Source organism: Anguilla anguilla, chromosome 7, assembly GCF_013347855.1.
Source record: "Anguilla anguilla isolate fAngAng1 chromosome 7, fAngAng1.pri, whole genome shotgun sequence".
In the NCBI taxonomy this organism is placed as follows: domain Eukaryota; kingdom Metazoa; phylum Chordata; class Actinopteri; order Anguilliformes; family Anguillidae; genus Anguilla; species Anguilla anguilla.
Window position 1 is genome coordinate 55,163,860 of NC_049207.1, and position 72,089 is coordinate 55,235,948.

Below are 72,089 nucleotides of genomic sequence, written 5' to 3' on the forward strand. Positions count from 1 at the left end.
GCTGGTGAGGGTGCAGGCTTTTGTTCCAACCACACAGAAACACTCCTGATTCTCCTAAACAAGGTCCTTAGGAAAGACTCTAGTGGCTGATTAGTGGTGTGAGGTGTGTGACTGTTTGGTTGGAGCAAAAGCCTGCACCCTCATTGGCTCTTTCTGGATAAGATTTAGGACCCCTGGTCTATGGCAACTGATGGAATATTTTTTGCACACAGGCCTCTCGGTCTCCATGCTTAAAAAATTCTCAGACATAAGCACAGGGGTGAAGCACAAAATTCTGGGCCCTATACATAAGCAGTCTCTGTGGGCCCCCTTCCTCTCTTGATCCATGTCTCTCACGCATCATTCCAGGCTTTTTGAGGGCCCTCCCCCCATTCGGGCCCTGGGTAGTCAGTCCCACTTTTCCCCCCTCTACGACGCCCCATACATAAGCATGCTAGCTTGTCTTTTGCAACGTATGTTGTATTGCTATGCCTGTCAGTAGATACCTCACATGGTCTGTTTTGTTATTTAATATGGAAGTTATTGTTGGGCGTCCCAAACACAACACTGAAGCAATTTACAACTAATATTACAAATAATATTTTCAACAGTAATTACTGTAATACAATGTAATATAATATGATGTGAGATTTTTTAAGACAACACCATCCCTTATGCAGCAGTGAGTACATAATGGCTGACTTGGCTGGTACTGAATTGACCACCAAGCTGTCAAAGTAGGAAAGTTTGAAAGCTCCAATGGGCACAGGAAGGAATTCACCTTATGGACTGAACCACACCACCAGATGTGCGAAATCCGCTTACTCCCATTAACGTATTACCAGGATCTGTGAAGTTCTCAAGGTGTAGGATATTGCCACCTGGATAACCTGATGTGATTTTAAGACTGGTAAGCTTGAGATGCATTTCCGCACTGACTGCTTCTTTCAAAATCTACAGACTGCATTCCTCTGAGTTGTAAACCTGCTATTATTATTATTATTATTATTATTATTAATAATTATTTTTTAAAATTATTTTTAAAAAATCCTATTTGTGTAGAGAAGCATAATGGTTGGGTACCTCGGTGTGTATCTCAGATTCCTTATAGATTTAAGTGTTATACACTTTCTACACAGAACTACTTCTGGAAATATCCTCCTACATAAATGGATGGTACTCTTGTTTTTAGGCATTTGCACAGATACACTTATTCAGGGTGATTTAAAGAACAGCATACACAGAACGGTATACACAGAAATTCTGGCAAAGAACGGAAACTTTATTTGATCGATTTATTATGAATGAACATGTTTTCAAGCACCCACATTTAAGTCCCGGTTCAGCTTATGAACAAGCTAATTCATTACCATAAACAGATGTGAGTGACCTCTAGACAAATCTGATCCAATGATCTGAAATCTCTTGCATTTAACATTTATTTCTGGCACAAAATAAACTGGACAGCCAACCACAGAATGTATTTGCTGTATGTAAGAAGAAATGCAATTATTGTTCATCATTCTCAAAAAGACCAGCAATATCAATTCTCTGAAGGAAGGGCTTTGATACAGACAGGATGAAAAGCAATAATATTAACACTGGGCTCACTGGAAAGAATTTGCCATTTTGTGATAAACCACATGTTTTCGGATAAGCAAATAGTGTTTGTGCGTGTGTGTGTTGATTAGATTAGGGGGTTGTGGGCCATATATCTGTGCGCAAGCTGGATTCTGCTGAATTCTGACCACCTGAAAATCCCTTTTTATTTTCTGAGTGCCCATCTCTCCTGGGATATGTGCCTTGGTGGTCCCCTAAATGAGCTGCTGGAGTGGGCTTCTTCCGAAACTGTGTGGAATTGGGCCCCATGTGAGTGGCTTTGTTCCTGTCTACAAGTCTCCCCCCCCCCCCCCCCCCCCCCTTCTGTGGATTTTAAGTGAACTCGGAGGTGTTATTAATAACCCCAGAGCCCGATGTAAGCACGGTCAGTATTTAGATGGTGGAAATAAGATCTTGGAGGAGTAGAGTTGCGAGATGGGAGCACGTACCCGCGCTGTGGGGCAGGGATGGATTACTGAAGGCCACCCGATCTGATCTGAGTCGCTCTGTGTGCGTCTGCTGGCTTGTTTTGTGTGTCCAGTGTCCGGCCCCCAGTGCTCCGATCGACTTTTACACCCCCACGTTCTCACAAGACTTTTACACCCTCACGTTCTCACAAGACTTTTACACCCCCACGTTCTCACAAGACTTTTACACCCTCACGTTCTCACAAGACTTTTACACCCTCATGTTCTCACAAGACTTTTACACCCCCATGTTCTCACAAGCCTTTTACACCCTCACGTTCTCACAAGACTTTTACACCCCCACGTTCTCACAAGACTTTGACACCCCCATGTTCTTACCGACTTTTACACCGTCACGTTCTCACAAGACTTTTACACCCCCATGTTCTTACCGACTTTTACCCCCCGCCCCCACGTTCTCACAAGACTTTTACACCCTCACGTTCTCACAAGACTTTTACACCCTCACGTTCTCACAAGACTTTTACACCCTCACATTATTCAGTTAACTCTGTTCGACACGTTCAAGGGAATCCATGCAATCTGCCATAATATGGCCAACACAGTATTCCTGGCAAAAATGGTGTCAAATCCTAGGGGAAACAGTAATGAATATTAAAAGATAAATTATTAGTTTGTATTTTTTTTTTTTGCTGAATTAGGGAAAAAGAGGTGTTGTTAGTCTTGTCATGAGACTTAAGATATTTTTTCTTTGGAAAAGTAGAAAATATCAGCTTGTTTGAAGTTACTTGACAGGTCTAACCTCTTATTTAGCAAAAAGGTCGTAGAAATGCAATTTTAAGCCTAAATATAAGACTAAATACTTGTTGAGATTTACTTTTTTTGCAGGGTTTTGCAGTGCAATGCTGTTTGAATAGAGGCTTTGAACCTATTACACTACAGACTGCTTATACATCCCCAGGTGCAGCATGAATAAATGAAGTGCTGACATGTTTTCTCTCATCGTGCTGAAGTATAACCCTACCTACCCTTTTGTTGTTCGCGTGAAGCCATTCAAAATGGTTGTTTGTATTTTCATAGAGTTTTTTTGGCACACCTGATATGAGCCTGTTCCAGAACTGTCACAGGTCAACTACTCCTCAGTTGGCCCCTAACAAACAGGCTGTTATTAGAACGTCACAGAGAAGAGCTTGCACATTATAATAATTTGTTTGTGTGTGTTTGTGTCTGTGTGCAAATAACAGCTGTCTGAGTGGACGTCTGAAGATCCTGTATTTATTAAAGGAATCATGGACAGAGAGAACTGAACGACTGTGCTACTGGCCATATTCATAAATGAATGTTCTTTTCTGATAAGCATTGTGTATTTATTGGTTCCTGTTGTCCTACCGAGGTGACCACTGGGGTTCAGCGATGGCATAACGCAGCATTAGCGTTCCAGCAGAGTTTGGCGCTAATAATCACAATGTCCATTTGAAACACGTTCAACCTGTTTCTGCTTGTCAGAATCGTGAGGTTCCTCTTTAGTAATCCGTTCTCTGCTATACAAGAACATGAAATACCCACACCAAGCATTGAGCCCTACCAGGTACGTATCTACATCTGTTCTGTAGAGTTTGTATGCCCTAATAAAAAAGGGTTATTTGGCTGGATAACCTTTGGGGGACCCTTTTTGGTTCCTTATGGCCCCCTATATGGTACAGTAGGTGTGAAAAGTGTGAAAGCTCCCAGATTGAACTATTTTGCCGGACAGAGAACTAGATAGAGTTCCTCTGTGGAGACTAAGAGTACTCTGACAAAAGAGAAAAACTTGTTTGCATCTCACAAAGAACTACTGTACACATTTATTTATTACTTAGCTCTCTAAGCTGATTTTACATCTCCCTGATTTATTGTAATACATTATTCATTGGGTGGTGATTTATTTAGTTTGCTGTTGATGTTGTTTTTTCTGTAAACAGAGATATGATTATATTCTGTTTTTTTCTTCTTCTCGGTAAGCGTTATAAATTTGCCAAATCTATAAAACACCATGACACTCCTGCCTTTCAAAACTCATTCATTCTTTCATGGAAGCCAAGTTTGTGGTGGTTTCAGATCAGGTTTCTATGGATAACATTGGAAATAGAGCCCCCTGCTGGTTGACTGACCAACTGACAATAACAGGCTTTGCTCCTTTGGTTTTGTCTGTATCCCCCATCAAGCTATTTAATTTGAAGAGTGGATGGCTTAGGTTCTAGATTTACATTTATGTACACTAATGAGACTATAGTAAATATGGATATGTCTTTTTTTATGTCCTCATTTGTGTTAATCGATGGCCTTTGATGTGTCCTGCCTTGATGTCAAAATACCCTGGGAAACACTAGGCGCTAATATACTAATTCTACAGCGTAGTGAATGAGCATATACTGGTATAAATGCACATCAAACGGCATGAATAGGCTACAGAAGAGAGGAATATATATATATATATTTTACATTGTAGCAGCAGTCAGTAATCTCCTAGTAAGGATGTGCATCTGTTGAAGTACCTCACCTAGAGCTGTTGAGAGCAATTCATTCATATTTAATTGGGACTTCCACCAAAATCTGAAAAGGGAAACCTATCATTGAAACAGGTTTAATTGATGGTTTATTTTTACTCGCATCCTGTATTTTGAATTTGCTCTGCCTTACACAAGCTCACGCAGTATGCGCGTAGCAGAATACAACGTAAATGCTAGATGCTTCTTTGCTCGTGGATTCAATGACCCTGTCTACTATTCTCACTGTCTCTGGGCCTGTTCCCACTCAACGTTTGAGTGAGTGGAAAACGAGACCTCTTCTGGTCTTGAGGAACTTGCAGCCCACTGCATTTTCATTAAAAAAATAAAATAAAATACATTAATTTAAATGGGATGATATTGTATTGAATTCTGCATCATTGTTGAGGATCACACACACACAAAATAAAAAATAAATCTGAAGATGTTTGTACCTTGTTTGTCTGCTGTCTTGTGTGGCTTTGTAACTTTGTGTTCTATGTCAGGTCCCCTTCTCTTCTATTCGGTTTAGTAACTGCTTTTAGGGGATTTGGGCTGGGCTGAGGGGTAGACTGAGTGTGCGCTGTTGTCCACAGCTGGGACACCCTCACACACCCACAGACCACGGACGCTGCAGACAGCCGGGGTTTGAAGAGGCACTCGCGATGGCCTGAGATACAAGGACACGGCCGACTCCAGAGCTTAACGGGACACGACTGGCAAACATGAACAGCAGGACATGCCTAATATTTGGGTAGGAAGGTAACCGCCTGGCAGCTGGACATAAGGAAGCATGCCTAATGTCAGGGTACAGCAGCAGACAGCAGGTTATAATGGGGCCTACTCTACAGGTATATTTACAGGTACACGCCTGCCAGCCAGGTTGAACAGGGACACGCCTAACAGCCAGGCTGTATTGGGACACACCTGTCAGTCAGTTAAAAAAGGACCAAGGTGAGTTACCTGAGCTACATTTGCATAACATAATTTTTCGAGCTTAGTTCTGTTACTTGTGACTATTATTAATATTTTTTCATACAAAAGTTGCATACAGAGTATCTTTGACAGAAAAAAGGAAATAAGTTATGTCAGGGTTATAGTTTAGACAAGAGCTTATGACAAGCACCTCAGTTGGAAAAAATTGCTACACTTTGCTAATGTGCAGTCAGATGATTTTACAGCACTGCTGTGCAGAAATGGTCACAGATAGCCCATTATCATAACCTTTATAAATGTAGTTATAAAGTAATATACTGTACAACTGCTATGACAAGTCCTGTTACATGCAGGCAAGATTTTTGTCAGATTGAAACTAACATTTCTGGTTCAGTTGGGCAATAACAAATGTATTGTAGTCGAACAGAAAAAAAAAACCAAGACCTGTTTGTGCAGCACTACAGTCGGTGACTGTAGTTTAAAAAAACAAAGCACCTTGTAGTGTTCTGTTTGGGGTGGGGGGAAGGGGGGGGGTGATGTCACACTAGCAGTATTTGCAAAGGGACACACACAGTTGCTCTTACAGTCTGTTCCTGAACAGTCGTGCGCAGTTGGTGCAACTGCAGCTGCAGCCGTGCATTTTGCAATAAAGCACATCCAGCAACTGTCAAGATATTCCCACACAAAACCGCGCTTGTCTTAAGGCCGTAGAGCTGCCGGGACACCTGTGGGGGATGACGTAATTCGCTCCACAGCAGTAATGCCGGACGCCGTTCCCCGGCGAGATCAGAGGTCGTGTCAGAAGGAGGGTCCAGCGGAATCTGGGGAACTTTTTGATGAGTAAACGCTGGATGTAATCTGAAGCTCATCCACTCATGGGTCAACTGCAGCTGAAGACGCGATTGGTGGATTAAAGGTGAGCTCGGTCCATGTGCGGAACTGCAAGACGTTGCGAGCGTCAGTTTAATAGTTTACGCACAGTGGAGCCGTGTGATGGAGGATACAGTACTTCTTACAGGGTGTATGCGTCATACCTATAAAGTGCAATACGCAGCAAAGAAACAACTGGAAATTACAATGACTAAAAACTAAACCACAGAGCTTCTCAGAAGTGTCAAACAACTGTAATTCTGTCTGCTACAGGGTTTCTTAGATTTCTAGAAGATTCTAAGGAAGCTAATCAAAACAATGAATCTGTGTATATGTGTGTGTGTGTGTGTGTGTGTGTGTCTGTATGTGTATGTATGTAAAGGGATATAGGGATTCTTCCTTTTCTTGGAAAAGAAAAACTTCGGAGACTTACATCCAGCAATGATCTTAACTCATTGCTGGAATGAGGACTGTAAATTCTTATGACCAGTTCAGGTAGCAGCCATTCCTCACCACCAGGTCCTTTCCTTGGGGGATCTGGGACAGGTAGAGACACCCTATCTCTCGTCTTAATCAGAGAGAGATAAGCAAAGGCCTGGGTGATGTATAGCTAGGCTAGGTTTTGCTGTAATAACAGGATTGTTGTCCATTTTAGGCTGTTAGAAAGCTGGGCCAAACCCACAGCCCCAGAGAGCCCCCACCATTTTTACTTGTGCTTCTTTTGTTTTTTTGTAGTTTTTTCTGATATTTTATGCAGTTACTGTATATTTTATGCATTTTTATAATTCACATGCTATTTTATTTAATTTTTTTATAACCCTTTTAATTTATTTATTGATATAATATTATTTCTTTCCACTGCACTATATAAAGCATCTATGTATGAAGAGTGCTATGCAAAAAAGGTTTATATAATAATAATAATAATAATCATAATAATAATTAATGTTATTTGCTCAGCACTAGTAGTGAAATACTGACACAGAGTGTACTGCCCCCTGACACAATTTGTTGTCACCAACAAACATTTTAGCCGCCACTGCTGGCTTCGCAGTATTCTTCATATGTTGGTGCCGTTTGAGGATGTCAGTACAGAAGCCGTACATTATTGTCCTACCGGCTGCACTGGTTGTTATTTGAGTTCAAAGCAGGCACAGATGAACCGCGATGAGCCAATGGCATGTGAGCTAGCGCCTTATCTACGGAAGACCCGCGCTTGTTTCCACACACCTGTGACATCAAAGCACGCAGGATGTGGGCAGATGCTGCCCACCAAGGTGAGCTCCGTGGGGAGTCCAAGCGGTGCCAACATCTGTATCAGTGTGTACTGTAGGACACAAGATTAGGAGATACGAGAGAGAGAGAGAGAGAGAGAAGAAGAAGACAAATAAGAAAAAGCAGAAGACGAAAGAAGAAGCAGCAGCAGCAGAAGAAGAAGAAAAAGGTGCATATATGCAATTGTACAATTTTTTGTAAAATTTACAATTAAATCCAAGAAAAGAAGTAATTGATTGTGTCTAACATTGAACAACAAGACATAAAACATCCTTGAAGAAATTAGTGTCATTCTAAAAATTGGATTGTGCAGTATCTTATCATAATGAGAATGCACAGTTATGTAGAAGACAGCGTTCACTGAGTGCAGCCCGGCTGTGTGATGCTTCGAAGCGCGGTCTGTGAAATGAAGAATGCGTCTAAAGCAGACGCGGATGGAATGTATAAAATGTACTTTGAAAAAGGAGCACAATGCCATGCATGCTTTCATCTGCATAACCAGGTTCATTTACAGGTTCAGGTACATTTTTCAGTCTTGCAGTATGTTTCTCAACCTTATGCCTTGTCTATACAGGTGATGCAGCTCTTTGTTTAGCCTGTAGCACCAGTCGCCAAAGAAATGGGTCAAATTCTAAATTACTTTCTGTACCATTCATTTTCCGCACACCTGAATGCACACCTGAGCGCTGCAAGTCTGCCAAAAACCCTTCAGCTCAGCTAATGATGCCCTAAACAAGAGGGCACTGGGAAAATAACACAAACCCCACCAGAGCCGGTGTTATTATGACAATAATGGTGAAAGTCCACAGTGTAAAAACTGAAGATGTGATCTTGTGATGGTCATTGCTTTGCATCAGGAACCACACTTAAAATGCATCCAAAACATTGATTTTGATGCACCATAGGCATGTCTCCTGACCTATATGGGATCCCAGAAGAGAGCACTATAAACGTGGAAATGCTGCTGCCAGCCCTTGATAGTCTTCCAATGCCAGCAGTGAGCCGACCTTACGGGTAATTTATTGATCGCTAGCCTGACATCTCCCAGAATAATCACAGCAGACAATCATGTCCGGTTGAGAGAAATCAATGTGTGGAATAGATCGGTGAACCTTTATAGGGTCAATAGCAGGGGGTGGGAGAATAAGGTTTTTAATTAAACCAAAAAAATGGGAGGAGCAACTTATGCTAACAGCCACTCACTGGTTTTCATTGGTTCATAGAGGAGAGCAATATCTTCGGTTCAGATGCCAAGTCAGTTGGCATCTCAGTGAAGATTCACTAATTAATGCCCCATGAAATCTCACTCTACAATCACGACTGACTAGCCTGTGACATGTGATGTCATCAGCTGTATTCCAGCTTTCTTGCTGCGTCTTGTTGACATTTGTTTTGTTTGCCAGTATTTCCTAGCTTGTATTTCCAGGTATTGCCCTTGACATTTTCCACCAGGCGTCGGTTGGTGGTGTTCAAAGCTGAGGTGCTCATGTCATCCAACAAATGCTGCCTATGATGCAGCCCTCATGCATTCCGCACAGCATGCAGTGTGCTCTATAAAAGGTCAAAGGTTACCAAAGGATACCATTGATAAGCTTTGTGAAGTTTACAAAAAACAAAAACAACCTCTGTTTGTAATTCTCTGTGATGCCACAGCAACCACTGCTAGCCCCACATTCTGTTCTTCTTATGTTTTTGCCTTAAATCCAGTTGAAATATCAATCATAAATGCTAAAACAGACTTAGTGTTATGGCGAAGTCATCATCATGTTTCAAATCACTCACTGCCTGTTTCAAACGGCACTATAGTATAGGGCAGATACGCCATTGTTCTGTTTAAACTGGGGGAAAAAAACCCACTCCACTGCTCCGTTTAAACTGGGGGAAAAAAACCCACTCCACTGCTCCATCTTGTATTGAGTGTTACTGTTGGCACGGAGTGCCTTCATGAAAATGTGCACATGTGCTATTTCAAACATCGTAAATCAGGCAAAGTTGGCCCGTTGCCGGATGCTGGGTCTAAGTGCAGCCACCTAATTCAAAGAAATAAGGCACCAACGTTTACACAGTCGCCCGTTCAACTGACTTCCTATCGATGGCAGGCACTGCAGCCGCTGCACTGGGCCAGCCTGGTTCTCTGCAATGTAGGACAGCGTTTGCAGCTTTTATGTTTACTACTGATGTGATATACAGATATATCAGCATGAATCCCTAGGCCCTAGTTTAATTTGACATAGCCACTGCAAATAAATTGTAGGGAAAGTATTGTAGCCGACAAAACTAAACTATATAAATATCCAGTGAATCAAATGAAATAAAATAAACTAAACAGAACTATGGGGAAATGTATGTGCTAAATATATTCATATGGCTGGAATGTGGAATGTTAGCAAAGTGACACTGTCAAAGCCAGAGGAAGAACTTTGACTACGTCAGGAAGGGTAAAGAGAAAGTGACATTTTGTGAGCCTCCCCCGTGCTAGAACAGCTTCTGCGTGCGGTGAATGGAAAGACCGTAGACTTGCGACACAAAGTGGACACAGATATCTGAGCGGGGCGCCTACTCGGCTTTCTACGCCCCTCCCCCTGCCGCGTAAAAACAAATCTTGTTTTGTGCCTCGAGCGTGAGTCAACAAATGTCAGCACTGTGGGCACTCGGGCCGGTGAAAAGTCAGGGGGGGTAGAGTGGGGGGGGGGGTTGTGTGTCGCTCCTCGAAAACTGGACCAGCGCCAAAAACAGATTATTTTCAGACAAGAGCCACCTGTTACTTCAGTATAGGAGCGGTGAGAGATTCAGACCACGCAAGAAACAAAATGGTGTGCCAAAAGTGTTCATCCAGGACTAAACGAATAATATCTGAAAAGCTGAATGATGAATGCGTATACATAGTTTGGCCTGGATGTGTAAATAAACGCATTAGCAGTAACATGTTCTGACTTCCTAATTTATCATTAAAGAACCTTTAAATTTGTGCCATGTATGCAGAAGAATCGTATAAACCAATTACACAGGGCTGTCTTGAATCTCAATCATGCATTTATGGCTGTCCCGTGATTCTATAAACTCGCCACATTGATTCATGAGAGGCATTTATAGATTTTTTTCTATATCAGGACAGATGTGTAAAATGCAGTCCGTAAAAAAAGAAAGAAAGAAAGAGATATTTTAATAGATACAAACAAATTACAGAGGTTGTAGGACCTATTTGCATTGGGGAAAATGTAACATTATTTGAATTCATATTTGGCAATATGGGGGCATGTTTTTAAAGGACCTGCAGCACTATGGTTGAAGTGCTGTGGGTGTAGACGGGTCTGCGTGTATCTGCAGACGAGTGCTGAGTCTTTAAACCCCTCCCTCCCCCAGCCCCCCCCCCCCCCCCCCCCACCCACGTGAGGCCCCGTAAACAGGAGGCAGACCGAGGAGGAGACCGAGGAGGGGAGCTGTCTGTCTGGGGCCGCTGTCTCTAACGTAAAGACCCGGGCTACAGCCCCGAAATGAAGCCGGGGGGTGGGCAGGGACGCCTCAGACTGCACGCAGCTGTGATGGAGTGATGGAAGAAGGGAAGGTTGTTAAAAGGAATCGGAGTAAAGCAACCGCGCTGAGTCTGAGCACTTGCACAGGAGGCAGAACAAGGAAGAGGACCGAGGAGGAAGTCTGAGAGGAAAAGGAGAAGCAGAGAGCAGAGAGGCGCTGCAGGGTTTCTGTTCTCGGGGTTTGGTCTGTCCTTCTGGCCAGGCGTGCGCGTCTGTGCTGTGAGATAAACCAGCTCGTCTTCACCGGGTGCCTGGAGCAAGGGGGTCTCAACACCGGCAGCAGCCGAGCCAGGCCCAGCGAAATCCGCTCCGGTGCTTCCGGGCAGCCATCATAGCGCTCACCATTGTGCAGTGCAAAAAAAAGAAAAGAAAAGAGAAAAAAAAAACCTGCCCTTTGTGTGGCCAGGGCTGAGTAGGAAAGTGATTTACGATCACTTGAACTCACCCCAAAAAAAGAGCAGGCAGGCTGGACACAAATAGGCTCCACCGGCCGCTGCCTGTGCCTGCCTCTGCGAGCCGGGAGCTGCGTGTTTACCCCGGGAGAGCCCGACAGCGACACCAGGCTTCTCCTCCCGGTGATGAGAGAGAGGGGGAGAGAGAGGGGGAGCAGACGTCAAGCCCGCTCCATGAATATTGATGTGGAGGATTGTCTGTTTCGCAGAGGAACAGAAGGAAGCAAGATGGCTGCCCTTTAGGATTTGTTAAAGAGCAGACCCCGGACGGCTTTTCTGGAATTCTGCAAAGTGGAGGGACAGAAAAAAGAGGTGAGAGCCGCTCCTGCTTTTATTCTTTCTTTTTTCTCTTCCGTCACCCTTTTTTCCTGTCGTTATTTTGACTGACAAGCTTAGGCTGGACATGCTAATGCACCCAGTAAAATGCTACCATAATAAGCAGGGGATATTAAAGCTTATACAACATGGCTGACATTTTTTTTTTTTGTAGTTTAAAAGGCAAACAAACCCAATGCCCCAGCTCAGTCTTCTTCTGGTTTCAGCTGTTTAAGAAAAAATGGTGACTTTTAAATGGCTTAAAGGCACTCTTTCTGAAGCATTACCCAGTGTTATGGTTGTTGGTGAAGCATTGTAGTTTCCAGCTGAAAAATGAATTTGTGGCTATTTAAGTAAATGCAGCGTCTTGACTAGGCTGTTTGACATACATATTTGATGAGACATTATCTGCTGAGTGGAAGAAATGTTTTTATTTGTAATTAATTCCCTCTTCTATGACTTTTTCTGCACATTGGTTGATTTTTTCTCTCTTTCTTCCCACATAGTTTTGTTCAGTGCGTTTTTCCCTGAGATTTATAATGTATTTTTTTCCTAATGAGAGCGGTGTGCTGGTGTTGTCGATTAGTGGTGTAGTAAGAGTGGATTTTAAAAAAGGGTGGACCCGATGAACTGTAGTCTACTAGCAGAGCGTGTTGTTGACAGTCTTTGCGTGACGGGTGTTGAGTCGGCGGCAGCGCTCTGCCGGAGAAAGCCGTCGCTCTCGGTCGCGTGCGTCCCCGGAGTTTTTAGCCTCAGTCGCGCTCGCCGGCGAATGACAAACAGACACAAAGGCGACCGCGGTCGCAGAAGGGAAAATAACTACTACCGTGGCACGAGGACCACAAGGTCACGGCTTCAGATGAAACTGAACCTAATCCTCCCCCCGTGCCATTAATCAGGCATTTAGGGCACGCTTCTGGGAAAAAATAAAATACAAAATTAAAATAAACGTGAAGATTTTCCGTTAAGTTAGACCACTGTGTTGATTTGTTAAACAGACAAAAGATAATAGCTAGTCCAAATAAATAAATAAATTAATTAATAATAAAACGCTATCACATATACTCTCGACAGTACTATATATATTTTTTTTCATAACCCTGTTCGAGGGAAGGTTGGTTATGCTTTCGCGCTCGTGGTCATAAACTGTTGAAAGTGATCTGGAGTAATATGTAAAGGCGAGGGATCCGCATGCCAAACTGTTAATGGACGACTTTCAGGGAAATATTAAACAGGGCTGTGCTGCTGTTGTTTGTGTGATAATCTGTTGCCCTGTTTTCCATGTCTAACAGAAGGCAATGATCATGGGGGATGGTGAGGTACTATTGTCATAATTTGCTGATGCCGATGCATTTGAAATGTATCAGTTACAAAATACTGTACAGTTAAACGTAAGATATCTGATTCATGCAATGATCGCAATAAATATTTTTAGTGAATAAATGATGAGAAATTATAAAATATTTTTATTATTGTTTATTTTTTATGGCTTTCATTGTGATCAAGAGGGCTGCGAATTGCTCTGTCTTGTGTGTCGTTCTTTTGTGCACAACACGGAAATAGCCATAGTAATCAAATTAGTATTGGCCAAAAATGATCTTCTTGATTTGAAAAGATAGTTGTCACTTGTGCATTTGGTTAGTTTTTTTCCCTGCAGTTCTTAAGAATTATAATTGCCTTTAAATATCACTTAACTCATAAATAATTAAAAATTCATTTTCGACTACTGAAATTAGAGCCAGGTTTTTATTTTACTCGATATACCTTAATTATAAAATGATGTTATTTATATTCACATTCGCCAGAATTGACAAGCCGGTCTGCTGGATACACATCTGTTCATACATAAGGAAACAAACTGCAGAGAGTAGAACGCAGTCATTGCAGTCCTGGTAACAGCACGACACTAAAAACACGCCCTACGTGAACCGACTGTGCATGTACAGTAACTAAAATATGTTGTTGACTCTGATATGAGCATTAAAAAAAGCAGCATATGTTTTTCATAAGTGTGTGGTCCTCCCCCCGCTTTTGGCTCTGAGATGCATCTGCCGCTGCGGGACGATGCTGGGGAGTTGCCAAGGGCTCCAAAACAGTGTAACTCCAAAGCGCAGGCATTGCAAAAACCAGAGATACATAAACCAGCCTTAAACGTTTTAGCCTTATATTATGGCTTAGAATCTTATTTTTATTACTTTTACTTTTATTACTTGCTAAATGTGACAAAAATATTGCCAGTGAGGTGAGACAGTTTGACTCATTTGCCAACAAGCTCATATTTTGAGAGGAAAAAGACTAATACCCGACTAAACCGCTTGTTAAGACAGACTCTTTTGCAGTGGCATCCCTTTAGACAGTCTGTCTGTGAGTGCGTACTGGTTGAACCTCTGACACGTGCAACCAAGGCCACTCTGAAAATGAACTTGATAGAATGTGTTTGTAAACTGACCTACATGGTTAAGCAATGCCCATCGTTTGATAACATCAACACAGCTTTCATAGGACAAGCCTATTGAACCAGACAGCATTGAAATCTGATCACATCTCTCAACATTCAGAGAATAGGTATAGAAATATTGTGTGTGTGTGTAAAAAAAGTATCTCTGGGAATGAAAACTATCTGTATGCAATGAGTAAGTTCAGTAGCCTGTGTGCAATTGTCCTGTGCGTTGGATTTGTGAACTGTACCTCTGTATTTAGTCGTTGAGTGACATCACACCCACAGCCCACTGATTACAGTGAGAGTGCGCCAAAAAATCCCACTCAGAGAAATGGCAGCCGAGGCATTCAAACGAAAACGGCAGCCGTTATTTATTTATTTTTGTGAGTCTGTTTTCCCGCCAGTGTTTTAAAACGCGCTCCGCTAGCGAAGGAGGCGTTTCGGTGATAAGCGTCGCCGGGGCCGGGGGCCGGGGCCAGGTTTTTCGGCGGGGAGGGGCGGAGGTGCAGACGTTACGTCAGCGTTCACCTCCGGCGCGAGCCCGTGAGGTCACGCTGAAGAACCCGGGCCACGTGCGCACGCTCACATGGCCGCTCTGTTTACAAACAGCGGCGTCCCCGGCGATCCGCCGGGCCGCTTGCGTAACGGGCCCGAACGAGGCGCCGTCCCTCACGCCGCGCGCCGCGCACCGCCCGCTATTTGAATATCACCGCCGCTATTACCGCCAGCGGAGAGAGAGCGAGAGCGCGAGTGAGGAAAAGAGAGCGAGCGGCCGAGAGAGAGAGAGAGATTGCCGTGACTTTGGACGAGGCGGTCCCAGTAAACCGAAACGAGACGAAACCCGGTGGATTCTTTTTACGGAACCAGACTCTCACTCTTAGCGGCAGGCGGGAGAATTCGAAAGGCCTCGTTCGAAATAGCCTGGCCTACATAAACAAACTATTTTGGAGTGTTTCTCTCTAGATTTCCTCATTAAAATAATCAAACAAGTAGTCAGTAGTGAAACACATCGATTCCTTGGCCTACCTTGGCGTTTGCGATTAATGGTTGGGGAACTGGGCCTGCAGCATAAAGGTTTGAAGATTCAAAGGTTTGGTTTGAATTGCCTCAGTGGCGATACAGCTGAACAAATACTTACTTTGCAGAAATCATTTTCCTTTGTTGGATGGATGGCCAGAACACTGACAGCATATCGGCAATGAAAGAAGCAAATTCTTTCAGAACATAACTCACAGGACACAGCATATACACCACATGAGCAGGGGAGAGCTCTGATGGCCTCCTCCATTTTACCCTCAAGAGAGACGCAAATCATACGCCGAAATACAGTATAAAGATTACTGGTAAAATGTGGAACTGTCACAGCTAGCGATTGTTCAGGCTCATATATACCACACAGATTATCCACACACATTCACCAATATTTTTTTAAATACAGTTTATCGTGCAGTCTAAACAGAGTGAGACTATAATAAGCACTTACAATGGCCCTGTGATCCCACAGCAGTGGAGTTAATGCGCTGGATAGACGCCCAAGGCGGCCATACCTGCTTCTCCCCGGGCGATGTTTGGAGCAGATGGCTCCGCGCAGGAATCAGGTGGTCGCCATGGTTACCGTCCCCGCTGAAAGAAATTAACCTTGCTTGGTGTGCAGTGCATCAAAACCCGGTCAGATGTATTGACCTGAGGGGGGGGGGGGGGGGGAGGGAAGGAAGAACAGTGAGATACCAAGTAGAATGCTTATTGGAGGAATGTGTGTGCTACTGCAGACTTGCTTCTTAATTATGACCTCTCTGTATGCGTTGTAGTCCTCTCTGCAAAGCAAAGACATGCCAAGCTCTGCTTTTGTGTTGGAGCTCCTTGCCATTATAACTTCATGACAGGCTTTTTTGCTTCACGGGAGCATTGATTTGTCTGTTTTCCAGCAGCGCGCTTGGGTTTTCCTGGGTCACATGGGTTTCCCTGGGTCACATGGTCCAGGTTTGCCATTTCTAGGTCAGTTCAATGAGGTCGGCAGAGGCAATGCACAGGGTAATCCATTTTATAGCATTGTCTGGGGATTGATTAGCTTCAGGCGTTCTCTGTTGACTCAGGGAGCAATGTGACCTGCCAATACACATTCAACATGCTTTTCCAAGTAAATAAGTCTCAGGATTAGAATGAAAACAACAGCTAAAAATTGATGTTAAGGGAATTATTTTCTAGATCTCTTCACTGGAAAATTTGGCAAGCAATGCAAGTCCCTTTGCAGAGATTCTCTATTCTCAGAGAATTTCAAATATGCTTGTTAAACATTCGACAGAAACTTTAAAAGTTGATGGGATAACATCAAAAATGCGTGCAGAATTCCTGCAAATAATGAATAATAACACAAAAAAGTGTTACGTGGCTCAAAGCGTTTATGTCCTTTACACAGGGAGTTTGCATTTATTAATGGAATTGTGAGTGTGTGACACGGTGTTTTGAAGTGTGGGAGCTTGTTTGAAAGTGTGTGAAGCTCTCGTGGGTAGGAACCGTGCGTAGGTGTGCTGTTTGCGTGAAGGAATGCCTGCTCAACGGGTTGTGTGAGCGAAGAGCCAAGGGAAGGGAGGGGATGAATGTAAACAACAGAAAAAAGAAGGAAAAAAAAAAAACCACAGCTGTCTGTTTCATCCCAGAGATACGCATATAACCTGCAAAAAAATTGCAAGGTGTGCATGATTCCATGTGACTTGACTAACTGGAAATAGTTTGGGTTTGGGGCGTGTCAGCCCCAGCAGCGAAGTTATGTCACGGTCCCGAGTCTCGCTATGCATGTCAATGAGAAATCTCCTGCTTGCGGAAGATTCTCAAGCATTGCTATTATCATTACTACGGCATTTAAATAAAACACTGACCCAGAAATCTGATCCCATAATAATATCATATGACCCTGTGATATTTGTCCACCGAAGAAATGAACAAGCACAGTATGTCTGCGGACGAGAAAGCACTCCGTAATAATTGCAAAAGGAATTCTCGCCAGCTATGCTTTGGGGGTCATGTGATGTTTAAAAAGGCTGCATGACGTCAGGTGAAGAAAAAGTACAGCAATGTCCAGCGGAAACTAGATAACCCACATGATTATTTTCGCCCATGATCCTTATTTAGACGCAAGGTGCAAGACAGATTCTGACATAATAGCCTTTTATAACAAAACTACGTGTGTGGGGTGTGTGTGAACATTCAGGGATATGGCCTATATATTTTTTCTTTTATGAATACATCTGTTCAAAAGACTTGATGTGTGAAACAGAAATTGATATTTTGACAGTATGTGGCCACTTCAAGGAGATGTGTTTAGATCATTCAGGCTATGCATGCAAAAAAGGACATTATATTATAAATTATTGCTGAGCTACACATTTCAGAAATGAACCTCTACATAAAGGATGCTTTGAGGATATTATTTTGAGATGATAAAACAAGCCATAATGTATTTTTCAGTAAAATGCTATTGTCGCCAGCAACGCTGGAGTGCTTTGAGAGTGACAGCTCACTGCTCTCCAGGGATATGGCCAATGCTGTGCATTGCTGCACAATTACACAAATAATAATCGTGTACTGATCTCAATGTTTCCCTGTCATCCTCTCTGTGCAATTTTACTTGCAGTACATGCTGTCTAGATGTTCTGCTCCATGTTGCTGTGTGATGCCCACACGTGACAGAACACAATCAGAGTTGAGCCTGCAGAATTGGCATTCAATAGTGATCAATTTCACATCGCTGTCCCGTTATTTCATTAATTGTAGAACACTTAAAAAAAATGTATTGCATACATTCCTACAGTTATCATTTTTTCCAGCACTATAGCACTATACAAGTGATTGTAAGAATGTAAAGCATTAGTGTTGCAGAAAACAAATAAAAAAACGCAAGGACTGGGGGTTGTCAAGCTGTTGCTAAGGAAGTGATGTCGTACTTTACTGGCCCACAGGCCCTTGCCACTTCTCGTTCGCTGGAACTACTGGATGGTCGTAAATGTAACTGTCAACAACTATAAGGAAGGTACGGGCTTCCTGTCAAAACTGTGCTTGCAATCACAATCCACGTCTTTGCCTTGCAAAGATGCCTTGCAAAAATGCAAAGATCCACCACAAAAAAATGCAAAGATCCTCCACAAAAAAATGCAAAGATGCCTCATAAACCACTGGCTCAGATGCACTGTAGTCCCTCGCTGGCCCTGATTCCCTTTTACTGTGTGGAAATGGAAGCACAATCGATTGCTGCGCTTTAATGCGAACCACTGATTTATGGAGCTTCTGAGCCTGGGCATTGATCTATTCTTGGAAGACATTAACCGGTCTCATCCTTCATTTAAAATGGAGCCAACTCACATGAGTGTTTGATGATTACTGGCTAATCATACAAAAAAATATGTGCATTAAGGCATTACTGTGCATGAATGTTGCCAAAGCTTTTCATCCTGGTTTATCTGGTTTTCAAGATTAGTATTCTTCAGTGCACAACAACTGCCTCTACCATTTTAAGAGCATGCATCACTGTTGACCAGCTGCTCTTTCATGGCTCAAATCAAGCCTTGTAATCCAACACTGGTACATGTCCTCAAAGTTTCAACATCACATTTGCAAAAGACAAATGTCACACAGCAGTCTTGCATGTTGGACTATTTATGGTGAATATATCAAAATGACCAATCGGCTTATAAGAAGTCGAATTTGGTAGAATTTCAAACAGGAACACATTTGCGCTTTACAGCCAAGAAAGAGAAATGAATAGATGATTATTGTAACGCCCTATTTTAGTCAGTATGGCCCAAAAAAAAAAAAAAAAGGAAGTACTGTAGCTTGTCTGATTTATGAACTTTCCCCTTCACTTTTACGCACACTGCATGTGGGCCTTGGTGGGTTCAATGTCCCAGTTTGAACCTCAGGTGTACTTTTATAACCTTTACTTTCTTCACTTTCTAGTGAATTCAGCTGGCAAGCTATCAGTCTCTTTGCTTTCACGCAAAGGTTTTATGGCGATGCGTTCAAATACAGCAGCATGTTTGAATTCCACTCATTCCCTTCCTCAGAGAAACAACTTTTTATCAACAGCCAATTATGGAAATAATATACAATATTAAAATTATGGCTGCCACTAAAAAAACAACTAGGGCTAGGGTGGACAGGATGATGAAATTCAAATGAATTTAGATTCATGTCCATCACCTCAATATCAGAACAGAAAAGCAAAGCTCTTTAAGAATGGGGTCAACTGCCGTTCACAGTGAGCATACACAATACACAGGCGACGAGTTGCTGTTGCTTCACAGCCGACACAGGGAACGTATGTGCAGCGGGCTAACCAGACAGAAAGAATCCCTGGCTGTGTTATCTGTCGGTCTCAAAGACCTTTTTTTTATTTTTTTCCTTCCCCCAGAGTGGGCGTTCCCAACTGCACAGTGCCGCACGGTGTTTGGTAAACCCCGGAACGGCCCGCTGCAGGGGAGTGGATCGGAGCTGGTATCAGTCAGTCGGCAGCTAAACGACAGACATTCCTTTTAAATGAAGGCACTCTGTGACAGACTGATAAGATTTAGTCAAACGGCCAAAAGGCTGGACTGTTTTTTTAAAAACCAGGCTAAGAAGACAATTATACTTTGTCAGTTGGGGGGTAGGGTGGGTGAGAAATTATGAGAAATATAACTATATTTAATTTTAAATCAAGTAAAGGTTTCTAAAAAATTTTGAAACCTTTTTTTCACCCCATTCTCAATCAGTTCGGCAATTAAGTTTATTGATGGCCGGCATCTCTGAACTGTGCTTGTAAAGACAGAAAAAATAAAATAAAATAAAATAAAATAACGGTTATATGTGATTGCGTTCAAAGTTAAGGATAAATGTTGATTGAATCTTGGCCTGTCTCTGAATCTGTCCCTGAAGACGCAGGCTGGTTTGAAGCATGCGCACAGCCCAGTCCTCTGTGTGCCAATGTCTGACTACAGTAAATCAGGAGGAAGTCTCACTCGGTTTCTTCTTTAACTTAATGCAGCCTTGCTCTTTTTTATCCCCAGTCAAACATATGGAATATGATTCACATCACATATGTTGGTGCAACTGTAATGTGTATTGGCCTTAACCACAACTCCACTGTGTGCTTTTCCACTAAAGTTCATTTTAATGTAGATGGAAAAAAAAGATCACCGATCTTTCAGTGGTTTTTTCATTCTGTTCAATAAATCCGTTTCTCATTTTTTCAATATTTACAGGGGGAGTGGGAATAATTGAATAATTCTTTTGTGAGTAATCTTCCCCTTTTCTTTGGTTTAACATAAATCTTCTAAGGATGGGGAAAAAAATCCTTGTCAGAAAGTGACAGCACCTCTCTTGAGATCACGAGCAGGCGAAATTAATTCCAGATGTGATTGTCAGTTCTGATGACAGCTGAATTACTGTTTTACATTAAAAGAAACACACTCATTGTTTTGCCCGGTCCTTTTCAAGCTTCTAATGTACCTGTTAGGTATAAAAATCCAAGTAAGAACTGTGCTTGGTTGCATGTTGATGTTGGACAGACAATATCCATTTGTTGACTTTGATATGTTTTTGATGGATTATCAATTTTTTTTTAAAAAAGAGAACAGAATTTTAAAAAGTATTTCAAAAACACTTCCACAGGAGAAGAACTTGTGGTCAAATGTTCTTCTGATTTTGTAGCTTTTGCTTTTCACCCAGTATCTAGATTCTGAATGCAAAAGGTTGCACCGTTTATATCTGTTGAAAAAAAAAAACTATATTGCAGATCATTTACACAGTTGTTTAAATGTGTCAATTTAAACATAGGAAGAGAACAATGAAACCTTCACCTGGTCACTGTGTGTGTGTACTGTCCTCTGTAAAATGTAAACAACCGCGTGCCAGCAAACCCAATGCATAAAGACTGCTCCTGTGACTTCTGACAAAACACAGGAAGCCCCTGACTGGGCCCTGTGTAGCAGAGAAATTCTTTGGGGTGAAAGGTCATGAACACTCTGGCGTAACAGCTGACCCTGTATGCATAGCCCTTTCGCACACTGCATTCGATCCCTCTAATGAATCATATTTTGCCTAAGGTTGCACCCTTCACAGAACGGTCACAACGTGCCAATGACACACACACACACACGCACGCACACACACGCACACACACACACACACACACACACACACAAGCTGTCTTAAGTGGATAGATGGGGAAAATTTATGCATAACCAAGACTGATGATTAAGAGAAACGCTATTTAATTGTTGGTTCTTTTTTTCTACCAGTTTCACCTCTTCTAATAACAACGTTTTAGTTATTTTTAAAAAGTGAAAAGGCAGAAATTGATTTTGATTAATCTAAAGATGTACATCAATACTAGTGTCCCACAAAAGAACAGAGCCTTATACTTCTGGAAATTTAATTCAATTTTCAGGAGACTCCAGTCTTCAGGGAAGAAGCATTTGCAGCATGCACTGTTGATTGAAAAACCTGACTGAACAGTGGAATTACAAGTCTTCATTCTATACCATCCAAGGAATGTGATCGTCTGAGTTTAATGGCATACCTGGGAATTTCAAAATTGTTGTTTCAGTACAGAGGAGAAAAGCTTTTCTTTTTCCTGGACCATCAATGATTCATAAAGGTCCTAATAAATCATATCCAAATAGTGTAGGCCCACGTGTTCCTTGTATTTTTATTGAACATTACCTTTCCCTATTTACCATTATATAAATGATGAAGCCACTAGTATGTATCCTGATGAACAAATGCCAAGTGCAAATGCCACTCATGTTAAGCAAGAAGGACGGCAGTTGCTCAGATTTGGCCGGCATTGCATCTGAGCTGAAGCTTTTCAGTCTTTTCTTGCTTTGTTTATACACAGTCACTAATGCACTAATGGGGTTTGTTTTTTCCAGGACTCACGGAGGGCAGCCTTGTGGATGGACTCAACGCTGGCCAGATGGAAACAGAAAAGGCCGGTCATGAGGCAGAAGAAAGACTGACACCGGCACCACCCAATGCCGTTCCCCGGATGGAAGACCCGATCGCCGCGGTCCAGAATGGAAACCAATCACCGGAGGAGGCGCTCCCTCAGCAGACCAATGGGGATGCGAGCTGGAACCACTTCAAACCCAATGAGGGGGTCAACCCAAGGAGGAGCCTTGGGAAGAAGTGTTCCAGCCCCATCAGAACGCAGGACCTGCTGGATCAAAGCCCCCACCAGAGAAACGGGGGGGTGAAGCATGCGCTCAGCGAGCCGTCGCTGCTGGAATTTCACCCGTCAAAAAAACTCAGGTTGGACGCGGAGTTAAATGGACAGGATGACAGCGTGACTCCTTCCAGGGAGGCAGCAAAGTCCGACTGCACGGCGAGTGAGCTGGACTGCCCTCCGGACCTTCCGAAGCCTTCAGAAGAGGAGCGCGACGGCTCGCAGGAGCAGAAACTGGATAATAACGAGCGCGGCTTCTCTGATGAGGACCTTTATTCGCTTCCGAGGAACAAGAAGCAAGCCTTTACTAATGGTGCTATAGTGAACTCGCCTTCCATGGAAGACATGCACAGTGACCTCTTAGAGAAAAAACTGCCTCAGTGTTACCCAGACCACATATCGGTTGCTTCACGGAACACATCTAAAGACGATTCATCTGAGAGCCCAGTTTCAAATGACACGCCTGAAGAGACCACGGATTCCCCAGCACGGAGCTCAGGTTTGCCAATTTCATCCCCAAACTCATTATCCAGGGAGCAAGAGAGAACATCCTCGGAAGTACACAGTGGTGATGGCTGTGCCTCATTGGCTACAGATGAGGAAGAGCCGCATGGCCAGAGGTTCCCTCTCGAAGATGCCCTGGCATCACAGGACCCGTGCCCAAATGCTGATGAGGAGCCACAACCGGTGAGGCCTACAGATAGTGAAAATGGTCAAAGCAGCCCTGAGGGGTCTTCAAAGAACCACCACTCAGATGAGCAGCCAGGTCAAAACTCCTGTCCTAGAAGTCCCCTTCAGCCAAAGGAAAGTGAAGGACTTACTCATCTTATTAATGATAATATAGCAGCAGTGGTGGAAAATAAGGATACAGACCTTAGTTACCCTTCACAGGTCCTCAGTCCAAAACTGAACCCCCAGATGAGTCCAGAGAAGGTGCAGGTTGATGTTCAGCCAGAAACCCAACTGATGGGCTCACCCAACAGCTACAGTCAACAGGGCACTCCTGACCCAGCAGTGTCAAACCCTCCAGGGTTAAGCGAAGGTGCTCCAAATCAAGAACCTGAGAATCATTCAACAGAACCTCATGCAAAAGGCAAAAACGAAACAAACGGACATGTTTCTTTTGAAGGGGAGGTGGAGGAAACGTTACAACAAACAGATCCTTATCCTGATGTGAACTGGACTGACCTGAATTCTTCCCAGCCTCCCCAAGAAACGGGCCTGCCACAGCCGCAGCGGGAACAGCAGGCAGATGTTCAGGGTGCGGGCCAGATGCAGAACCTGGGCCCCATGCAAGGATTTCAAAACCAGGAATCCAATCAATCTAGCTTCCAGCAACAGGAAAGAAAGACGCAAAATCAGTACGAACCTCAGCTGGCACCGGGTCAAATTGGCTACAGAAGTAGGCCAGAATGGCAACAACAACATCCAGGACCCCCCCAAATTCCTACTCCACACAAAGAGCTTATAGAGAGTAATAAATCACAACCTCTTTCCCAACAGTATGGTATTCCTCAACATCAGGTCGAAAATCAGTTCCACACGCAAATGCAGCAACAGCATTTGTTGGAAGGCGCCCAGGACATTGAGCAGATTCAGGAGTCTGGGTTTTCGCGACAGCAGCCAGTGCCCACCCCACAATCTGAAGGCCGAATGGTAGGCAGTGCACTCCTGCATGATCAATCTCAGAATTCCCAAAGTATGGGAGAGCTTATCGATCAGTTTCAAGATTCCTCCCAGAGACAGCTGAACTGTCAGGTTTTTAACAGAGTCAAGCTGGAGGAGGAGGACATCGGGCTTGAAACAGAGCTGAATTCATCCAACTGCAGATCTCAAAACCACCAAATGCAACAGCAGACTCAACTAAATCCAACTGCCAGAACATCTCCTCTGTTTTTAAACTCTACACTACCTGAAGTACAAACTAAGCAAGATGCTATGTTTCCGTACACCCAATCAGAAGTCCGCGAAAATTGTGAGATGAAAACAGTGAAGATTCCGCAGCTTCAGAACTCACAGAGCACGGTCACCCAAAAGCAATACTCACATCAGCATCAAACTCAACCGCAAGTGAATCACACAGAGTTCCCACAGACACCACCAATGCATCGACCACCTCAGGTTCCACAAGGTGCTCATAACCAACAGCCGTCAGTGCAGATGTACCCCGCATCGGAATTTCAAAAAATGTCCCATGCACAATTACAACAAGGGCAGCTTCAACACCAAAACTACAGAGAGTACCAGAAACACGCTGCTCTGCGAATGCACCTGCTGCAGAAGCAGGAAAAACAAGGGCACCAGCAAAACCTCAATGACTTTAAGCACATCCTAGAGGCTATCGTGTGTGAGCGTGGCTTGAGAACCGAACCTCGGCAGGACAAGGAACTGGCGACCCCTGCAACGCAGGCCGCGATAAAGCAGGAACATCCGCAGATGACCTTTGAGCAGGCTCAACACAAGAGCATCATCGCCACCATGGAGCATCAGCTGAAACGGTATCAACTCTCTCCTGTGTTCGAGAGAAAATCGCTGGTCATAAAGAGTCCCCACAAATTCAAGGTGGAGACCTCGGGCCCGGTGACCGTCCTGTCGACCAACGCAACCCTCGGCGGTGAGGATTTTCGCGCTGCGACGCAGTCGAATGCTACCTCAGACCTCACCCCGACAAAGAAAATGGAACCCAACATCAACAGCTTTCTGGAATCTCCCTTGAAAATGCTGGACACTCCAATCAAAAACCTGTTGGACACCCCTACTAAAACACAATATGAGATTCCATCGTGTCACTGTTTTGGTAAGACTGGGGGGTTATTACGATCAGTAATCAGGAGACCTGTCAGTTTGGAAAAGAGCGGTCCCTGATAAACAAGAGTCTTAAGATAACATATAGTACAAAGAAAAGTTCTATTAGGCTTTCACAGCTGTGCAGGTTTACCTGTGTTTTAGATTGTAATGTGTTTTTTTTATTATTTTAACCAGACCAAATCAGTGGAAAAGATGATGGTCCATATTACACTCATCTGGGAGCTGCTCCCAGTGTTGCAGGAATCAGAGAGCTCATGGAAAAGAGGTAAAATGATTTTCATTTCATTTCTTTAGTCATGCAGTTTCAGATATGCAATAGGAATGGAATTCATAAAGTATTATTGTTATTGTTTTTCAAGGTTTGGTCAATCTGGCAGCTGTATCAGGATTGAGAAGGTTGTGTACACGGGAAAGGAGGGCAAGAGTGCACTAGGGTGCCCGATTGCCAAATGGGTAAGACTGGCATGCATGTAACACAATGCAACCAATGACAATGTGTAGGTTTATGCATTTTTTTTCTAATTGGCCAAAATGGACAGCATCTATCAAGTGAAATGATAACAAGAGAGTACTTCACAAAGCTTGAGACACTCACAACTCACAAAAAGACAACATGATCACCATATGCTTATCAGATCTTCAGCATTTTCTCATTCCTTATCATTCCAAACATCCTAGCTGTACCGAAGCCTGTGTGGTCTGTGTTTGTTATAACTCTGTTGACACATAGTTGATAGCAGCAAAAAAAATCTCTCTCTCCCTTTCTCTCGGTCTCTCTTGCTGTCTGTCTGTCGGTCTCTCCCCCTCTCACCCTCTCTCTCCGTGCTGTACCAGGTGATGCGCCGGGCCAGCGTGGAGGAGAAGGTCCTGGTGCTGGTGCGGGAGCGACCCGGGCACACCTGTGAGTCGGCCGCCATCGTGGTGGTCATCATCGTCTGGGAGGGCATCCCCGCCACCGTGGCAGACCAGCTCTACGCCGACCTGGCTGGCACGCTGCAGCGACACGGCGCCCTCACCAACCGCCGATGCGCTTTCAACGAAGAGTAAGGGCTCGCCAACCAACTGCCAACTCCTCTGGGTCTCTGCCCCTCTGCTTCACATTACATTACATTACAGGCATTATATGAAGCAATGCAGCTTAAGTACCGAACCCTAACCCTCACCAACCGCACTTTCAACGAAGAGTAAGGGTTTGCCAACTGCTAATCTCTGCCACTCTGCTGCTAGGACGAACAAGAGAATGACGTGCACCTGAGTCCCAGCCAATAACGATATCAATGATTCTAAAGACCTTTTCGTGTTGCTCTTGTTCTTTGTATCTCTATTTTTTTAACATGTGCTTCAGTGATGTCACACTCAATCCCATCAGCCATCTGCCAGAGATGCAGTATCTTCTGTTTTTGATGCTTTGTCGAAAAGCAATTGGCGCGTGTAATTGTGAAGTTACGGGACACTTGGAAAGTAGGCACCCTGGTGCTCTCATTTGAATGAGCAGCCTCCACACACCCTTCTTTGTCTTCTTAAAGCAGGTTTCCGAGGCCTAACACCGGACTCTGTAAAACAGAAATGTGTAGAACAGGTGCCTTCAATATAAAGCCATTTTGTCAAGATGGGATATTTCTACTCCACTTTTTCCCCCCCAGGAGAACGTGTGCTTGTCAAGGACTAGACCCAGACACCTGTGGTGCTTCCTTCTCCTTTGGGTGCTCATGGAGTATGTACTACAATGGATGCAAGTTTGCCAGGAGTAAAGTCCCCAGGAAATTTAGGCTCCTTGGGGATGATCATAAAGAGGTACAACGTCCCAATTCAGCGCACTGTATATGCCACACATTAACATAGTTAGAAAAAGGAGAATGCACAGATGGTAGTAAAAGACAGAAGTAAAATTTAACAGTGAATTAACAATTAGGGGGTAATTTAGGGAGTATAGATATTAAACGAGAAGTATTTTATACAATTTAACAACTGATATTTTTTACGTAAATTTCACTTTGGAGAACAGTTGCAACCATAAACACGTCACGGCCTGAATGATCTAATATTTTGTTTTTCAGGAGGAAAAAATGGAGCAACATCTACAGAATTTAGCCACCTTGGTGGGCCCGAAGTACAAGCAAATGGCACCCGATGCTCATGCAAACCAGGTACGTCTTCCAATCGCAAACACTTTGTGTTCGGCGCATCATCCTGAATAAATGCGCAGACAGCGTTATTTGCTGTTCTCAAAGTCCCGTCTTAATCGTGGAACAACCAACGGAGCCGCGCTCCGCATCGAGACGATGAACGGCGTGAAGCGGATGCGCTACAGTCGCCGTTTTCCCGCCTTTTTCGGCAGGTGGAGTACGAACACAGAGCGCCGGACTGTCGGTTGGGGCTGAAGGAAGGGCGTCCGTTCTCAGGGGTCACTGCCTGTTTGGACTTCTGCGCGCATGCCCACAGAGACCTCCATAACATGCCGGGCGGCAGCACTGTGGTAAGTGCCGCGGTTCCTTTGTCTATAAACGCATTTAATAAATGCAATATTAATAAATAATAAAGTTGCTGTTTATATGAACCAAACGGCATCACTGGGAAACTGCTTGATAGATGGCTTGACCTTACTGCATTTGATTTTCATTTTGGCTTCAGTGTTTTTGAATGGTTTATGAAGCAGTTTTAATGGCAGGCCTTAACTTTGAATTCGATTGAGCTGTTTCTATTCACTGCAAAGGTTTGCGGTGAAAGACTTTCAGCATACTTTTGAGATCAAGAGAGGAAAAAACCTTTCATCTTTTACCTCGCTTTTAGTGGTTTTAAAGGAAAGATTACCAAGGAAACACATTCATGTGCCATTTGTGGTTACGCTTTGAAGTCTGATTGCGTGCTTTCATTGATTCACATTGATAGATGAAACTGTGTGTCTTGTACAACGTAGAATATTATTTAAAAGTGTTGGCGAAGAGACGAAAACAAGAAACATAGTGTACTATGTTCATGCAAGACTCACAGTTTCAGAAATATGCTTCTGCTACTTTGAGTGTGTTTGTGTACTTTCGAGTGTGTGTGTGTGTTACATGTGCGTGTATGTTTATGTTCTTGCCTACGTGTGCATGTGTATGCGTACACTAAAATACTTTTTTTTTTTTTTGTCCCTCTACAAGGTTTGCACTCTAACAAGAGAGGACAATCGAGAAATTGGGACGATCCCGGAGGACGAGCAGCTCCACGTTCTGCCTTTATACAAGATCTCTTCCACGGACGAGTTGGGCAGTGTGGAAGGGCAGCAGGAGAAGATCAGGTCCGGGGCCATCCAGGCGCTCAGCGCTTACCGCCGGAAGGTGCGCATGCTCGCCGAGCCGGCGAAGTCGTGCCGACAGCGGAACCTGGAGGCCAAAAGAGGGGGCGCAAACAAGGACACCCCGAACTCGAAGGCCGAGAAGAACCCTCAAGCGACTCCGAAACAAAGCACTTTGGAGAAACCGGGCCCAAACATGGACGTGTCAGGTACAGCAATTTTTTTGCTATTCCAAACAACTGTCGCAATTATCTTCCTGCATATGCTTTTTTGTGATCCACCAAATGTATTCTGTTCTAAACCTGCAGACTCAGTGCCAGTATTTTTCACACAGAACTCTAATTCCAAGGCCCACGTGTTCTCTCTTTCCACAGGTTCTCACCCAGACCAACTTCATGCGGAAGCAGCACAGATGGGTCACCCCCCACACCCTCTCAATACACCATATCCACAACAGCAGCAACTGCGGCCCCCAAACACCACCCCTGGTTCCCCACACCTGTCCCAGCAAAGCTATCCAAGGTTCCCCAATCCGGCAAATCCATTTTCGAGCACTTCCCCTTTAAACCTGTGCCCACAGTCACCAGCACCCTTGAGCCCTCACCCCTCTACCATACATGCAAACCCTTACTTAAATGGGTCAAATACTGTAAGCCCTTACCACGGCTCTCTAAACCCAAATTCCTCTTACCCAGGATATCAGTGCAATGGAAGCGCTCCCTTGGACGGCTTCCGCCCATACTATGCTTCGAATCAAAAGCAGATGGACGTGTACCCCCACCAGAGACCACAGCTTTGCACAGATCAGCAGTACTATCCCCATCAGCATTACAGAGTCGACTATCCGCCTCGGTACAATGAGCCCAGTTTACACGTGAACGGCTACAGCAACTGCAACACGAGACCCAACGTTCAACCCATGGGTCCCTACTCAACCTACGGCCCTAACAGTGGGCCGGACGGCCAGGTTTTGGAGGCCGTCCCCCGGCCACCCTCGGCCCATCCAACCGTGGACTATTCACCAGCGAGCAAAAGCATCGAGTACAATGGATACGCCAACTCGTATCTTTCCCAGAACGCCCAGATGTACCTTCAGGACAAAGACCGTCATTTTCACACTCAGATCAAACCTGAGATGAATTTTCACGATGCGAACGGCATGGGCCAGGGGCCTCCGGCAATGGGTGTCCCGTGCCCGACCCTGATCCGGCCCGGAAACGGGCCGCCAAGCGAGAACACCCAGGGGATCGCGATTAAACAGGAGTGCCACCCACCCGGGGATGCGCCGACTCCCAACCCAAAGGAGGAAGTGTGGTCGGACAACGAGCACAGCTTCCTGGATCCGGAGATCGGCGGGTTGGCGGTGGCCCCCAGCCACGGCTCCATCCTCATCGAGTGCGCCAAGCGGGAGCTCCACGCCACCACCCCGCTGAAGAACCCCGACCGGAACCACCCCACCCGCATCTCGCTGGTCTTCTACCAGCACAAGAACATGATCGAGGCCAAGCACGGCCTGGCGCTGTGGGAGGCCAAGATGGCGGAGAAAACCAGGGAGAAAGAGCTGGACATGGAGAAGCACGGTGCCGAGGGCACCCCTACCAAAAACAAGAAGGCGAAGAGGGAACCTCCGGAGTTCCTGGAAAACGCAGAGCTCCCTTTTAAGCGCTTTATTGAGACACTCGCGGCGAAGTCCTCGTCTTGCACCACAAACACCTACGTCAGTACGTCTCCCTACGCCTTCACCAAGGTAACGGGGCCTTACAACCACTACGTCTAGGTTTGGTGTTCAGGTTTATACTAACAAACACACAGGAGCCCGATTTGCAACTAGAGGCGTTGTATTTATGTGAAACCTTATCGCAGCCAGTCGACGCAATCTCCAAGAAGCTCTTCCTGAAAGGGAGTGGTAGTCCGACAACAGCAAAATATGACTCTATGCAAAAAAAAAAGTTTATGAGCTTATGATAATACTGTGGTTGAGTTGTACTGTGGTTGGAAGCCGTACCATCAGTTACACATAGACAATTGAGCTTTACTAACTGGTGTGAAATTAAGGCAGTATTTATTTATTTTTTATTTTTGTTACTCTTGTGAGATACACACTGTTCTAATCTTCTGGTGCTCCGTGTCCTCTACATCAGGATGTACATTACTGGAAACAAAGTTTCAGCTTGGTGGTTTAATTTTGTATTGAATAGATTTATCTAATATATAGGTAATTAGTAGGTGGTGTAATACTCTGACTTCATGGGTTATTTAATTCACGGTGCTAAATTGAAGTGTCTTTAATATAAAATTTCGTTTTAAATGCCTTTATATTCTATGAACGTCTCTTTATATGTTACTTTTTAATGCAGAGGTAATTATTTAGAATGGCATTTTACACACTGCAAATGTAGAAATACTAAAAGAAATGATATCATCAACAAACTGTGCTGGGTTTTGTATCGTGTAGTGCGAGTGCTTTTGTGCACTTCGTGTACCGAGCGTCGAACAGATTTTATTATTATTATTTTTCTACATTTGAGATTCCATAATTCATTCACATTTATTTCCAGCATTAATCTGGCAACATTAATGGGCTGTGTTATTAAAATTAACTTTATTTTACAAAAATATTCACTGCAGTGAGACTACTGGTTTCAAACAGAATTTTTACACTAGCGTGTTTTGGTGCTTCTAAAGAAAACCTAAGGTATATCTTTTTAACGTAATGAAATACAGTGAATATTAAGCCATTGTAAAGGCAGCTATCAAGCTGCACTGAATGAAAAAGAAAATAAATAAATCTCCTGTCATGTTTGTACGATAATTTCTATTTGTCAGGGGCAGTATAATGTCTGTGATGGACTGGTATAATTATTTAAAAATTCATAACAAGTCCATCAAAAAATAAATAAAATAAAATAAAATACAAAAAACAGATTCATAAACAGACTCTCTACTAGGGGTGCTACACAGAGTACATGTGGTTAGCAGTATGTTCGTGTAATGGCAGCTGACTTTTTGTGGTGTTTTTAAATAGCTGGTAATAGCAAGCTAAAGAAAAGTGATATTTGTACAGTAAATTAAATTACAGCCGTAACACTTAATTTTAATACTGTAAAAAGCAATTACTTTTTATTTTGGTTTGAGCTGATTTTATTTCAAATGGTGCTACTCTATTTGCAACAAACATGCATAATGTGAGAGTCTTCATGGACGACGACAAGATTAGTGGAAGATCATTCTACTTCTTTTTATATACCTCAGATCTAGTTTGGCAATAGTACTATTATAAAAAGCATAAATACTATATACACATACGTAAATTAATAAAATAAACAATAACATAACTTAAAAAGAAATACATCATTCACTTATTTTTTCGAGCAATGAAGTATAACTTGAATGTCACACTTCAATTTTATAATAAAATCAGGGATACGTTAGCTCTTTTACATATTTTAGAATATATTTCTATATTTTGTGTGTATGCCAACATAACCTCTGTTGATTTTTGCAATTTTCTTTTGTTCAGGGATTTCGCCATTTGAATCCCATATACTTACTGTATATACTGTAATTCAAACCAACAATTTTTTTTTTTACAAAAGGCATAAAATCACCTGAATACATATTAAAAAATTATATGTTAAGCCCATTTCATAGTTTAATAGCTTTGAATAAATGATTTGAACACACAGAATGCACTGAACTGACGAAAGGGAAAAGTTTTAGCACTGATGTCAGTGTGCTTGGTTCTTACAAAAAGCTAAAATGAAAAACAGAACAGATATGATGCACACTGTGTATCTGTATATAGTAAAAGCAGAGCATATTTATAATAACCACTAAATGTTTATAATATGCTTTTTCGTTGTTAAAACTAATGGGGTGATGGTTGATACAACGGCATCCCATTTACCATTTTTATGATGAATTTCTTGCAGCACTTCATTTTGAAAAAAATGTTTTTTAAAGGCACCTGAAGACAAATGTAGATGTGTTTGAAATAAACGATAACACAGTGTGTTTGTATGTGTACATGCACGTACAGAATGACCATGCATTAGTGACACAGAAATATAAATTATTACTATGGCTATGTTTAAAATTCCTGCAATTGGCGTGTGTTTTATAGTTTCAAATGTACCCACAACCCATGGATTTAATCACAAATAAAAACAAAAATAAACATCTTGTTTCACCCCAGTATCCTACCTAAGGATTTTACCAGGCAGTAGGCCTAGACTATACTCAAGGAATGTCATTGCTAAAGGAAATTTAACCACCATATGTACCTGTATATACAGTGTGTATGTGTATGTCACTCCTAATTCATATAGAAATAATGTAAGATTTTTTTTATCATTACCATTATTATAATTTTATTATTATTATTATTATGTTTGTTTCTTTGTTTTTGATTTTTGGTAAAAAGTTTTTGGGGTTTTGTGCAGTAAAGCAATGTGATTTTCAATGTACTGGGCCCAGCATCAGTAGCAGGTTGTGATGGGGAAATAAAAAGGAAGGATCTTTGGGAAATAGTGGATGTTCAGACAATAGCCGTACTTGAAAAACGCTTCGGAGTGGTTTGAGTGCAGTCAACGTTACTTGAATGACTTTCTGAGCTCGACTTACGCATGGGGTTGCATAGCTCTTGTACTAAGCTAGCGGAAACGCGTTGGCGTTTAGCGCAGATGCTAAAGGCTTCGCGTTTCTTACTGCGTTTGTCTCTGATTTCTTTTGTTTTTAAGTCTCCCTTGTTCCCATGATTTGTGGTGTGCTTCATAAAGGGGGGGAAACTGCGGATGGGTATAAATACTGTATGTATTGCAATGTACTGAATGCAGTTTATTTGAGAGCTGTTTATTATTTCATTCCTGATATTGCTGAGATGTGGGTGTTTTTAATAAACTTTATATTTATTTGACGGATCTGAATGCTATACTGTACATTGTTTTGTCTCCATATTCTAATACCTGAGCCGGATGCCAAGTAGGAAACACACCTTTATAGGGTGACAGGGAGTGACACATTCAAAAAATCTATCTACAAGTAGAAATAATATTTTCATCACCATTTCTGATGGAATAGGTTTCCACATTTAAGTGACCGGTCAGGCTCTATGTACATAATATATGTGTATGTGTCATGGAGTCAGCACGTCACCTCACACGCACACAAAAGATAAATAAATAAAACTTTGCTCAAAAAAGAGCCTTACTGCACCCTAGTGGTGGTGAATGGTAATTAAACTTTTACAGGCGCTACTTCATAGCCAGGAAACTACTTTCTCTCACGGGTGATATGGGTGTTCTATAATTTTTTTTCATTTCAAGTAAATGAAATTAATAATTGTAAAAATTTGCTTCGTGATTACTCAGATTCCCTTTGTCTAATATTGCATTTTGTAATAGATAAATAAAACAAAAATAACTTGAATATTTGAGAGTATAAATAAAGTACTACACACTCAATACTAACACAAGGACACGCATGCTCAAATGCTAAACCACCACACATAAGATGTGATGCAATTATCTGTAGACCAGGTTCGATGGAAGATGTTACCACCAACATTTAATGTTTGGGAATAAAGTGCGATATTCACAGGTTTACATAAGTTTGGAACTTACGAAAGCATTATACATACATCATGAAAGGCACACTTGAAAAATGACAGAAGATCTGACACACAATTTGCGTCCAAGTAATTTGCAGAACTTCCCGAACCTGAAAAAGTACTATATATTAGACAGGATGGATTGACAGTATGGATCAACGGCTTGTTATCATTAGCGTGAACTCTTGATTAAAAAATCAATTAATTAACTAAATTATTATTATTTTACTGAATTCAGTAATCGTTAGATTTAATAAACTGAGCCATTCCTAGGGCCACTTTGTGTCCCCTTATGCAGGGTTGTACATGATTGGTTTTGTCAGAAGCAGTGGGAAATGCCCACATTAAAAATGAGAGTAGTTGTTTAACGTGCACAAAAAAAAGTTAAATAAAAAAATCATTCATGATTCAACTAATGAACTACTTAAGACTTGAAGTATAATCAGCTGTCTAAGTGCTGGGCTAATGCAAAGGCCTGCACTCACAACGTCCCTTTTTGGTTTTTTCAGTGATCGGTCACCGATTCAGGCCCAAGAAATCAGTTAACCGGATTAGTTAATCAGAGTTAACCGGGTAATCAACTGGTTTAACACGCTCTTTTGTAGCATTTAAACCTCCCTCCACGTTCTCCTTCCTTCCTTCCTCTCCCCATATTAGATAAACGTTTTGTTTTTATACATGTCTCAATCAGAAACTCAGTTCTCCTATTAGCCACTTGACTGTGCTGTTGGAGTGCCTATGGGGACCCCTGGAGGACAACCACTGAAATACAAGTTTAAATCCCTGCAGGTCACATGGTGGCTCTAGCCATAGCATTAAACCAGTCCAGAAGAGCCAGCAGCAGATTCTCAGTGTAATTCAAGTAAATATAACCTGACGTTGGTTCTTGTTGTTTTTTTAGATACTTAAAAAACATATAAAATATAAATATTCGATAGCACACCCCCGAATCTATCCCAGAAGGCACCGTATCCTTTAGCTCGTTTAGCCGGCCGCTACTTCCTCAGCTTCCTCTGCGCGGCCTTCTTCTTCACCATCTGCAGACGCTTCAGAGCGCTGAGCTGAGACTCCTGGGAAGTCTGCCCTGCCCCCTTACCTCCGGCGGAGGACTCGCCACCAGCCTTGGTGCCATTGTTACTGTTACCGCCACCGCTACTGCTGCTGCTGCTGCTGCTGCCGCCGCCGCCGTTTCCCCCCGAACCGCCATTACCGCTGCCGCTGGGCGGGCCGCCGCCGGCGCCGGACACGCCCGCCTTGCTGCCGCTGTCGCCGCTGGAGGCCCGGTTCAGGCCCGGCTTGCCCAGGGTGAGGGGGGGCGGGGGCCTGAGGGGGACCGGGCCGGACGCCTCGCCAGCAGAGCCCCCCGCCGAGGCCTTAGCGGACGGGCCCGTCTTGGCGGCGGCCAGCCCGGAGAGCCCCGCGGGTTTCTGGGAGGACGCGGATGCGGACGCGGCGGCCTTCCCCCCGCCGCTCTGAAGGAACGAGCTCGGCTTGGCGGCGGCGGTCGAACCCGCGGCGGCCGTCTTAGCGCCAAACGCGGCCCACCCCGTCAGACCGCTGGAGGCGGGGACGGAGGAGCCGCCGCCGCCGCCAGAGACGTTAGCCGCCGCCGCCGTGGACACCTGGGAGAGCGAAGGCAGACCAATCAGCACTGCAGCCTGCGGCCACACATACCCAGCAGCCCTTACAGCACAACTCCCCATTCCTGGGAAATCAGCTGGAGGCGCTAGTGCAGACATCTTATCATATTAAGCAGATATAATACGACAAATACAGCAAATGAGGCTAAAACTAAAACTAAAAACTAAAACCCAATGCACAGAACTGCAGTTCCACAAAAACACCAACAACACCATCACGGTAAAATCCGAAACACGTCAGTCAAAGGAGCAACAAGAACAACTAGTTCCTACTTTTCTGAATTTGCATAATCGCTGATGACTCACCCAGCGGAAACAGAATTTCTGTCTTAAGAAGCAGCCATTTTACATGCGGATCGGGCCTTTTCAACACCCAGTCAAGTGACTGCTCGCCGCTATCGAGCACTGATTACCCCGACCGCACCGCGAGAAAGCAGCTCGGCAATCATGAGAAACGGCATCTCCTCACCCTGAATCGACAGCGCTAGCGTAAACAACGACCCCTCGTATCCTGTCAGGATGGGAAAAAAACTTGCCTTGACTTCCGCTCTCTTGAAGGCCTGGAAGGTGCTGGGCGTGTCCTGCTTTGGCCTGGCCTCGGCCTTCTTCAGCAGGGCGTCCTTCACCACCGGGGCGGGGCTCACGGCCGCCGGAGACGCCTTCTGCGGAGGCTTCTGAGTCTTCTGGGCCTGACAAAAACAACAAAAAGCAGTGGTAATGTAGCACATTGGTGGGTAAGGAACTTGGCTCGTAACATAAAGGTCATAGGTTCAATTCCCGGGTAGGACGCTGCCATTGTACCCTTGAGCAAGGTACTTAACCTGCATTGCTTCAGTATATATCCAGCTGTATGAATGGATGCAGTGTAAATGCTGTTTTAAAAAGCTACGTAAGTCGCTCTGGATAAGAGTGCCTGTAATGTACTGTCTCTGGTGGTGAGGTCCAATCACTTCAGACCACAAATGGACGCAGATTTTTTACGAGTGAAAACCGTTCCCATCGAGCGCAGAGACGCCCTCACCATGCGCTTCATCTGCCGCGTGCAGCGGGCGCAGTACCACACCAGCCGCGGGTCGTTCACGTCCTTGTCCGTCACCTGCGGCTTGTGGCACTCCTGGTGGTACAGGTTGTGGCACTCCTGGCACTCCACGAGCTGGTTGCCCGAGGTGACCGTCATCTGCCTGAGGTAACGCGAGAGGAAGCCATGACATTACAACGGAGGCAGGCAGGCGTCGAACCGCTCACGTCTTTTCACCTGATACTCAAAAAACCTCCGATAAATACACTTATACTGAACTAATCACATCGCTAATCACAATCCTGAGAACAGTGGCATCTTCCTTCTGGCTGGACCATCTCTTCTTTCTCTTTCATAGCCCGGAACTGTAGCCTCTGCAACAACGACAACAAATCCCAGCAGCACTCTCGTTATTTAAGACACGCCAACTCTGGCTGACGTCGCAGGCACACGCACCGGCACACCACACAGGCCAGGCCCATCTCCATGGCGAAGTCGTCGGCGCTGGTCTCCTCAAAGCTGGAGAGGTCGGGCATGCTCAGCTCCTTGCTGATCTGGACGGTGATGGGAGAGGAGCGGTTCTCCTGCTTCTCCAGACGAGGCTTCTTTGGCGGCTCGGCTCCATCGACAACATCCACCTTGACCTAATTTAAAAATGAATAAGTAAGTATGCACTGATACATATAGGAAGGTGTAATGATTATTATTATTTCTTCATTTTTGTTTTATGTTGATATTACGTACTGGAATTGTAATGTCAATAAGAGAAACTGTTGAAAAATTATTGCATTAACCATCAAACTGTTTATAAATGCCATGTTTCCATAATGTGTGACAGTACCATAAATATTGTTACCTTGAAAGACACTCCTTTCAGCTTTAAAGGAATGCTTAAGTTGCATTTGAAGGTTATGAATGAACCAAGCACATGCCAGCAATATGTACCCCACGACACTACAGAATCACATAACCCTTCCCCTCTAACCTTTTCCGAAGGCCTTTTTTCAGCCTCTTTCTTGCTCTTCTCCAAGTTGCCAGTTTTCCCATTATTGATGCTTGATGATGAGGAACCGGAAGACGATTTACTCTCGGGTTTGGTCAAGGTCACTTTTGTGACAGATCCGCGACTGACGTCCACTTCCTGTCAATGGGTTAAAAAAGAATAATAACAATAATAAAATAAAAACAGCTGCATTTAACAAAATCTTCTGTTAATGTTGGATTCACGATGGCTGAAAAAGTGAAAATAAATATGGAAAAAATAGAATAGATTAAAATCAGAATACCTTGTGAGACGTCCTGTAAGGCGAGTCGCTTCCTCTAGCTAAAGATTCGTCCAACAGAGCTTTGAGTTTCTCGGCGGAATCTTTACTTTTTGAATGAAGGTACCCCAGACCTTTCAAAAAGATGGGGTCCAGCTCAAGATTTACTGTTGCAGACATTTTCTGTAGTCTGAAGTCCAGGACTTTGTTAAAGCGTAGACTAACTAACTTAACGAGGCAGCCAACTCTTAACTACTGTTACTTACAGTACAGTAGATCCAGCCTATACAACGTTATAGTGAGCTAGCTAGATTCGGACACAAATCAAGTGTTTTTTAGCTATCTTATTTCACAGGTCATATTATAAGTACATGTTGCGATAGATACTGGAGATGGAAATAGCGACATATCTCTCAAACGAGCAGAAACTGTTAGTCTATCTAGCTATCGGTAGCGAACATTAAACTGCAACTGGATCTAATACAAGTTGGGTATGATAACGTTGGCTAACTTAGCTGTTCTCGTATACAGCAATTTGTTATGATCCAGCTAATCGTACCTTTAATAGCTACAGTTTCTCTGCATTTACGAATGGATAAGTAGCTTACGAAATGTATAAAACATGTCACGTAGTTAACTAACGAGGTAAACACTGACACATTATATAACCGTCGCACTGTAACTCATGACACAATACATTTAATTTAGCTAGAACATCTGTAGGCTGTCCCGCTCTTAAATTGTTCGCAGGAAACACGAGTTTTAGGATACGTAGCTACCGTGTGCAATACGTATTATAAACCCGAACAGCAGCTACCTGAGGCCAGAAAATATAAATGGATATTAATCGGTTATACACGTCCTATATGTAATCAGAATAACACGTAGCTGTTACGTTAAGACAACGATAAATTGTATGAATACAGAACATACGCTATGACAAACGAGGGGACATTGTTTGGTGTTACACAAGACTACAAGTTACTTTTTGTTCTGTGGACTTCTACTGAAATTGAGATGCCTTGACAAGATAGCCTACTGTTCTGATCAGTCAGAGACATTCTATTTGATGTATCTTTCAAACACATTTTAACTACAGAACCTACAAGTTCCAATCGAGCATTTTGAGGATTTTTGTTTTAAACTGATGGTCAACTGGTTGTCAAACTACTTGTGAAAAAGTGAGTTCAGTGACAGCTACCATTTGGCAAAATAAGCCAAACTTGCTTGCTATGTTTGAATAAGTACAAAATTATTTTAGCACTTAAACACGTGTTTTCTCTCATAAACCTTTCTTGATCATGATTTTGGGGATGACTCCAGGACTGAAAAACTACAGATGTTTACTGCAACCACCAGGGGACACTCTTCCATAAGAAAATTGAATAATTGCGTTTTCAATGCGAATGACAGTCACTGGGACACGGCGGTCAGAGATGTATTTTAAGGACAACTACCATTAGTTCCATATTAGAACAAAGATAAGTAGGCCTACTGAATATGTTAACTTGTTTACATGCAGGTTCAGTGCATAATGTCAGACCTTGCCCAATCTTTATGTGTCTTATATTATTCTGTAAGATGAACTGAATGACTCAGTTTCTAGTCATTTGAAGAGGGAATTACTGAGAATATTAGAAATAATGCAAGGTTTCAATACTTTTTAATAATCGATAATGAGCAGTTTCCTCATTTATAACCATGAATCCTGACACAGTCTGCTACCCAAACATTTGCATTCAGTGGAAGCAGGTGACAGACACCGGCATCGGAGAACATCAGCCTCTGTTGTGTTCCAGACTAAACAGCCACAGGACCTGAGGGAGATTTCAATGCCTTATTTACTTATTTTAGATTCCATTGGCTGGCCTGCCTCCTGATGTTTTCTCCTCGCAAAATGCATGAGCCTTTCACTGATGGTGAGTATGCAATCCTTTATATCACACACACACACACACATAATATATATACATTTTTCAGAAACCTATGCAGGTGCTTACCCCATATTTTCCCTATTCTGTGTTTAAACAAATTGTTTGAGAGTTAAAGCATGACATTTGCATTATTCCGTCTGCATGAAATCATATTTCCTCCACCAATATTTTCACAGACACGATATTATGCTGGAATGAACTTGTACTTGTTGCAATCCCACTGCTTCCGGTACTCCTCTTTTTTCTAGTGACATTTTCAGTTCTAGTGAGATTCAGACGTAATGTACCTTTCTATTCTCCCATGACCCAGGATGCTCTGGCAAAACCACGGTGTGTGCTTTCAATTCCACTGTGGATTCAACAACAAACAATGCAAGGCCTACATTTACTTTATTTTTTACATGTTTTGAATAAGAGAAACAGTAAACCTTGTCTATTTGGCATATCCTAAAGATAGATTTACTTTTTAAGCATATTCGATCTATATCTTTTCTTTTTAATGTTACATACCATCATGCCATTCTCGAAGCTGGATTTTCAGGCCTTACTATGTGCCGATTGCAGTGCCCCCAGCCTTCATGTCTGCTAAGGGAAGAATTCACTTTTCCACAATGGAAGGTTTCAGGGTCAGCTGTGAATTGATGTTTTCCACTTTGTCTCTCGGCCTGGCATATTTTCTCAATTGAGTCCAAAGGTGTGCTGTATGAATTAGACGGGGAAACAGTAGAAGGGGGTTTTAGAAGAAGAAAATTTGGTGGCATTGCTGCGGTATTAAATGTGTCCTATTTTTTGGTTAATATGACAACTTCCTGCCTGCTGTCAATAAGCCACATCTTTTAACACTTCTGAAGCAGCATTGCTTTTCCAAACCCCAGCCTTCTAAATGTAGTCCCCAGGTAAAGAAACTACAGGTCAGTTTGCCAAGGCCTGGAAATATAATGAAGCTCCATGTGCATTGTTTGAAAGAGTTCAAGGCTTACTGGACCCAAAATGAAAGTGAATTGCTGAAGTGAATTATTGGTTGTTTAAATATTCTCATTTTAAAAATGGCTGCTCTTTCACCCTTCTAGGGCCATACTGAATGCTGTTAACTTGTAGTCAAAATTATTATATATATTTTTTTCATTCACCTCCGTTTTCTCATTTCAATGAAGAAGACCTTGTTTAAATTTGTCATATAATCAGTCACAGTTTCCTGCTAATGAATCATATTTCTTTTAAAGACCACCTGTTTTGTCACGTCTGGTTGTCACGTCTCACAATAGACTGTGTTTCTATCTAACTTGTGCAGATATTTTCTTCTTTCAAGTTTTTTTTAGCCCTCTCAATGTTGTTGTTTCATAATGTGCTCCCTCAGATGTGAAAGGAGTAATGTGGAAATAAATATTCTAAAAGTCAGAAATCTGACAGCGCTCCAATCACATGCATCAACCGGCTTTTGAAGACTGTGTGATATTAATATCATGCTCCTCAGTGAAATGTTACAGCTTAAAGACTCATTTTGTTTGATCCACGTTAATGCCACTAATAATTCTCCCATGACCGTGTTCATGAGGCTGATCTTGTACAGTTTAAGTTTTGGTAAAGTCCTTTGTTAATTAATTAATCGGCCTGAGGAAGCACTAAAGCCACCGTGATTAGTTTGTACACACTATGCCCAAAAGTCCATCTGCTACTGATGTTCTCAATGTGCATTAGCTCTGAGGAAATAATGCGACAATGCTATAAACTCTTGGCCGTGCTTGGTAAAGCTTTATCGCCAAGCTAGTCTGAGGTAGTAGATATGGTAATACAGGCTGTCCATTGAACAAAGGTTACGGAAACCATTGCACAAATAAAGTTATTTTTCTTCTAGTCAGGCTTATGGCCACTTTACAGTTAGGCGATGCATCGATCGGCCGATGGATATGATGCAATGCCACCAACATTCCATTATCGCTGAACTTTAATATTGAACACTGTCGTTCATAATTAAGCAATAAGGCAGGAGAGACCATGATATATTGTAAATATAGTCACGGATAAAGGGCGTTGTTAGGCAATGTAAAACACATAATTGATAAGAACGCACCGCCGAGGTAGAGTCATTAATCTTTGTAGTCTGCCTGGTCAGCAGCACACAGGCACGGAAACATTTGTCATTGTGTTTATCAAACTCTCAACAAACTCTCTGTGGTCTTCCATTTTATTTATTTTAAGGTTAGGCTAGTTGGTCACTTTCCACTTCGCTAAAGATCATAAGGGAAGATGTGAATGTTCTATGATGATATTGTCATGACAACTGAGCCAACCATGGGGTCAAAGTTCAATACAATTTAAGTCTCAGCTATGGACACAACCATGATAGTGACAACGTCAAATTGTCTGACACTCTCGTGTAAACTAATTGTCATTGCGACCGACCGTTAAATGTGATACATCATCTTTGAGCATTTAGAAGTTCATAGCTCCTAAACACTAGACGCTGTACTACACTACACTACAGCTATGATAACATTCTCCTGTGATACACACCAGGTATTACCTCCTGAACTAGCACAATGCACTGTTTCTGTTGGCCAGTGAACAGATGATTAGTCTGATTAGTGAACACCCACAGCTCACATGAACAGTGATGCTTTCACTGAAAGCGCAATTTGTGTGCATTGTGCTGGAAATGATCAAGGCGAATAACCAAGCACCTATTCTGCATTCCATGTAGAACCCTCCGAGACCTAAGAAGAGCTGCTACATTCAAACATATGCTGTACTTTCCGTGTTTTTGCATTGGCACAGTTCCTGATTTAAAAAACACAGCATACACTTTACTTTTTTAATGACTTGTAAACCATATGTCAATGTATCTGACCTTTTGTTTTATTATTGTAGATGTTTTCCGTATAAACTTTTATATTGTAGAATACTACAGTACCGCGTGTGTGTGTGTGTGTGCAAAAAACAAGCGCGATGTCACATGAAATAATAGTAATTTACTGAAACATAACTGCACGAGCAGTAGCACTACATTAGCCATGGAGGCCGGTGCATTAATCCAGCTGTTTTTTCTCTCTTCCAAATAAGGCATTTAATTATCATGTCTGTGAGTGCATAGAAATAATAAATGTATTATTGTAAAAAAAATTTTTTAAATATAATTTATCCACTCAGTGATGTCTCCATGGTAACATCAGCACATGGACCTTGAACCAGGAGGGGTATAATAGCCAATCCACCTGAATGGCCTCCGTGTCCTCGTCACTAGATCTAGTCTGTATTTATTTGAATGGAAAAAATGGCAACTTCTAACGCTGAATTAAAGCAGGGTCTATAAATTATAATAAAGAAATGTCAAAACAAAATCTCATTATAAGTTTCCCAAATGATACATTCCATATGGTGTGGTTTTAAGTCACTGGAACACCACTGGGGAGAAGGTAAATAGACAATAACCCCATTAAAGGATAGCACTGGTAATTTTCATTTTTTGTCTGTTGAGCAAATTCTTTTTTTTTTCGGTGAATTGATCCCCTTCGCATTCGATACAGTCCATCATCATATAAACCTGGTAGGAATGACAGAGACATTTCCTGTAAGAAGATTGACAGATAAATCTCCTCTTGACAGTTCCTGACAGAGACAGATAGATGTGCCTCCTCTGTGTAATTGGACTTACAGCTGACAGGTGCTACTAACTGCAAGTGCTTAGTCAGCAAATAGAGCTGCTTATTATGATCAGCCAGATAAGCCGTGTCATTGGATCGACTTCACACAAAATGGTACGTTGCTCATAGCACTGGAAAATCTGTCTTTGCCGTGGAATGAAGCAGTGGATGCTGGGAAATCTGTTTATGTACTGGAATGAAGCAGTGGATGCTGGGAAATCTGTCTGTGAAGTAAAATGAAGCAGTGGATGCTGGGAAATCTGTCTGTGAAGTGAAATGAAGCAGTGGATGCTGGGAAATCTGTCTGTGCAGTGGAATGAAGCAGTGGATGTTGGGATGATGAGGCTTACTTCAGCTACAAGCACATGTCCAAATGGCTTACAAAGGCCAATGACCAGAGATTTGTTTCTGCAGAAGACCTGCTGCACATCTGTTCAGGTCTCTTTAATGTGTGCTGAAAATGAGTGAGATTTGCAGACCCTAGTGACCTTTCACACAGCAACAAACACACAAACTAATTATAATAATTTGCTTCTTGAAGTCCAGTCTGCTAGGAGGCACCGATGGGCACTACTAGGAGGGCTGTGTTTCCATGGCAGCATTGCTCAGTAATCACAGTATTTATCATAGTGGAGCTGGGTATCAGGTCTTATGGGGTTATAGGGAACTGTTTGTGTGTGTCTGTGCGTGTGTGTCTCAAGCCACATCATTCAATTATGTACTTTAATTGAAGATTTAGAGATACCCCAAAAAGACCTGCTTGAGAGAAAACCTTCGAGTTTCTTTTTTCACTCCTGATTCCTTGATAACCATGCCCTGTTTATGTTTTATTAGTGCCACTTTCTGCCAACAGAGAGGTCATGGTTCTGAAAGCAAAATCATGAAAGGTTGAGCTTGTTTCCTGAAAACGGCAGGTAATTATTACTATTATTATTATGATTATTATTATTGTGCTTGGGGATATATTCTGCACTTATCATTTGGAGATTTAAATGGAAATTTCACTGAAACGAAGTTCGCTTTCACAATAATCATCAACATTATGGAATTTTTACCACTCGAGAGAGCTGTGATAGCTAGTTTGAAAAATCAGGGAAATATTTAACATTCAGATAATTAAATTAATTTCTGCTTCATTATATATATATATTTCATGCAAAATAAGTGTTTATAACCACATCACAAAAATAACATGTTTTTCAGAGTTTGTTGTGCTCGGTTTAAAATCCAAAATGCCTAACATGCTCAATTGCATGAACATTATTCTTAGTAAGCACATCAAAAAATAATTTGCCCAGTATGAAAGGGAAAACAGTGAAGGGCCTGATATTTTCTTTTTCCATTTTAGCATTATCCTTTCTGAATTATGAAAGAAACACAGACCGTTTTTCAAAATGAGCTACACACCATAATGAAAGGTGACTAATTCTGAGACCTTGCATTGCTCTGTCTCTATACAACATAGCTGTGGAGACCTTGCCCTAAGCAACCATATAACAATAGATAAATGCTTCTTTTTTTATTGGAAACCCAGTGTGAACTACCTTTTATAAACAGTGTGGATTACTATTTTACACCAATATTTTATTGTTTTATATTGTTGATTCTGACACCGCAAACGACTACTACCATCTGGTTAAATGTCAAATAACTGATTAATACCCTAAATTTAGTTTGTAATGATTATAACATTATAATGAAATTATATGATTATGAGATCCTGTTTCTGATTGCACAAGTACACAAAACAAGGAGCACCAACTCAGGTCTTCCCTTCAAATTAAATGTTGGGATTCAAACACTGATAAAGCTTTAGGATCCTCATAACAACCATCAATTTCCTCATTATGTGCTCACAAAGCTATATGCGATACCAGTGTTACCACAACAGGAAGTGGAAAGAAAGGGCTTCCATGAGCTTTATCTGAAAGAGTTATTTTCCTCATTCAGGTTTGTAGACTAAGGCAACATATTCGTTTGCAGGCAACATGGAATTTTTCAAAGAGAAAGATATATTCATCATTCATCATCATGAATTTAACATTAGAGAAATGCAATCTGCATTTTTTTCCTTATGTATCGGTCTGCATGGTAAGATGCACAAAATGAATACTGAAAACAAGCACTTTTATAATTTAAATATATATAGGCAGGCAATTTAGCTAATGTTGCATTTATATTAAAACCTCTGTATACTACAGAATTTGCCAGAACCTATTATTCACTATTTTAAAAATGTGTGAAAAAAGTGACAAAACTACCAACAAATGAATAAGCCTACTCACAATAATAATTGGTTGGCTGAGAACTGTATCTAAAATAAGGTTGTCTGATGTACAATGGTCTTTTTCTGCAGTCACCATGAATAGGATACATTCGATATACTGAATGCCATTTGCATTTAAGCCTGATTTTAAGGACACTTTGAGCCTTCATGTAAATTGAGGTGTTTATCCCCAACGAATACCTCTACAAAGGACTATGCTGGAGATGCACCACACTGTAATGTTAGAAATGGAAATTCAGTTGGCAACTGTAATTATGCTGTCAGCGTTGGAATAAGTGTGCCATCTTTTCCTGGGCCTATCATAGAGCTGGGATCATGTGGGTGATCCTGGTTGAGCCAATCAACGAGCTGGGATTGTGTTGAAGTGATCCTGGCTGAGCCTGTCAAAGGGCTGGGATTGTGTGAGTAATCCCGGCTCAGCCTATCAAAGAGCTGGGATTGTGTGGAAGTGATCCTGGCCAAACATCTTCCGAGAGGGACAATTGCGTCCCATTCCCCTGCTGATCCTACTCCGTGTCAGACAGATTAGGAGTCTCTCTATTCAGTGGCTGCTATGGAACAACCGAGTCCCATTCATTTAAACATCATCTGTAGTACAGTCCACCCTTCACTTGAAAGTACGCTCTCTCGCCCTTCTGTCATTTTTGATTGGGCGAGCACTGCTGAGCACCTTGCAAAGTTTGCAAAATGCAGCTCAGAAGACATGTTTATGCCTTTTTAAATATAGCTGATATAAATATTATTTTACTTTTGGTGGCAACCACTTCAATGCAGGCAGGGCTGTATATAAAACAAATATCCCGTTGAACTCTGGAATTTTACAAAGCAATGTAAATGCCCACCAAACTCTATAAACAACTCCACATTTTTAAACATGGAAAAAATAAGAAGGACAAATATAACTGTTACATATCATGGGATAAGAGCACTAAAATATTTCTGAAACGATGCAGCCAAAACTAAATCCCGCACACAAGTATCATCATTTAATTTTACGGATTGTTTTAAATCTGGCCATAAAAAACATAATCCGTGCGTGCTTCTTCTTCTTGAAACTAGAAATATTTGTCAAACTAAGTGTTCTTGGCATTGTACATGCAGTACTTTTGCCAAGGCAAGAGCCTTGTAATATTTAATGTGGAAAGCTAGCAAGAGATCCACAATGCTGAAACAGCATTTTGTTTTGATTCTTCTTCTCCTTCTTTACAGTCTCTAATGTGTCCTCCCCCATCACCTTCCTATCTCTCACTGACTGTGTAGAAAGAATAATTTTTCACTTCTTTGCAGAATTTCAAGGCAGGCTGTGTTGCTGTTTTGCATTGATAATGGAAGACTGTTTGATAACTCAATCTGCTTCTATTTTAGTTTTGCTCTAACAATGCCGTCATACAGTCGGGGGTAACAAAGCAATGACAAGATGTACGTCTGAAAAGTCTTTGCAACAAAAGATGATGGAAGCAATGTTCAATTTGTCTGCCATTGGGGATGCCATAATTAATGTTCATGAAACAATAGACCTTGACTTGAAAAAGAAAGGCAGAATACTGCTCGTGGTTTGTCTCCTGAAACAGTTAAGTTACAACACAGCCAGCGCTAAATGTAGATAGCCTACGGTTGCAAAGAGAGGACACTGGCAGAAATTCAGAGGAAGACTGCAGAGTATGGAGGAAGGGCAGGCTGTCAAAATGAAGAGGGAAGGCTTACAGAACATCGTTCCACTTTTACCTGGTGCCCATATATCCATCCTAAGACTCAGAAATTCATTTTTGTCCACTGTAGGGGACATGAGTTTCCAGACCTAGTCTCAAGAACCATATATTCTACTATGCTGAAACCTACATTACAAAGCACGTTCCATAAAAATAAAATACTATTTTTCTAAATATTTTCTCTAACCTTTCTGTGAGCCAATATGCCTGATTTAGCTGAAAAGATGTAAATACTTAAGCTCAGGAGGATATAAAGGTTTTTCATGCATCGTTATTTCTTTTGGCACAAGGGGGGATTGTGGGACAGCAGACTAACTGAAAGGAAAATGGAAATGGGACAATATGGATGAAAATGTTGAAAGTTCAAATTGATTTGTATGACTGAAGCATCCTTGAGGGGTTTTCCCATAATGGCAGTCTGTCACAAATTCTGCTCTTTTTAACACAACCATAACTTTTTATTGATTGGGGTAACTCTGAGATGGGACTTACATCATTTACAGGAAAACAGTACGTAAAGCTATATGGTACTATATAAGCACTGCGTACGATTAGCACAAATGCTAGCGCAGACTGTAAGATTTATTTAATATTTTACATGGATGCGCACAAGCATGTGTGCGCACACGCATACACGCACAGACATCTTTAAACGGTATTCCTGATAGACACGGCCGCCCTTCCGTGTACTAATTGTCAGAGGCAGCATCAATAAATTATTGTAGGACTAGCAAAAAAAAATGTTTGCTACTCATCAGTATTACGAAAGTAAGTACTTGTTTATATTTTTCATTTTCATCCTAAAATGTTTCATATAAAGTTGAGAGAGAGAGAGGGAGAATGAGAGAGAAAGAGAGAGAGAGAGTGACCAAGAGAGAGAGAGATTATCTTCCTCTGTGGTTTTCATTCAGACTGTGCTCATGGCCCTTGTGATCTGCAGTACTGCAGTAGTGTCTGAAAACAAACCTCACTATAATTAATGTTTCTCTGGAATATGTCAGCAAAGTTTGCTGCAGTGCTTTGGATGCACATGCACACACACACACACACTCACACACAGTACATAAATAATTGGCTTTCTAACTGCAAAAAGGAGTTAATTTATATCTTATAGCTTATCATAGTTAATCACAGTTCATTCATATGTTTATATCCACAGAGTGCTTGCTTGGTGGCTGACCAGGAAATTTTGGGACCGGATCAAAACATGGGGATTTACTCTGTATTTATTCAACAGAAGGAGCCTTCCATCTTGGTGGGTGGCCAGTCTAGGGAAAAAGTCCCTATCTCTCCTTCTGTCATCATTCTCATATGAATGCCTACAGTATGCCACTGCATGACCTGTGTGTTGTTTCAGGAGAAAAGCACTGTTCATGGGCACCACGATGGCCAATAGCTAAGCTTCTACTTCATCCCTCTCTGTTGTGTGGGCTGTCTGAGAGAAGCTTGGCAGATGGTTCTTTGCCTTCATGTTAGCTTACCATGTTGTCTATAATGTTATTGTTTACGGTGCTATTGTTTCTCTCACACGGAATTATAACTGTACCTTTTGTGGAATGGAAACTTGCACTGCAGTCTCTTGGTATATACATACCATTTTGTGTTTGTCTTCGTGTATATAACTGATGAAAGTTGCATTTATGGGGACTGTAATATTTTCAGCTCCGCAACATCAAACATTTTTGAGCTTCGTGTTCTTGGCTCGGGTGCAACATTGCGATGAATGCTCGGAGATCTATTTGCGGGAGAAAATATTTCAAGACTGTGCTGGACGTACTGGACCATTTGTAACTGCTCCCGCACAACAGAAAAAACAGTTTAAATCAGCAGTGGGAGGGTATTAAGACCTTGAAGAAAACCAGGCACCTTGAAGCCGGTAAAAAGAAAAGACCCAAGATTGCTATCCCTTTTCCACTATCAGGCTATCTGTCTTTTCTCCCCGCATGAGTTACTGTGAAATAGAACAGCCATCCATCGCACACTTCTTTATAGAATCCTGCCAGGTACATGCTGATAAAATCACTGCGAGTCCCCTGCACCCCACTGTGCAGTTTACTTTCATCAATGGAAAGATGGAAGTCAATTGAAGGTCAATTGGTTCTCATTATTAGATAATTCTACTTCCAAAATATCACAGGTAGAAAAAAAAGCAGTGCATAACTGAAATGGGCTGCCTGCATTTCTGCGGGTATGATAGAACATTATGAGCAGCGCCAAGCATGACATTGTGGTTTGGATGCAGTAGAAGGCAGATCCACAAGATATCAATAACTATTCGTTAAACATTTGCCTGTAACTTGCTAAGGCGCATCTGCAAATCCCAGCACACAACAAAAAATAGTATCTATACCTACCCTTCAACTTTGTAATAAACAATCAAATAAATAAACAAATAAATAAATAAATAAATATAACTAGTATTACAGCTTTGGATGCATTTTCTAAAATATGTGAATGCATAAAACATAAAACACGATCTTACAGAAACCGACAGCTCGGCCCACATTTTCTCAGAATGTCTCGTTGACCTGCCGGACTGTTCTATTTCCAAGAACATTTTTAGCAGACTGCTCCTGAGCAAACACTCGCAGACACTAAAGGGTTCAAGCCAGCGATGGTGAAAGCGTTTTTAAGAAGTTTCCCGAGAGGCCGATGACAATTTTTACCTTTAATTCCAGGAATTATGCGGAAAGAAGCGTTGACTCTTTTAATTTCTGACTCTACCAAAAGTGGCGTACACTTGTACTTTTAGATGGACGCTCTTTGTACACTGCGATCTACAATTAACAAGTTTGCTTAAGGACAGGAAGTTCCTTTGTGCTGACAGGTAGCATAAAACAGCCAATGTTTAAAAAGAGGGCCAATGGCTTGAATGTGTTCCCTGAGAATGTGTGGGTGCAGAAAATATTCTCTGAAACTCGCCAAGACAAACAACTGTGCATTATAACTTCGGTGTGGTTCAAAATACTGCCAAGGTTCATCATAAAGTTCAGACTTCATTTTATCGTAACATCCAACCCATATATACATCCGAAACCCATTCTGAGCTTTCCAGACATTAAAGAAAGAAAAAGAAAAAGTGCTACTGAAAGCCATCATGTGTTGAAATGTGTGCTCTTATTCATCTGTAAAACCTGTAATCATGCGATGGGCTGTCAGCCTTGCACTTCAGAGTGCTGAGCTGTAAAATAACAGCGATACGTGCACAGACACAATTTGGTCCAGCTCTTTTTATTATAAATGACGGACACAGCAGGCATAATACGCCAACTCATAAAAACCAAACAAAGAAAAAAAGCCAACCTCAGTCGGAGGAAACCTTTATTTTACTTTCCGTCTTATATTGTCAAGATGTTCCTTTTCTGTATGCGGGGTTGCTAAGCAACTTACCTGCTGAAACAGAAAAAATATCAGACTTACCTGTCACCAATATTTCAAGGGTCAGCAGCATGTACTGCTGGCCACATTATTATTATTATTATTATTATTATTATTATTATTATTATTATTATTATGTAAAGTACAACTCAGGAATACTACATATTAAAGAATTTGACTTGGTTCATTAAAACAAACGTGTTATTCTATATTTGAAGGTATGTCACGCTACAGTTTAATAAGGGGGGACGGGTAACATACAGGATCTCCCAGAAAAGTGGCACATGAGCTCAGAGAGATGGGGAACCCCTGACAGAAACACCCTGGATTGGATCAAATGCAATGAAAGCATTGATTGGGTACTTCATACACCAAATGGCCAATCATCTACAACGTGATTACACTGTATGCTGTAGCATTAAGATTTGCTTTCCCTGGAACTAAGGGGCCAAGCCCAAACCATGAAAAACAGCCCCAGACCAAGGGGTGTCCCGATACTTTTGGTCATATAGCGTATCTGTGGGGGGGGGGGGGGGGGGGGGCGCAAGGCACAGTTGCCACACCCAGAGCTGCCACTGATAATTGGGCCCAGAAGGGACTGACTTTCAGAAGTCTCTAAACGTCCTCCAGATTGTTGGGAAACGACAGGTTTTATTTTGGCCATAACTCTTTACGGCCTTTCTTAAAAGCGCCTAGCGGTTTATGTCCCGCAATAACGCATTTTGGTCTGGATCTTTATGACACCGCCTTGACTACTTTAGCTAAAAACAGAGAGGCCGCTGCAGCGGACGCGTTTCTGCCTGAACACCCGGCCGAACGGAACGTGGCGGAGGATTAGAGGCCCGTGGTCAGCCGTGACGAAGGGCGTGAAGACGGTCCGAAGACGCACGCCGCGTTCTGGCGTGCTAAGCCGCCAGCGCGCTAATGCTAATGGACATCTTCCTCTTCCTCTTCCTCCTTCGCGAGGCTTAGCCCTGCGGCTCGGGGCCGAGCTGTGAGTCGGCTGGCTCTCCCCGGGCAGCGCCAAATCAGCCTTTCTCCCAGAGGCCTTAGAGCCTGGATCCAGCGGCGCGGAGATTGCCGTGTAATTTGCGGCCTGATTATAAACCGCAGCCTTCCCGTTGAATCAGGTTTACTTCTTCTCAGAAATTTTCTCCTCTTGTTAGCTGCTTAAAGTATCTTTTGCTTACTTTTTTTTTTTCCAGGACAGCCACATGAACATTTGCGATAAACGAGGCCGCTTTAAAATGTAGTGGCCTCATAACTCAGCTAGAACACTTTTACCGGCCATGTTTCGTCTGCTAATCTTTTATCTTAATATTTATAGTCGTGGGGAATTATTTCTAATCATGAAATTTTTAATCTGGGTCGGCCACAATATGAGAAACTAGAAAGCGGCACCCAATTTTAAAAAAATTATGTGATTGTTACCTGCGAAAAAAAACTGCTTGAGTATCAGACTGTAATGAATGGACACATTATCCTGAACTTTTTTTTTACTACGAACACCATACTGGCACAGCAAAACCGATGTGCGTGCATTCATTTCTCTATAGTTTGTATAGGTGTCATGTTCACCTAATGATGAAAAATATGAAGTATTAAATAATGCCGTTATGAAACCTTGCTTGCACTCTAATGGTTGCCTTCTCCACTCTGGACCTCATCCCTACACATATAGCAATTCCCTGAAGCCCCATGAAAAGGAAAAAAAACCCCTGGATGTTGGTTTCTGAAATGGCCCCACGGGGGGGATGTTATAGTGCGACACGGGGGCCAATTAAACGCTCGTGAGCGCAGATTTATAATTCCGAGCGCGTGGCGGACCGCTCGCTGCTGCCCACTTACCGAGCTCAGGGGACGCGGGAAAGGCGCTTCTGAGTTAACGAGGCGCGTCCTCTCCTCGCTGCGCCTCGCCCGGTCTCCGGAGACGCGTTTCGCCGCTGTGGCACGTGCTCCCTCTCTCTCTCTCTCTCTCTCTCCTGCGCTCTCTCTCCCTCTCTCCTGTGCTCTCTCTCTCTCTCTCTCTCTCCTGCACTCTCTCTCTCTCTCTCTCTCTCCTGCGCTCTCTCCGGTGCCTCGATCGCCCCCGACCCTGCTCGACATCCTGCGTAATGGATTTGCTCTCAGCTGTCGGGAACATGTGATGATAAAAAAATAATAATTATATATATATATATATATATATATATATATATTGTGAGTGACAGGGTGTGCCTAACGCGGGAGGGTCACAGTGTTGAGCTGTAGGTGGATCTGTCTCTACACAAAAAAGGTGTAGAGTACACATTTTACTGCTCACTACCTGGGCGTCTGCCTAACACTAGAGATCGAAAATAAATACTGCAGGAGGCATGAGCTTGTGGTCCTTACCTCAAGCACCATACATTCTGCTATGCTGGAACCTTCACTACAAGGGACATTCAATGAACAATAAAATAAATAATATTTTTGAAGATGTTTTTGCTGCAGCATCTCCAGAATACGTAGATACAGTACATCTGCAAGACCAGTGCGAGAAGCAATGTGATCTTCAGTTGCTGACACCATCTGTTAGGTATGGAAACTGACCTAAAGGGAGGACATTAAAACTGAAAACTTGCTTTCCATCCTTGATGGAAGGGAATTAAACAGATGTTGGCGGAAATGTAGTCATTCTACAACAAACAGTATAACTGCAATATTTAATGTGCGCATTTCTTTGGGAAGGAAAAGCATTTCTGGTTATTTAATACTATTCTCGTTATTACCTTATGGCGAATGCAGTCTGGGATCTGGAAGGATTGGAAGGCTGTCCTTGCCCATGGAATTGGGGCAAAAAACTATTATGCTTTACCTTATAATGCGCTCTGAAAGGGACTTGACGTGCAGCACACCTTAAAATACTTCAAAGTCCTGAAACCCATTTCAGATAATAGATTTGGAAACTTAATCCTGCCCTTTTAAAAAAAAGGCGTGAATACACTGGCAGTGACTTGAAAGGAAAGCACATCCCTCCTAGGAGGAAAATTACCGATAATTCCGCGTATGTGAGACCGTGTGAAGTTTTTTCATTTAAGCGCGCATGAAATGCCGTGAGATTCTTCCGCAGTTACGTGACAGTGCCGAAGGTTCCAGTAAGTCCTTGGACAGGGTCTGAAACTCAGCCACACTGAGTCCTAAGTCCGCAGTAGTTTTAAAAAAATTCTAACTGCAAAACTCTGGGTGCAGACACGTGAGGTTTTCGCGAGAGAATGTTCATATGAAAGATGACACTCGGCCTTTTCTGTGATAGCCGAAGAGGCGCATTAGTGGGGAGCCATTTCCACAGGGAGTTGGAGCCGCTCCTGGACACGTTCTGGAGAAATGTTCTGGTGGAACTGTAGAGTTATAGGGTGTTTAAATGGCCCCTGGCAGACTCACCCTGAGGCGCCGCTGCGCACACTGGCACGCACCCTCTGGCTGTACCCAAGCTTTCCACAGCTGGGTCTGCAGATTAGTCTCCCTCTCGGGCACTAAAAACATCGTCCTCCCGAGAAAATGGCCGCCTCGGCTTTCCCTCCGAACGTTATTTACGATGCTCGATGCTTTCCGTGCTGCCGTTGCCGGCTGAATAGAAGAGAAACTGTTGTCCCTGACCCAACCGCCATCCACAATGGAGAGTGCCCTCGTCGTGGATTACGGATCTGCGGCTGGGTAATTGGCAGAGCTCTGTCAGTTTTCCATTTGAAATGACCCAGCCGCCTGATGCGTGAACATAAATGAGAAATGCCTCAGATGAAATGACTCTTCAAGCTGCCACCTCTGGTCTTCAACCACAGGCCTACGCCATTGTTTGTATGCAGTGACATCACTATCCTGCTCCTGCTTGAGAGGCTATAACTTGGCTACAGGAGGCTATTATGGGATAGCGAGCTATTTTGCGATCATCAAATCGTTTACATTACCGCTCATCGTTGAGTGGTAATGTAAACGATTCAGTTGAAACTCAGGTCTTTCGGCCGTCTTCGTGACAGCAGCCTCTGATTGGACGCGTTAAAACTACGACGGCTGCAGGGCCTCCCGACGCCACTCCCGCATCCTTTCTCTGAGTCATAAAACTTTAATTCAAACTACGGCCCCCTTATCATTTGTCCTTGAAACAGCGTGCTCCCCGCGTTGGTCCGCTGAGTTTGCTGGATTTATGAGTTAATTTAACGCCCGGTTTTTATTGCCACAACGATGCAGAATACGCGCCGTTTGTTATTGCGCTTATTTACATGTTGTGACACAGGGACCCAGTCGAGTGGGTACACTGTGCTTATGACGCAGGGACCCAGTCAAGTGGGCACACTGTGCTTATGACGCAGGGACCCAGTCGAGTGGGCACACTGTGCTTATGACGCAGGGACCCAGTCAAGTGGATACACTGTGCTTATGACGCAGGGACCCAGTCGAGTGGGTACACTGTGCCCTCTGGGGACACTGTCCTTTGAATGCCTTCTGAAACTTGCAGGGACTTCCTGGATAATCCTTCTGTGCAGGTTCCCTCTGGTTTTCCCAGTGAACCCCAGTTTCTGCACCAGGGAACAGGCAGTTACTCCTGGACTATTTCCGTCTGTTCGTTTGCTTTCACCGAACTTGAACCTGCAGTAATCAGTCACCGCCCCTGTTGCAAATCAGTTTAACCTTGGCACTGAGGCTAATCTCATCTACTAATACACAAATGTCAAAATATTAGTCTGAAGTATATACAACGGCGGCATGGTGGTGTAGTGGGTAGCGCTGTCGCCTCACAGTGGGTTTGAATCCTGGCCTGGGCCTTTCTGTGTGGAGTTAGCATGTTCTCCCCGTGTCCGTGTGGGTTTCCTCCAGGTACTCTGGTTTCCTCCCGCAGTCCAAACACATGCAGGTTAGGTTAATTAGAGACTCCAAGTTGCCCATGGGCATGAGTGTGTGAGTGAATGTTGAGTGAATGGTGTGTGCGCCCTGCGATGAAAAAATGCTTTGAGAAAATTAATTTTGAAGCATTTTGGCTTAACATTCCAATTTGGTGCACATTAACATTGGTATCCACGTCCTTTTCTACACACATAACTTTCCTGCCTGTCTCGGCTATCTGCTTAGTACAGCTTTCAGCCCCAGGAGGTGCAACGTTGAGCCTTTACTATTGATTAAAGACAGAACAAATCACCGCACATTAGGATGAGCACTCTGAATAATAACGTAATGATCCATTTCTGCTGCCTGTATTCTACTGCCTTCGTTCATTGGTCCCTTCTCACCCCGAATAGCCAAATTAAACACTGTGACCAGCGTGGGACCCATTCCCCCCTAAAATTATCACATAATAATTTAATGGTTCCGTATTTTTCTTTTTTTGAGATTTAACAGACATTTCTTACAAAAGCTTTTCATTTGATCAACAGCCCTGTTCCAAGCAACACAGCACCTCAGAGCAAACTGTGAGCACGAATTCACTCACGGGGAAAGAAAAAATTTGAATATTGAATATTTAGATATTTAGGAGCCTTGAAAAAAAAAAAAAAAACTTTGGACTGAGAGGAAATTTGTGGCCTGAGAGAATATTTTTGTGAAGTTCACCAAGACATCTGTAGAGCTGCTGACTGCTAATGTGTGCATTGTGGCATCTGTACTTAATATTCAATTCAGTGTAACCTAATTTGTTATTCATTTTTCAATGTCACTTCCTGAACTTTTGACTAAAAACAGTGATCTCTTTTTTAAATGACTCATTCCTAAAAGCACGAGTCGTCCATTTGCAAGCTTGTCACATACAGTACCTGCAAAATTGTAGTTTTGGTATTATTTATTTATTTATTTTTATATGATGACTTGCATGTCAACATATCGCAGTCTTAGAGTTCATTTAAGTCCTCTTCAGTACCTCGACTTAGTGCCATTGAGAAAAAGAGCCTTCAACCGCGTGAACCCAGCCAGTTGATCTATAGCAAATTTCTGCTCAGTGTAAACGCAAGCCCAGACTTGTTTTTAAAATAACTGTTCCCATTTCATAAACAGCTGCATTCTGGTAGTGCTCTGCGTTTCTGTTGGGGGCTCAGCCAAATAAATTCCCCACTGCACTGTTGTCTGTGAAATGCACTATATAAATATTTTTTTTATTTCATTATTTTTATCACATAATTATAATTCTAATACTTGCCAACTAACTTGTCTAGATTTTGACATAAGGATATTGTATTCTTTGTTTATTGTCTTGTAAAGCTTGCCTATCAGTATGAGCACAGTACTACAGGGAGACACGAAAATCATAACTGTGATATGTCATACAAGGCCTCTTTTTTTCCAAATTAAAATTGGTTCTGCGTGCTTATTAATTCTGGAATGTGGCCTCTCTGCTGATTGAAATCTGTGCTGCACGAAATACATTTTTACATGGGAATCTGTCAGATTCATTATCAGTAGCTGTCTCAAGTGCATACATGGTCAATTGATTTTTTAAAACTTTTATTAACCATTTCTACCTTAATTGTAGCCTGTATTGCAAATTAATAAATGTAACTAACCTAGTGAAACTCTCGTTTGAAACAAACTATCATAAAAACTACCAATTAGCAATAACAACCGAGCATTTCTAATGACTAAATTGAGCCTGTGCAGCATTACAATAATTACAATTGTATTGCCTGATGCTGAAAATGCTTTTCTGGAATGTTTATCACTGATCTGTGCCAAATTTCTGCTCTTCGTCCTTGCAGCTGCTCCCTGGTGGGTGTGGCAGTGATCTAGAATTGGTCTTGGACTACGCAGGGGTGGCAGGTGGTCGCTTCACAGCAAGAAGCTCCTAGGGTTCGAATCCTAGCCTGGGCCCTTCTGTGTGGAGTTTGCATGTATGTCCTGCGTCCATGTGGGTTTTCTCTGGGTAATCCATCCATCGGCATGCCCGACTATAGATAGGCAACCTGTCCAAGGTGTATTCCTGCCTCTCGCCCCATGCATGCTGGGATAGGCTCCATCACACCCGGTGACACTGACCAGGATAAGTGGGTATAGATGATGGATTGATGGACTATGTCTGGCATAAATTCTGTAAGTACATACATATTAATTCTGACCTTCACGACTCAAGTAAGTAATGCAGCTGCTCTTTGTAGGGGCCCCTAACATTGCACAACACACTTAAATCAGGATATAAATCATATTGCTTCCTTTTTAATGGTCAGTGAAACAAAACTTCAAAAGTCTCAGTCTGAACTTTCCAAAAAATCCTTGAGCACTGTGATAATTAATTAGTAGATATTTTTATACTGATGTAGCTAGGCAGCACCACTTTTGTTCATTGTTGGACATGTGCTGCTGGTTAGCAATATTACAAATTCATATTTTGTAGGCGCTCAGATATGAAAATATGGTGGCATAATTTGCCTAATAAGAATAAATGTGGTCATAAACATTACAATTAATGCTGATAACATGGACTCAGCATTGAAGCAATTAAGTTCTGTGATAATCGTTGTGGCAGTTAATGACCTCATAATATGAAGGGCTATGCTGATTGGCACATCATCCTATAAACTGCTTAGCATTTCACCACCATGGACAGCATTCATAAAGATGAAATCTTGCCAGAGCAACACATTTTCACATCACATGACTTACTCCTGTACCCGAGAAGAGATGATATATCACTGTTAACCTCAGAATTGTTTACTTGCAAGAAGAATGAGCTTCTATGCATTACCATGCAGTTTTTTTGTTCTTGTCCTTGCATACAAGAAAATTGGTTTAAACAGTGACTTCTGAAGCAGAAAAGAATGAAATAACTATATTTCATCAATTTTATTATGGAATATTTGAAGATGTATGAATGTGCAACAGAAACAATGTGCATTCAGGTGTCAACACGATGAACAAATACGCTATAACACAATGTTCTCTGCATAACAGTATACAAATCCAATAGTATAAGAATCCAATAGTACTCTCTCAAATCCATGCGCTCTATCAAAATGTAATGCACTCTCTGCACTGCAAGCAATATCCATTATGTACTGAGAGCTGTGTTTGTGAACAGCGGCCTCTCAAGCGCATTCAGATGTACACAGAAACTGGCGTTTTAGAGACTCAAGCCAGGAAAAAAAAAGTGGGGTGAGGAGATCTAAAAACAGTAGCGCACGATCGTCTCTGCCATTTTGCTTTGATGTCCCTAAGTCTCTTTTGTGGTGCTCTAAGTGGTGTGACAATGGCATGAAATTGTCCATCTAGACAACACACAAAGCAGAAAGAGGATGCATATTATCATCGCAGTTATGACTCAGACTCAGAACCATAATCAGAGCCTCCGCTGTCCGAGCACGCCATTGGCTGTGGAGTGCGCATGTGACCCCCGTGAGGTTATAAGACAAAGCCGAGCGGAGGTGGTTTTGAGGTACGGTGTATGGCAGCGCTCATCAGAATTCTGCGCGTGCAAGCTGTCTGTCTGAACATGAATGAACAGAGACACAACAGCACTCCCCGGAGCTGGAGAGAATACCGAAGGGAAACGTCACGTTCCCTCTCCTCACGCACAGCTGTGTCCGTGTGAACTTGGGGGGAAAAAAACCCAAAACAAAACAAAAAAACAACGGAGCTGAGAGTGAAGAGCTTGTGACATGAGGGAGGGGGATACTGTGTCTGGGAATTAAACACAACATACACATTCCCATTACAGGAAGGGAACGTTGACCCCTGTGGGCCACCTGCTTCAGACAGAGCCATTGAAATGAAGGTATTTATTTTCTTAATCAAGGTGCAAATGCACCAGCTAGTCGGTAGGCTTACTTCAAAGGACCCGTTTTATATCTCCTGTTCCTGCCTTGTGTTTTGTTGTCCTTCCTCTGGCTCACAGTGTTGATCGCAATTTCCTTTTTATGGGGATTACAATGAGTCCTATAATGAGACGTACTCTGGCTTATAATCATCAGATTACTCCTATTTCATTTTTATGCTGTGTTTTCTGCCCTTGGTTTTTCTTTTTTCTCCAGATACCAGCGCCAGTTGTACATGGACATTGAATATACATAAGCCATAATGCACCATGTCACGTTACAAAATGAAGAGGCCTTACATGGCCAACATCTTTAATTCATCTTTAACAATAAACTTGAATATCCTCTGCACTGGGTCGTTTTGAGCTTCAACTTTGACATATCGCAACATCCCTGCATTTATTTTCAGAACAATGCCTGTCAGCTTTGAAACAAGTTTCAAACGACTTGTATGATAGATTGAATTAGTTAATTGGGAGTACTGGGTGGACTTATTTAAACTATTAATTATTAACATTGTATTCATTGTTAGGTTTGTGGACTAAAATATATGGCCTTAAATATTACTGGACAGGAGTCCGCCCATTGTTTTGGCCTTAAAAGATTTTTTTTTTTTCCATCATCATCCTTGAACAATTACGTTCCGCTATTTCAAAATTGGCTTGACCAGCATAAACTGCTACTCTAAATTTAAATGAATTAATAAATGAATGAATCTTTCTGTTTATTCGGATAGGCAAACTGAGGGAAATAAGAGAGTAGAGAATAAAGAAAGAGATAAAATGTAAACGTTAAAATATTTGCAATCATTTGTAAAACCATGCATTTCATACTGTATAAACCGTGCATTACTGGTGAAATTTATCCATTCGTTTATTGAGCCTACTTTTACTCTAAAATTGAACATAAATGTAAGTAACGCATGCAACTACACGGGAATGCGTAAATTCGGAATTGGTGTTTAGAGGAACATCAAACATTTCTTGTAGCTGTCAGTGTAATGTTGGGGTGAGCCACAGTGGAATGCACCTGGCGGCCCCGCGTGCTATAATTCAAGCGGGAACACTTCCTACTCCACGACGGCACGACCTGCTATGCGGGCAAGAAAGCCGCGCTTCAATTTCTAACGACCAAAACTGGCGATTGAGCACAGTGCGCGGAATCGCGAAGCGTTAATCTTAATTATTGCGCGTGGCCATTGGGGAACGCACACTCGAAAATCGAACAGCAACCGGATATTAACAGAAGCCGTGGGTATCGTTTATTTACCAAGCAGATGGAAGCGCATCCGAATTCTCTTTAAATTGCAAAATAACTTCTGTGGATGGAAGGGAGAAAAAAACTGCACGACTCTTTAACACCGGTAGAGAGCACTCCGTTCCTCATATATTGGATTTTTTCCCAGAGGCGGCGAGCTGTTTCCTCAGCACCTCGGAAACATAGTAAATTGTCTGTCTCAAGGACACCAGCAAATCTCCGGTCTTGGTTGTGACAAAAACCATTGGAGCTCACTTTCTTCTCTGCCTCAAGACGACATTTGAAGCATAAAGACTCATTTTGTGAGCCCATTTTTGGATTTTAAGACGACCTGAAGTGCATCTACAGTACAATACATACTGACATGGAATTATGGATAAAGTTGATGCTGTTGTGCAGTTGCTGTATCGGATCAAGTGCGGACTTTGACGGCGGGTAAGGTAGATCAGTTCTGCGTAATGGTCAATTACCAACGCAAAGCGTAGAAAGTGAAACGGCTTACAGTTCGAATATTGTTAAGGAGTTTATTAACTATATGGTTGTCTTAATAGCAAATAGGCTGTTACTAAATGTATACTTTGGTTCCTGAAATTAACAGAACGCTTAGACAACTGTTTCGGAGCAAATTAATTTTTAAACTGTGACTTATGGATTCTTATAACTGCCTTAGAACAAAGCCATGCTTTCCACAAGCATGATGCACAATTATCACAGCCACGATAGTTAAAGAAGCTTTTGTTGCTCCTGGTTGTAGGCTATATCAAATGTGCCATACAGGCTCATTATAAATACTCCCTACGGAAAAACAAATGAATGTACGCGTCCACCCAGTTGATATGGTCAGGAAAATACAAAAGGCATCTTTAAAAAATGGGTGCATGTTTTTCCACTGCTGAAACCTGTGTGTCAGTCTTTGCATAGCCAGGTAGCTCAAACGCAAACACCAACGGGTGAAACAAGTGTAGCCTAACCGATGTGCAAGCCGAGCAGTGGAGCGAGCCAGCATATTGCGAGGGTGTCGGTCAGCGTTAGCGCTTACCAAATTATTTGTCGCCATAAGTGGCAATTTTAAGACTCCACAATGCAAACTCTAATACAACATTTTCGTGCAGTGTGGAAATGCGTTATTACAGCCGCTGCGTTATGTGCCTCATTCAGAATTGCGCTTCTCGGTGAGCGAAAGCCGGTGAATGTTAGACGCCTTGAGCAGCGGAGATCTAGGTTGAGAGAGTTTTTGACATACAGTATGCCCAATATAGCTCAGGTTTTACGCGGATATAGCCGGGCTACGTCCTAATCCGGCAGAAAACTTTTACTTCTCAACCAAATGCTGAATGCTCACTGGTTTGTGTGATGTATTAAAAAAAACAACCGGAATAGTATATTAAATGCTTTTTCAAGTAGCCTTTTAAAATAATAATAATAATAAGAATAATAATAATAATAATAATAATAATAAAATAATAATAATAAAATAATAATAATAATAATAATAGCTTTTTCCCCGGTACAACCTATGCGATCTGATTCCATAAGTATCGTTGTTGACAAACTGAGCAGGCAGGCAAAGCCATGGATAGCACTTGCAAGTTTCACGGTCGACGCTTAATTAGTTTCGTGTTGACTGGAGGCGGGGGCAGGCGTTGTTGTGAATTTATCTCCGTCTTAGAGCGAGACATACTTTCCATTTTAGAGAAAGTGTCCGCAGATTAATCATGATAGATCCTCATACTTGCACCGAGCCCATAGATTAATCTCATATACAACTGCAGTACGGCAACGGTAGGCTACTCGCATTTAAAAATATTCTGTCAAAAAATGAGTTACTGCCTATCCTATGTCAGCTGTTCACTGTGGAGTATCAGCTCGTCGTGCGGAGTGGGAGCAATCCCATCCGCAAAAATCAATCAATAAATAAATAAAGTCACTGTACATAATTATGGTATTTATTTTTAGTAAATGCATCCTTGCTGTAGGTATATGTTGTCACCTTTCAGGCATGTTTCCATATCCCATTGGTGCTAACTGTCCACTGCAGTGCAGCCTTTAGTGGATGTCAGGTGAACTTGTAAACCACTGTGAACCTTTTTACTGAGGTGTCCATCCCCAGCTGGAGGGGTGGCCATTATAGGGGAACTTGAGGTTAAACAGTTTAGCTGCCCCCTGCCTTGGAGATGGAACTGTTTGCGCCCCTGGAAAGGTATCTAAGATCAGGAACACATTTTCGTATGAGAGTGACTTATGTGGGACCCATATTTAAGATGCCGTGGACAGGATTCAAGGCACCAAAAATCCTGTTTGGCAATGGTCTGTTGTGGTCGAATAGTATAGGCTATATTTTTTATTCTGTGGGTTTGTAGAAAAAATGTGTTTACTGTAGATTAAGCCATTTTGTGAGTGTCAGGGGGTATCACTGCTGCATCACAGTTTCCATCAAAACTCTATTTTGTGGCATTTAGTTCTTTCAGCATGAAAAATATATTAAATCGAATATCATATTGAAAATATTATCAGCTGCAAATCGCTCAAGAATGCTCTTCCAGTGAATCTCTAACCTGCAAACTGTTGATATTAAAGTTATGTACAGCCTTATTAAAGGTGACAAAAATATTTCATATCTTTCATAGTGTGCATTTGACAACTGCATTTTCATGCTGATCTTTGCATCTTGTAGTGTCAAACAAGGATTTCTTTGGAGCTCAATTTTTTTATGAAGAGCCTCATGTAATTGCTTTTTATTCAATTTCACAGGTAATTTTGACTGCAGAGTATTTTCCTCAATTCTGATGTTCATGTCCACATAAATGTACAAATTCAGCATTGTTTTGTATGCTTTTTGATGCATATAACAAGGTCCACCTATACTCCTGAGAATACATGAAATCAAATACAGCCTGTGTGTGATAAACTCGAATTTCAGGGCCAAAACCCCTATTTTAAAAAAAAATTTCCATCCACATGCCTCTGAAGTTTGATCGATGAGAACATTGGCCAGAATCATAACCTTCCTCTGTGAAATTTATGTCATGGTAGCTGTCACTGACAATGTGCAGGCTTGGAGCTGTTGGCGGTCAGACCAATTTCTGGTGCTGCTTCGTGAGGATGTTGAGGTGGGGTGGGGTGGGGTGGGGGCAAGCGTGTGACTGAATTGGGCTGCTGCCCATTTCATCACAGTGCACTGTAAAGATGAACTATATCCTCAGTGTTCCCTGCAGACCCGAAGCAAAAATGATTTAAAAAAAAAAAACATATACAACGAAAAGTCAAGGTACACATACAGAACTGCATGGAATCTAAAGGCATTCTTGAGACCCGGTGTTATCGGGAGTAAAAATCCGACAGCTGGTCGTGTTCGTCCTGCTCCTAAACTTTGTTTATTTGAAGAAAAAAAAAAAAAAAAAACGAATGAAGAAACGCGACACGCCCGTATAAAGGCATGATGCGGCTAACTGAGGGGCCGCTGCGCGGAGGCTAGGCTTTGATTGGGCGAAGCGGCGTGTTGTGACGGGTCCTGCAGTCGGAGCGAACGGAGCGGCCGCTTGTCACCGCGCAATCCCACAATCCCGCGGTGCGCGTCTTATTTGGCATTCGTCGCAATTTTCGCCGCCCAAGCTGGCGCCTTTTCAGAGGTGACGGTCCGCTCCGCTGGAGCGCGACGAGTCCCCCGCCCGTCCCTTACGAGGCGCGCTCGAGGGTTCGTTTGCGTCCCTCGCCGGCGGCGCGGCCCGATCCCGCGACAGGCCCGCCGCGAACACGCCTCGGGCGAGCGAGGCTCCGCCGGCCTCCTGAATCACACGGGCTCTCTCGTTCTCTCTAACACTGGGCGCAAATCTGCTTCCTTTAAGGGGAAGGGGGCGGGTTGTGTGTGTGTGTGTGTGTGTGTGTGTGAGTGAGTGTGTGAGTGTATGAGTGTAGGTGTGTGTGTGTATGTGTGTGTGTGTGTGTGTGTCTGTGTGTGTGTGTGAGTGAGTGAGTGAGTGTATGTGCGTATATGTGTATGCGTGTGTGTGTGTGTGCATGCGTGTGTGTGTGTGTGCATGTTTGTGTGTGTGTGAATAATTGCTGCTGATCTTTACACTAGCGTTTGCATTGTCAGTCACTCTAGATGAGGGCATCTGCTAGATGCCAGTAAAGATATTAACTATTGGAAAACTGTGCTTATTAAGAGTTTAATGATCCTTGTTAATGGCACTTTCCAAATGCCATATGCTGTATATTTCGCAAGATCATATTCTCGGTGTCATTTGCATAAATGTATCCATTATTTATGAAGTGAGGGCCAATGTGCGGACTGGTTCAGGGACTCTGGGGACTGCCGGGGCGGGGGTGGGGCGTCCTGCAGGTGAAGCTGTAGGTGAGCACAGGCCGGCTGACTGCTCTCCTGAGCCTCAGACTCTGACCACTGCTGGGCTCTGCTTAGAACAGCTCTGTGCCTTGTCAAACTGTCACTTCCAGGGAATGGGACTATTTATTTATTTATTTATTTAGAATGGCTGTTGGGCAACACATAAAATGAGATGGATAATACAAAATGCCCAGGAAGCTACATTTCCCTGTTTATTTTAAGGACACAGGGGCCATTTTGGTTTTAAATTGTAACACTTGGATTGTTTTGGTAAAGTTTCATAGTATGTTTTCCAGTGTTTGATCCAGATAGCTTGTGTAATCATAATATTTTAAAATATTTATTTATTTTTCTGAAACATAACCTTACATGGGTTTGAAGATTATTACAGGAGCTTAAGTATAAGCATTATTACCATAATTACAGTAGAAGCTTTTTATCATAACTTAATCCTTAGCCTTTAAATATCTTAGTCTTTTGCTCTTGCAAAAATAAGTTTTTGGGTTTGTTTTTTTTTTAAACAACCACTACCCGTAAGAGGCTGACTGATTGTAATTTGATAAGCTGTGTCTTGTCTAAGATTGATTAGGAGAAGATATTGATATGTATTGTCTAAGATTGGTTAAGAGAAGATATTGATGTGTATTGTCTAAGATTAGGAGATATTGATGTGTATCTGTGTATATGTATTGCTATATCTTTCATTTATTTTTTCAAGGCTTTCAATTCTTCACACCATTCAAAATGGCGCATGGCTAATCTTTCATTCCACTGCAGTACTGTATATGCCGAGCTTTACGAGAACTCCAGCGTCACAGGTCCTGTCGGTGTTGTTTCCCTGTCCTATCTAATCTGTTAAATAAAGTTTTACTGTTCAGTTCTTTCTGACCTCCGGGGACCGTAACTCATCTGCTGAGGTGAACAGTCTGCGTTCCCGCCTGTACGCGTTACCCGCATAAACACAGACATGAAATATTAATGCGGCAGTGTTTATTTAAATCCTCTGCGCTTTATTTGAAGGGTGGCTCTTTTAAAATAAAAATCAAGGTTTTGAGTCCTTGGAAATGTCCTGAAAGGGAATCTTGAAGACTATGACTGAGCGCTCTTGTGGATTCTCTCTTTTTTTTTTATCTCATTGAGTTTGATGTCATTTCTCATGATGGATCGTTCTGAATTTGCCAGTGCTGGTGGCCTTGCCATATTCATCCTGGTCACATTTAATGTGACGGTTCTTTGAACAGAAAAAAAAAAAAAAAACCACGGGTCGTGTCGTGAACAAAGTGTAATTGACCAGTGAATCATTTTGGGCTGACAAAGTGAATCCGGAATAATATGGGATGTTAAAGAAAGAAAAAAAAAATCCTCTTTTTTTAAGTGGGTGAAAACTGACTCTACATAAAATCATTGTTTTCTGTACTTTTAGTTTTAGTTTGTTTTCTGGTTTAGCTGTGAGCTGACGGAGGTCTCCCCTAACAGGTGGCCCAGACAGACGGGCTCCTCCAACGGACTGTGCCGCTACGGAACCAGAATCGACTGCTGCTGGGGCTGGACCCGGCGGTCCTGGGGAAGCTGCGAGCGTGAGTACTGTCCCCGGGGGGGGGCCACAGGGTCCACTGTGGGGGGGGGGGGGGGGGGTCCGCTGTGGGGGGGGGGGGGGGGGGGGGGTCCGCTGTGGGGGGGGCCAAGGGGGGTCCATGTCGGACCTCCTACACCTTACCGTCGCTATAAAAACGTCCTCACATAACGGAAACACTCAGACCAGGGGCACGAGTCTGAGTGTCTGATGATGAGTCTCAAACGCTGAGACTTATCATCTACTTTTCATACCGGCACAGCCACCACGCTCACACACTCAGAGTCTCGCCCAATGAAGACTGTGGGATTGAGGTGGGGGGGTGGTGGGGGGGGACACTTATAAAACGACTGATTCACAGCGAGCAGCAGAGAGCGATGAATAAGTAAGTAATGGTATTCTGGCACTCTGCGAGCGTTCACTGGGCATTCGGGGCGCCCGGCTGTCAGCTGATTTGCGAAGCATAACTGCGTTCTGACAGCAGAAAATCCCCCAGGGGCTTCCGAATGTGTCATTACTCATCATTACACCGAGCGGTGCAACCGCGCTGCACTGTAACTGCTACTGGGAATGATAGTTTTGATGGATCACAAATGCCTTTGCTTAAAAATTCCTTTTCTTTTTTTTTTTTTGCATTCGGAAGCAAAACATAATCACAGTGGCATATAAGATACTAGCAGGGCAGAACTTTGCGAATGATTCAACAATTTTAAAGTTCACATGTCCTTGTTGTACAGCATGTATTCTTTGAACATACTTGTACAAGAATGACTGTAATTGCGTTTTCATATTTATCCAGCAACTTGAAAAGCTTTTATTTAAATGGAGGGTTTCGTTGTTAAAAGGGGGAGAGAACATTGGGGGCCTTAGTTCTGATGAGTGATTTCTGAGGATGTGACTCACATGCAAAGGAGTCTGGAAAACATACAGTAATATGTATAATATATGTATATGAATATGCAAGATGCATACATGGCTGCTGCACATGCACATTTTCTTGTGGAACGTGTGATTAATCTGAGTTTATGCGTACAGTACATTTAAAATGACAATGGCCCTCATTAACAAAACTTTTCTTAAATTATTCTTACTTTTGTTCTTAAAAATGTTCCTGAGAACAAACAATGCGGAATTCATGACACATGTGCAGACCTTTGTTTTTGTGCGTATCCCAGGTGTATGAGATGATGAATTTCTGACTGTTTGTAAATTTTATGCGCAAATCCTGTTCATGTGACTAGCATAAGGAACAAATACAGATAAGAAAAAAATGATGAATGCCGAATTGTTCTTGGAAATGTTCCTACGCACAGTTTCCGATCAAATGTGATCGTACGCACGTTTCGTGAATGAGGCCCAATGCACGTCGCGTCATTCATCTTGGGCCTTCAGCTAATAACGCTGCCACTTCACCCGTGTTATTGACCGTCGCAGTTCTGTCCTCTATTCCTCTTTCATGTTCAATATCCTTTTAAATATGCTCTTCCCGACATTGTGCTTTTGTGCTGACTGGAAGATTAAACAAAAAAAAAAAAACAAAAAAAAAAAAAGTGCTTTAGCCTGCCAGTCTCATCAAAAGGGCTTAATGCTCTTAGAGAGATGTGTGAGGCGGTACTGGCCCCACTTTGGGGTGCCTGGCCAATGAGCCAATCCTGTCACTGAGGTCCCAGCGGAACGACAGGCTCATTAGCATGTATACGCACAGGACACAGTGACCAGGGCGGCCATTTTCCCTCTCATCGCCTGGACCGAGCCTCGTCTGTCTGAGTGCCGTCAGCTTCTGGCCGGCCGACCCAGGTCTCTCAGGCTGCCTTTCATCATTGCGTAGGCGGGGGGAGTGGGGGTGCAGGGGCCGGGGGGGGGGGGGGGGGGGTTTATTATAATTATATCCCAGCATGACTCTGTTTTTGAAAGATGGAACCGGCGAGGAGCTGGGTGCGTGGCATGGGAATTAGCCACAGCGCGATAGGGTTGCGTGCCAAAGCCACATTTACACTGATGGACTTCCTGGCAGAGGAAACCGCGCTGCATTTTTGGCACGGCATGGCGGTTTTCCCGCTCGGCTGCTGCGATTGGAGAGCGTTACGTCCAATCGCACGCCCACGTGTCATAATTGAATTTGTCAATCTCTCCAGGGTTCGGGGAGGGGGGGGGGGGGGGGGGGGCGAGACTGTGTTATTTACACAGAACATATTTTATTTCCAATTTATCAATAGGAGTTCGTGTTGCAACTACATATATGCTATTATTATTCCTTTAAAAATTAAAAATTAAAATAAAAACAGCACATTTGATGCTCTACGCTGTATTCCATTTTACTCCCTCTGAAAAAGGCTCATAAATGCACCCTCACAAAATGGGCCCTTGCATTACTAAACAGGCTGGGCCCTACTACCCGAGAGGACGGGAGCCAGACACAGGCACAACCGTAATTTGGCCATTTGTATGCAAAACAAATGTAGATGAATTGCCATATTAAACACGTGATTCTATTTTTGCATGAGTTGCCTAATTATTTAATAGATTTTTCTTTCTTCGAAGAGATATCAGGTTATTACCCCTGCAAATGTGTGTGTTTTTCATGCATGCTGTTTCATGTATTGGATGAGGAATATTATAAAGACTGTGTGTGTGCTTATACGTTTATTTTTGCATGACTGTTTCTGTGAGTCTTAGTGTCTGTTTAACTTCATGGATGCATGTCTCTTGATCAAATAATGACAGCCTGATTTCATGTTTGTCTCAATTTTTTTCAAATGCCTGGCATGTTTTTTTCTTTTCTTTTTCACATCTGTGCTGCAGCATCCTTCATCATAAGGCACAGAGTAGTCGGGATAAGGTGCCGGCCCCAAGGTTAGCTCAACACATTGCTCCGCGCTGCGCTGTTTTATAAAGTTGTCCTTCGGCGGCAAAACCGCACTTCTGTCAGAAATCACTCTTGGATAATAATTACTGTGCGAGTCTTGACTAAATTGAATGTGGTTCCTTGCCTTTGAAATGCCTGAGTTCTCTCAGGTCCCTTTCAGCGATGGTTCAAGCCTCTGCCTTCGCATACATCCAGGAGATAATAGGTCAAGGCTGCACCAATCAGCATGCTCGGTGTCACGTGACGCGGGCATGCAAAACAGTTTCAGCGACTTAGCATTCAGCGAGGAGCACGACGTGAAGACGCACAGCGAGAGTGAAAATTAATATGTCATCGCTGAATGCCATTATTCAGGTTTTTAAATACAGGACGAAGCTGCTTCCCGGCTGAGTCCGGATATGGTAATTTGCTTCAAAACGAGAACTATGATGTTTTGAGGAAGATGGAGGCTAAGTGATGCTACGAAGAAGCTACAGCTCTATGAGCAAACTAGCATTATTGAAGGCATTCCTTCCATGTGCTGTGGAAGTTTCTAGAACACAAAGCCTGTGATAAAGAAACACTTTCTCTTAGATTGCCAAAATCATATCTCCTGTGTTTGCTGTGAATATTGGGAGATGCATTTCCTCGTATTCATATATATATATATATATATATACATATATAAAGGCTAACATCTGATATTTTATTAGAATGAGTTTTATTAGAACTACAAGTCATAAAGGCTAGATACAGAAAAAAATAAGTGTGAAGTACCAGTTCTTAAAGTACATAGGATTGCAATTTTTTTGTGTGTCAAGGTTGTGCATCATATAGCCCTCTAAATTCACACAGCAATGTCACAAAATCGAATCCTGCAATTCTTCAAGGAAAGATAGCCTCATTGAATACTCACGCTGAATAATAATATTCTGTACACGTACATATCAAGGGTAAGAACATTAGATTGGTATGCGGTACAATTCTGGGGGTTTTAACCTGGCCGAATCTACCAGGAATATCTGGACACTTAAAGTGCATGATACTTGCTTTATTTACAAAGCTGCCTCAGAAGGATATTTCTCGCAGTCAATTAATTGCTGAAACTGTGTGTCACAACATATTTAATGAATCTTTTAACGGCAATTATAATACTTGGCTGCAAGCCTGTGATGTGTAGAACTGCAATACTCGTCTTGAGTAGTAGTTAAACACAGTTAAAGGAAAAAAGCGGGCACAATGTTGTAAAGCATTGACAGAATAGCCCTGAAAATTAGGTGATGTTTTCCTTGAGGAGATATGCAGACCCCTGGCTCATTGATGGTTCTATCTGGGTAGAGGCGTTGTTATCTCCCTAAAGGCCAAACTTGCCACAAAATATTTTGCCAAACAAGGAACAGTAGGGGACTCTGTAGCAGCTTTTAAGCTTTTAGTTTTTACACATTCTTGCCTCCTAAATGCAGACAATAAATGATGAACAGATACATGCTCTAAACCAGCTCACACGTTCATTTTCTATTGTCCTGGGCATATTTTATTTGACAAAAAGAGGCTGTTTTGAGTAGATATGGATGCTGGACTAGCCATTTTATTCGTGTTATCGATCACGGTCCATTAAATTGTTTAACTCGTCGTCCTGTTGTTTTTTTATGTCCTGACAGCTGTCTGCCAGTATGGCTGTAAGCACGGAGAGTGCATTGGACCGGACAAATGCAAGTGCTACCCAGGATTCACCGGGAAGACCTGCAATCAAGGTAGGCCCGAGACCCGAGTGTGTGTGTGTGTGTGTGTGTGCGGGAAGACATGCAATCAGGGGAGGCCCAAGAGCCAAGTGAGTGTGTGTGCGTGTGTGTGTGTGCGGGAAGACGTGCAATCAGGGTAGGCCCAAGACCCGAGTCTGTGTGTGTGTGTGTGCAGGAAGACCTGCAGTCAAGGTAGGCCTGAGATCTGTGTGTGTGTGTGCCGGAGAAAGGGTTTTGTGGGAGAGCAACTTGTGTTTACACGACCAACAATTTAGGATGAACGTCTCTTCGTTTAGGGTCCGTGGGGCACCCCAACTCTGCTCTTTGTACAAACATGGTGGTGCAGAGCGATGCTACAGAGAGATAACATAGCATCACATAATATAATGACAAGAACAGGCCATTCAGCCCAACAGTGCTGTCAGCCATTTTCCTGACTAAATTAGTGCTCTGATTGCCTACAGACTAG

At 42.6% G+C, this 72,089-nt stretch overlaps 3 protein-coding genes across 3 annotated transcripts in view; 2 read left to right on the forward strand and 1 right to left on the reverse strand.

The window, feature by feature from the left end:
- Positions 1-11,022: 11,022 nt before the first annotated feature.
- LOC118231295 (methylcytosine dioxygenase TET2-like) lies at positions 11,023-33,553 on the forward strand. Its single transcript, XM_035424982.1, has 10 exons — positions 11,023-11,909; positions 22,257-25,346; positions 25,532-25,622; positions 25,717-25,810; positions 26,192-26,400; positions 27,001-27,151; positions 27,415-27,504; positions 27,696-27,833; positions 28,501-28,843; positions 29,009-33,553. Exons 2-10 carry the CDS (start codon positions 22,301-22,303, stop codon positions 30,409-30,411), a joined length of 5,565 nt encoding a protein of 1,854 aa, XP_035280873.1. The 5' UTR covers positions 11,023-11,909; positions 22,257-22,300; the 3' UTR covers positions 30,412-33,553.
- Positions 33,554-34,176: 623 nt separating this feature from the next.
- Positions 34,177-38,899, reverse strand: LOC118231296 (integrator complex subunit 12-like). Its single transcript, XM_035424983.1, has 6 exons — positions 38,187-38,899; positions 37,886-38,041; positions 37,357-37,544; positions 36,904-37,063; positions 36,419-36,571; positions 34,177-35,864 (listed from the first exon to the last, which is right to left on the reverse strand). The coding sequence occupies exons 1-6, from the start codon at positions 38,340-38,342 to the stop codon at positions 35,238-35,240; spliced, it is 1,440 nt and encodes a 479-aa protein (XP_035280874.1). The 5' UTR covers positions 38,343-38,899; the 3' UTR covers positions 34,177-35,237.
- Positions 38,900-60,967: 22,068 nt separating this feature from the next.
- LOC118231061 (nephronectin-like) overlaps positions 60,968-72,089 on the forward strand; it is a 30,890-nt gene continuing 19,768 nt past the window's right edge. The window contains exons 1-3 of the mRNA XM_035424502.1: positions 60,968-61,550; positions 66,937-67,037; positions 71,540-71,632. Of these exons, the coding sequence (XP_035280393.1) occupies positions 61,480-61,550; positions 66,937-67,037; positions 71,540-71,632 (265 nt within the window). The 5' untranslated portion in view covers positions 60,968-61,479. The remainder of the gene's footprint in view (positions 61,551-66,936; positions 67,038-71,539; positions 71,633-72,089) is intronic.

Coding starts and splice junctions, on each gene's coding strand:
- LOC118231295 (XM_035424982.1), top strand. CDS start 22,301: ATGGAAACAGAAAAGGCCGGTCATGAGGCAGAAGAAAGACTGACACCG. Junction 27,834..28,500: donor TGCCGGGCGGCAGCACTGTG/GTAAGTGCCGCG, acceptor TCCCTCTACAAG/GTTTGCACTCTAACAAGAGA. Junction 28,844..29,008: donor CCCAAACATGGACGTGTCAG/GTACAGCAATTT, acceptor CTCTTTCCACAG/GTTCTCACCCAGACCAACTT.
- LOC118231296 (XM_035424983.1), bottom strand. CDS start 38,342: ATGTCTGCAACAGTAAATCTTGAGCTGGACCCCATCTTTTTGAAAGGT. Junction 37,545..37,885: donor AAAAAAGGCCTTCGGAAAAG/GTTAGAGGGGAA, acceptor TTTTTAAATTAG/GTCAAGGTGGATGTTGTCGA. Junction 35,865..36,418: donor TCAAGAGAGCGGAAGTCAAG/GCAAGTTTTTTT, acceptor TCGCTCTCCCAG/GTGTCCACGGCGGCGGCGGC.